The sequence below is a fragment of the Ictidomys tridecemlineatus genome, chromosome 5, assembly GCF_052094955.1.
Source record: "Ictidomys tridecemlineatus isolate mIctTri1 chromosome 5, mIctTri1.hap1, whole genome shotgun sequence".
Classification (NCBI taxonomy): domain Eukaryota; kingdom Metazoa; phylum Chordata; class Mammalia; order Rodentia; family Sciuridae; genus Ictidomys; species Ictidomys tridecemlineatus.
Genome location: NC_135481.1, coordinates 176,946,395 through 177,016,350, shown reverse-complemented (window position 1 = coordinate 177,016,350; position 69,956 = coordinate 176,946,395). Strand labels below are relative to the sequence as shown.

General features: G+C 44.0%; 3 protein-coding genes across 6 annotated transcripts in view; 2 read left to right on the top strand and 1 right to left on the bottom strand.

Moving 5' to 3' along the window:
- Snta1 (syntrophin alpha 1) overlaps positions 1 to 1,537 on the top strand; it is a 30,829-nt gene extending 29,292 nt beyond the window's left edge. For both annotated transcript variants that reach the window (XM_078051633.1, XM_078051632.1), the window contains exons 7-8: positions 634 to 821; positions 916 to 1,537. In XM_078051633.1, coding sequence (XP_077907759.1) covers positions 634 to 821; positions 916 to 1,027 — 300 coding nt within the window. In that variant the 3' untranslated portion in view covers positions 1,028 to 1,537. The remainder of the gene's footprint in view (positions 1 to 633; positions 822 to 915) is intronic.
- Positions 1,538 to 9,527: 7,990 nt separating this feature from the next.
- Cdk5rap1 (CDK5RAP1 mitochondrial tRNA methylthiotransferase) lies at positions 9,528 to 41,533 on the top strand. Of its 3 annotated transcripts, XM_078051631.1 has the most exons (15): positions 9,658 to 9,672; positions 11,249 to 11,397; positions 13,560 to 13,883; positions 14,581 to 14,684; positions 15,445 to 15,479; positions 16,837 to 16,937; positions 19,516 to 19,726; positions 22,243 to 22,363; positions 26,500 to 26,730; positions 28,494 to 28,591; positions 29,855 to 29,910; positions 30,800 to 30,930; positions 33,628 to 33,777; positions 37,025 to 37,165; positions 41,261 to 41,533. In XM_078051631.1, the coding sequence occupies exons 3-15, from the start codon at positions 13,580 to 13,582 to the stop codon at positions 41,339 to 41,341; spliced, it is 1,764 nt and encodes a 587-aa protein (XP_077907757.1). In that variant the 5' UTR covers positions 9,658 to 9,672; positions 11,249 to 11,397; positions 13,560 to 13,579; the 3' UTR covers positions 41,342 to 41,533. The 3 variants fall into 3 exon arrangements, with proteins under 3 accessions (XP_005329981.2, XP_013216036.2, XP_077907757.1); XM_005329924.5 differs by lacking the exon at positions 11,249 to 11,397 and having other exon boundaries at positions 9,528 to 9,672; XM_013360582.4 differs by lacking the exons at positions 9,658 to 9,672; positions 11,249 to 11,397 and adding an exon at positions 9,597 to 9,647.
- A 5,170-nt stretch (positions 41,534 to 46,703) lies between these two features.
- Positions 46,704 to 61,944, bottom strand: LOC101962772 (vomeromodulin). The gene is made up of 14 exons (XM_078049081.1): positions 61,454 to 61,944; positions 58,666 to 59,152; positions 58,035 to 58,136; positions 57,101 to 57,256; positions 55,879 to 55,969; positions 55,486 to 55,543; positions 54,706 to 54,776; positions 53,098 to 53,244; positions 52,188 to 52,310; positions 51,838 to 51,905; positions 50,746 to 50,776; positions 49,120 to 49,180; positions 48,326 to 48,443; positions 46,704 to 46,716 (listed from the first exon to the last, which is right to left on the bottom strand). The coding sequence occupies exons 1-14, from the start codon at positions 61,725 to 61,727 to the stop codon at positions 46,704 to 46,706; spliced, it is 1,800 nt and encodes a 599-aa protein (XP_077905207.1). The 5' UTR covers positions 61,728 to 61,944.
- Between the last annotated feature and the right edge of the window lie 8,012 nt (positions 61,945 to 69,956).

Below are 69,956 nucleotides of genomic sequence, written 5' to 3'. Positions count from 1 at the left end.
GATGCTGGGATTTCAGGCACATGCTAACCATGCCCAGCTAATAGTATATACTTAAAAAAAAATCTAAGTATGTCTAAATTTTCTGCTGTTTTTCTGAAATTATTTTCTTTTTTGTTCTGGGGATTGAGCCCAAGGGTGCTTTCCTGCTGAATTACATCTTCATTCCGTTTTACTTTTTATTTTGGGACAGGGTCTTGCTAAGTTACTGAGGCTGTCCTTGAGCTTGCAATCCTCCTGCCATAGCCTCCTGAGTAGCTGGGATTACAGGCCTGCACCACCATGCCCACCTGAAATTTAAATTTAGCGAGGCACCTCTATCGGTCTCTGGGACCATGCTTAGTGGGCTTGCTGATGTCTTTTTGGGGAGTGAGCCTCTTGCCCATGGTAGATTCTTAAGCCCCTTTCTACTTATGGGGCTGCTAGGTGGGACTGGAAGTGGGACTGGAAGCAGGCGCAGGTTCTCTGAGGGCGTGTCTTGCTGTGTTTTAGGGTGGTGGTGACTGCACAGGGAGGTGAGCCCCCAGCCCTGGGGGTACTTTAGCCCCACTTTGTGGAGCTGCTGGTGGGGTTGGAGGTGGGTCACATGGTCTCTGAGGTGCCAGCTGTGCCTGTGCCCGCGTGCCTTCCCTGCAGCCTGCACGTGGCATGGCCGTCCCTGCAGCCTCTCCGTGCACATCGACAAGGGCTTCACGCTGTGGGCTGCAGAGCCGGGAGCAGCCCGGGCCGTGTTGCTCCGACAGCCTTTTGAGAAGCTGCAGATGTCCTCGGATGATGGCGCCAGTCTCCTTTTCCTGGACTTTGGAGGCGCTGAAGGCGAGATCGTAAGTGGAGGGTCACCTCTGTACCTTGAGGGGGGTGCACTCCAGGAGGCCTGGCTGGACAGGGCCCTGACCCTTCTCTCCATCCTTCCTGCAGCAGCTGGACCTGCACTCGTGTCCCAAAACCATGGTCTTCATCATCCACTCCTTCCTCTCAGCCAAAGTCACCCGCCTGGGGCTCTTGGCCTAGAAGTCACCAGATGGGCTAGCCCTGAAGAGGGGGTGTCTGCCACGTGACCCGGCCCTCTGCTGACTGCCTGCTCACTGCTGGGCTGAGGGAGAGGAGAGGAGAACAGGGCCTGAGAGACCCAGCCTGTGAGGGAGGCTGGATTGGTCTTGGGGGCCAGGACCCAGACCCAGGACCCAGTGGACCCTGCCTGTGATGGGGTGGCCTTCCTGCTGCCCTCCTCCACCAGTGCCTTTTGCAGAGAGATATTTTGTGTACACAGAAGCCATTCCGAGCCTGGGACCTGCCCCTGCGGGGATCCCGACCCCAGCTAACAACTGAGCTGCCGGGCCTCCTGAGGCCCCTATGCCACCCCAGAGGCCCCATCTGAGGGTGGAGTTCCCTGGTCAGCAGCAGGAGAAAGAAGAGGAGCCTTTCTGTTCACTTTCCCTTCCGCCCACCACCTGAGGGCCCCTGGTTTTCCCTCCACCCGCCCCCCCACTTCCTCTCTCTCTCCTCCTTCTGCTTGGATAATAAACAGCCTGTGAGCACATAGGCAGCCTGGCTCGGAGTCTGTGGTGTGCACCTTGGTTTGGGGGCCCTGTGATGGCTCCTGAAGTTCCAACATGAATCAGACCAAGGATTGGGGCCTCTCTCCCTGGAGAAGAGCAGACCTTTAACCTAAGGGCCCCAAAGAGAGTGTGTTGTGTGTGTGCCGAAGTACCTTCATATTTAGCGGTGCAAAACAACAATATGTATTATCTCCTAGGTCCTGTGGGGGCAGCAGCTTAAGAGGGCTCAGTTGGGTTGTTTGTGACTCAGGAGGCTGCAGTCACCTGGGGTGGAGGGGCTGTTTCCCACATCGCTCTCACATGTGGCTGTTGGTCGGAGGCCTCAGTTCCTGAGCACAGAGGCCAAACCACACGACTCCCTGAGTGTCCTCACAACATGGCAGCTGGCTTCCCCTAAATTGAGTGACTCAGAAAAGAGCAGGGAGGGAGCCACAGAGCTTCCATGATACGCTCTTGTCTCATGTAGTCACTTCTGCCTTGTTCTATTCATTAGAAGTGAGTCACCATGCCCAGCACACATTCAAGAAGGGGGTAAGTAGGTGCCACTTTTTTTTTTTTTTTTTTTGTACTGGGGATTGGACCTAGGGGTGCTTTACTATTCCTTTTTTTGAGAAAGGATCTTGCTAAGCTGTGTAGGGCCTTGCAAAGTTGCTAAGGCTGGTCTCTAACTCGCAAGTCTCCTGTCTCAGCCTCCCCAGCTACTGGGATGACAGGTATGCACCACTGTGCCTGGCTACACCTTTTGTAAAAGAGATGGGGGTCTTGTGTTGCCCATGTTGGTGTTGAAGGCAATCCTGCATCAATCTCCTAAGTAGCTGGGACTGTTGCGTTTCCGGTGACTTAAACACTCAGGGGTCACTCCAGGGGAACTGGGCCGCATGAAATAACCACACAAGAGACAGAAATACCTTTTTCTTTGGGGAGTACTGTGATGGCTCCTCTTACCTTAGGATCCAGAGAGAGAGAGAGAGAGAGAGAGAGAGAGAGAGAGAGAGAGAGAGAGAGAGAGAGAGCGAGCGCTTGCACGCGCCAGCACGTACTGACCCCTTTTATTGAGTAGAAGCCATTCAAATAAGGCAAGGGGTCAGGTTTCAGGGGACTGAGTCTAGCTTCATGATGTCTGCTGCCAGCAGGTTGACTGACATCTAGGAAGTCCACACCCAAAGGCAGAGTAAGAGAAGGGGACACACAAGGGGCGTTTCCATGGAACATTCTATCCTAAATAGGGCAAGAGGGTAATATTACAAAGGAACAGGTGAGCATAGCTCCACCCAGGGGAATGTGGGAAGACACAGTCTCTTGACCCTAACATCTGAGTTACCTAGGCAACCAGATCACAGAGTGCCAGAGGACGACACACCAATCAGAAGAGGAGACAAATGCGGTCACGTGCTAGTCAGCCTCCCACATGGGACAATGCCCATGTCACGATGCCTAGCTAGATCCACTTCTTTTTTTTTGGTACCAGGCATTCAACTCAGGGGCACTTAACCACTGAGCCCCATCCCCAGCCCTATTTTGAATTTTATTTAGAGACAGGGTCTCACTGAGTTGCTTGGTGCCTCGCTTTTGCTGAGACTGGCTCTGAACTCGTGATCCTCCTTCCTCAGCCTCCAGAGCCGCTGGGATTACAGGTGTGTGCCACAGTGCCCAGCCCCCATTCCCTTTTTATTTTTTATTTTGAAACAGGGTCTTGTTAAGTTGCTGAAACTGGCCTCAAACTTGCAATCCTCCTTGCCTCATCCTCCTGAGTCACTGGGATTACAGCTGTGAACCACCATACTGGCTTAACATTTCCTTTTTCATACCTGTTTTGAAAACTCAGGATGTATTTTACACCTCAGCACATCTCTATTAAGATGCCAAATTTCGATTGAAATACTGGATTTGTTTACACTTTTAAAAATATATGTATATATACTTCTGTATGTATATTTATATATGTATTCTAATGAATAGAATACATATATATATACACACATATATATTTTTAGTTGTAGTTGGATACAATACCTTTATTTTATTTATTTATTTTTCTGTGGTGCTAAGGATTGAACCCAGGGCCTCACATGCACTAGGTGATCTCTCTACCTCTGAGCCACAACCCCAGCCCCTGTATTTAGATTTTATAATTTTTACATTTGAAAAACATAGATCCACATACTATGTTATTCTAAATATTCTAAAATCTTCCATAATTGCATTGTGTGTCAGATTTTAAGTGAAAATAAAATCCAGTCCCTCATTCACACTAGCTGCATATCAAGTGCTCTGTAGCCACACATGGTTCTTGCTTTGGGCTTAGTGGTTCTAATTGAGCCTCCACAGGAGGCAATGGGCACATGCAGCTACTAACAAGTCAGACCCAGAGCTGGTTCCAGAAGCTAGGTAATAGAAAATGGGGGGATGCAGGTAAACAGAGCCATTCCGACTTTGCTTACCCATCCATCCATTTACTCATTCATCTGTCAACCCGCTGTTCATCTGAGAAGCGTCTTGTTTTCTGCTCTGAACTTGACCCCAGGGCCAGGAGATGATGTAGCCGTGAGTGAGGCAGACAGATCCCCATCCTCAGAGAAAGAAATTCATTAGCAGTGGGGCTGGGGATGTGGCTCAAGTGGTAGCACGCTCGCCTGGCATGCGTGCGGCCCGGGTTCGATCCTCAGCACCACATACAAACAAAGATGTTGTGTCCGCTGAAAACTAAAAAATAAATATTAAAATTCTCTCTCTCTCTCTCTCTCTCTTAAAAAAAAAAAAGAAATTCATTAGCAGTTTCCATAATCAGATGGTGTGATTCCAATTGGGCAGAGACATGGGGGTGGCAGGGAGGCCAGTGGGATCTGACCTGAGCAGGGGGGTAGGGAAGGTTTCTCTCAGGAGGAGACACTGACATGGATGTCCACCAGAAGGAGCATGCTCTAATCAGCGCTGTCTCAGCGGCTACAGCAACTAGCATCTATATTCACGCTCTGGGCTGCATGGTGATGAATTTGACTAGTATAAGCTAGGCTGGCCTGGGTGGTTTTGCTCCAGATCGTAGCCTGAGTTTGTGTTCCTTCTAGAGCCCAGGATGAGGGGGCTTCAGCTCCCAGAGCATGCTCTTCCCATGGCAAGTCACTGGAATACAAAGAAAGGTAAACCACGCAAGGCATATTCATGGCCGCAGCCTGACATCAGTGGGAAAGGAAATGCACTCCACCCACAGGGGGTGCAGAACGGTGGGAATAATCGCTCAGCTTTATTAGGACATTCACGGGCCAGTAGGAGTGGGGCGGGGGGGAAGGTGGGAGGGCATCTCCGGCAAAGCATTCAGGAGAAAGGTCCCGAGGGAGGATGGAACCCGGGCTCCCCAATCTGGAGAGTTTGTTCTCGCCACTTTCACTGCCTAAGATACCACACCAGTCCAGAGGTCCAATGGCCACAGCCCCCAGATGCTCTCTGACTGGGCTCCCTGCTCCCTCTCCCGCCCTCACTGCTGTGTGTTCTCCACACAGCAGCCACCACCTGGGCGAAGACCCTGGAGTCAGCAGGGACTGGATGGCCGTGGTGACCCATGGAAGCAGCAGCGCCTCAGTGGGAAGCTGGCCTAAGGCTGGATCAGTCACGAGTGGGGAGAGCAGGGCTTCAGGATCAGACTGGCCTGTGGGTAGATCCCAGCACAGTGACCTTAAGGAGCTTCATAGTTAGAGTAGTTGGGTTCATCTGCATGCGTGGATTTCACTTTCTGTTCCTGATCCTCCCACCTTATAGGTTTGCCTGCCTTCCTGCCTTCCTCCCTCCCCCCCCTCCCTCCCTGCCTTCCATACGAACTGGGGAATGAACCCAGGAGCACTCAACTACTGAGCCACATCCTCAGCCCTTTTTATTTTAAGGCAGGGTCTTGCTAAATTGCTTAGGGCCTCACTAAATTGTGGAGGCTGGTGTTGAACTCTCAGTCCTCCTGTCTCAGCCTCCCCAGCCGCTGGGATTACAGGTGTGTGCCACTTGACCACTGAGCCCAGCCCTATTTTATATTTCATTTAGAGACAGGGTCTCACTGAGCCGCTTAGCATTTCGCTTTTGCTGAGGCTGGCTTTGAATTTGCCATCTTCCTGTCTCAGCCTCCTGAGCTGCTGGGATTACAGGCATGCACCCCCATGCCCAGCTTTTATAGGGTTTTTAATGAGGAGTGAAGAGTTTGGGTATAGCAAGGGTTTTCAGGGTCCTCAGTGCTCAACTGGTTCAGGGTTCCAGAGAATTTTTGCATCTTATCGCCAGAGGGAATCCCTCCATCATCCTCCATCATCAGTCCCTCCACATGGCAAAATAGAGGAATTAGCACACCCAGCAGTGTCCTTCACCCCATGACTGTAGTGTATAACTATCCTGATTCCCTCTGCCTTTGGGTGGAATAATTCTGTGGTTTATGAATATATTGGGGGTTCTCCAGAAAAACAGAACTAACAGATTATATCCATATGTCTGTATCTGTTTGGGCTTTATAACAAAAATACCATAAATTACCAGGTGTGGTGGTGAGTGTCTACACTCCCAGTTACTGGGCCCCTGGCAGTGTGGCTTATAAACAACAAAAACTTATTTCTCATAGTCCTGGAGGCTGCAAAGTCCAAGATCATGGACTAGAGAAGACCCACTTTCTGATTCCTACACATCATCTTCTCACTGTCCTCACATGCAGAAGGGGTGAGGGGTCTTCTGGGGTCCCTTTTATAAGGACACAATCCCTATTCCTGAGGGCTCTACCTTTACAACCCAATCACCTTCCAAAGACCTCATTTCCTAACACTATTCCCTTGGGGGTTAGAATTTCAATGTCTGAATGGAGGGTACACAGACATTGTGACCATAGCAATATCTGTAATTGCTACAGCATATACCTACAATGATATTTATTATGAGGAATTGGCTCACGTGGTTATGGCAGCTATGTCCTACAAATTGCCTCCTGAAATCTGAACAACAAGGGAAAGTGGTAGCATAAATTTCAGTTCTGAGAACCAAGAATGCTAACGGTGTGAGTACTAGTCCTAGGGCAGGAGAAGATGGATGCTCAGTTCAAGCAGCAAGGCAGAGAAAGAATTCAGCCTTTGTCCGCCTTTTTATTCTCTGTGGGCCCTCCAATGTCCACCCATCCACACTGGGCAGGGCCATCTGCTTTACTCAGTCCACCAATTCAAATACTATTCTCTTCCTCCAGAAATACCTTCAAGAACACAGTCAGAAATAATGTTTCACTAGATATCTGGGCATCCCATGGCCCAGTCAAGATGATACATAAAGTTAACTATCACAATATTCTACATTATTTCCTAGAGTTCCCAGCAGAATCAAGACCCAGATGCCCACAGGAAACTTGCTTGATACTCCTATTTATTAGCTGTCTGTCATTCCTTATCTCATTCCCTGACTACCCTACCATCATGTCTTGAGATCATCTCCAAAGCCAAGTACCTGCACTCAAATGCTTATCTCTGGGTTGGCATCTGGGGAACGCATAGTAAGACAGAAAGCAAAACAAGCATTTGTTAAACCCCTCAACAAGTCAGGCCCTGAGTAGATGGTGGGAACATAGAGGCAAACAAGACCTAGCTTGTCCCTGCTCTCAGGAAGTTGAGAGTTGGGGAATGAGTGATGGCAGGTAAACAAATAATGCCCTAATTTTTGATGGTGACAAATATTGTGAAGAAAATGATCTGATAAGTGATGGGAATTGTTTTTAAGACCTCTCTGAAGATCTGATATTTAAGCTGAGTTCTTTAGGATGAAAACCAGGCCAGCCATGGAACAATTTGAAGGAAGAGCATTCCAAAAAGATAATGGTTAAGTACAAAGGCACTGAGATAAAAATGTGCTAGGGATATTGGAGGAGCAAAATTAAATTATGTAGTTGAAGTATACTTAACTAAAGAGCATGTTGTAGGAAAATTAGTAGTAAAAAGTAGAGGGTAGCCAGGTGCACGCCTCTAATCCCAGGGGCAACTTAGTGAGACCCTGCCTCAAAATAAAAAATGAATAAATAAATAAAAAGGGCTGAGGATGCAGCTCAGTGGTTAAGCGCCCATGGGTTTAATTCCTGATAGCAAGAAAAATAAAAAGTAAGTGGGTTGGTAAAGTAAAACTATAAGTAAGCAGGAGTCAGATCATGCAGGTCTTAGGATGCAGTGGAAAATCAGGATTTTCTTTATTTTTTGTCTTTTTTTTTTTTTGTTGTTGTTGTTTGACTCTTTTGGGGATTGAACCCTTATACATGCTAGGGAAAGTCCGGGTTTTATTGCAATGGCAAAGAGAAGCTGATGGGAATTTTCAGCAAAGGGGTGATAGGAATCTGATTTAATTAAACAAAAAGGTAAACTCTTAGGCTCTGTAGGAGACAATGTCAAGGGCAAATTGAGACTAGTCAGCAGTGGATTGTGATGGTTTCCAGTGAGATGATGGTGGCCTGGGCTTAGAATTACAGAAGTGGAGGAAGGAAAATGGACAGATGGAGGTATCACAGTCAGAGCTGACCTGTTGATGGACTGACTATGGAGATTAAAGGACAGAAAACAAAAATGACTCTTTGGTTCCTAGTGCAACTGGAAGGGTGGTTGATTCCCTGAGATGGGACAGATTGGCAAAACAAGAATGCATATGTGAAAACGAAGAGTTCTGTATTAGGTTAGAGATGATCATTAGACACCCCAGGGGATGTTCCAAATAGGCAGCTGGGTTACTGGTCTGGAACTTCAGGGAGGTCCTGGCTCAGAGATGCATGAAGAAGTCATTGATCTACACAGCATCACTGTCCAATGCAAATGGAATGAGAGCTACGTATTTGATTTAAATTTTCTAGTAGTCACATTAAAAAAGTAAAAAGCAGAGTGTTTACCTAGCATGTACAAGACCCTGAGTTTGATACCCTACACTGAAAAGAACTTGAAATAATAATGTGTTTATCACAGCAATACTCACAATAGCTAAATTATGGAATCAGTCTAGATGCTCAGCAGTGAATAAATGGATAAAGAAAAATGTAGTACATATACACAGTGAATATTATTCAGCCATAAAGAAGAATGAAATTATGTCACTTGCAGGAAAATGGATGGAACTAGAGCTTATCATGTTAAGCAATATAAGCCAGGTTTAGAAAGAAAAATATCACATGTTTTCTCTCATATTTGGAATCTGGGGAGGGAGAATAACATGAAAATAAAAGGGAGATGTTAGGGAAAGGGAACAGGGTTGGAGGGAAAGAATGAGAAACAGGAAGGCTGGATACAATCAAAGCACCTTATATGTATTATGTGAAATTGTCACAATGAAATTCCATTATTCTCCAGGGCTGGGGTTGTGGCTCAATGGTAGTGCACTTGCCTAGCATGTGTGAGGCACTGGGTTCAATTCTCAGCTCCGCACATAAGTATTTGACAACTAAAAAAAAAAAAAAAAAAAAAAAAAAACTATGGTTTTTAACAAATGTTTCTTCTATCCCTCACGAAAGAAGGTGGGGGCTGTGAATATTTCAGTTACTGAAGTCTTAACTCCATAAACTAATAAATTCCATTATTCTGTACAAATAATATGCGCTAATTATAACAAAAAGAAAAAACAGATGAAATTAATTCAAATAATATATTTATTTTAACCAATGTATCCCAACTATTATTTCAACACATAATCAATATAAAAATTGTCGATAACGTATTTTAGGTTTTCTCATCTAAAAAAGGTGTATTTACTACATTTTGAGATTTTCTTTTTGGTGGTTCTAGGTCCAGGACCTCGCTTACACCAGGTAAGCATTCTACCTCTGAGCTACACTTCACCCCTAGTTAAGGGTGCATTTAATTCGCATTCACCACCCTTCAAGAGCTCAATTGCCTCCTACTGGCTAGCGAGTGCCACGCCGCTCCGCGCAGCCCTTGGATTTTTCCGAAGCCAGGAGCTTGGGTCTACTCGGACTATATAGAAGAAGCAATTCCGTCGGGACATCTCGGCGGAACGGAAGTCGTGCGCATACACGCGCAGCGGCGGACAGCTGAGTGGAGGACCGCACCGCCTGGCGGAGCTTCCGCTGAAGGACACTAGATCCGGCGGCTAGTGGAGGTGAGCGGCGGTCTCCGAGGGCTCGGTGCGTCACCTGCCCCTTGGCCGCCCCCTGGAAATGCAGGGGGCTTATGGGGAAGTTGTCACAGTGGCTGAGGCGCGGGGCCTGGAGTCTGGGGTTCGTGCCCAGCCCCGCTGCGTACTCCCGTGTGACCTTGGGCAAGTCACCCCACTTCTTCTGAGCACTAGCTTCGTCACCTGTGAAATGGGGATGATACAACGAGCCTCACAGAGTTGCTGTGAGTTCTGTGCAGTAATCCTTGAAAAGTGCTTTGCTGCATACTTAACACGTTGTAACCATCTAATCAAAATGTGGGCATGTTGTAGGCTGTTGTAGCAGACTTACAAAATTCATCCGAGACCCCCGATAGGCGCCTGCATCGCCTGCATCGCTCTGCAAAGCATTATACCTGTATCATCGCAATTGATTCTCACAACAGACTCAACAGATATAGGTTCTGTTATTCTCGGTTCTGTTATTCTCATTTCACGCGAAAATGGAGATTCCCAGAGTTTAAGATAGGTGCCTAAGGTTATCTGGTTAGGCAACATTTGGGTCCGATTCTGACTCTAATATCCATACTTTTTTTTAATATTTATTTTTTAGTTCTAGGTAGACACAATATCTTTATTTTATTTTTATGTGTGCTGAGAATCAAACCCAGTGCCTCACGCATGCTAAGTGAGTGCCCTACCACTTGAGCCACATCCCCAGCCCTATCCATACTTTTAACCACAATGCTCTTATATCCCTCACGAAAGAAGGTGGGGGCTGTGAATATTTCAGTTACTGAAGTCTTAACTCCATGCCAAGTTGGGTTTTTAATATCTTCCTTAATTCTCATAACACCCCTGGAGGGTAGGTATAACATTTATCTTTATGGATGTGTAATTGGCAGGCCAGAAGGAGGTATTTGACTTGCCAAAGGTCACACAGCAATTAAGAGACAGAAATGGATGATTTTTTTTTTGGGGGGGGTGGGAGGTGGGTTCCTAAGAATTGAACCCAGGAGCGCTCAACCTCTGAGCCACATCCCTAGCCCTTTTTTATAAATTATTTAGAGACAGGGTCTTGATGAGTTGCTGAGATTGGTTTTGAACTTGAGATGCCTCCCGAGCCTCTAGGATTACTGGCATGTGTCACGGCACCTGGCTAGAAATGGATGATTTTTAAAGTTCACACTAAAAGTCTAAAGTGCTGATAGTAGATACTGCAGGTGATGAAGTTGGAAAGGTAACAGTGCATTATACACGTGTAGCACTTGCCACAAGCCATTTCCTAAAATTGCTTAAGTGTTCTAGAACTGGGAGTGCTGAGGGCATAGGAACAATGAGATTTGGGGCTGGGGTTGTGGCTCAGTGGTAGAGTGCTTGCCTAGCACGTGTGAGGCCCTGGGTTTGATCCTCAGCACCACATAAAAATAAATAAACAAAATAAAGGTGTTGTATACAACTAAAAAATAAATATTAAAAATAAGAAAAAATGAGATTTGTTTATTGCTTTCAGCAAGCTCCCAGCTTACTAGAGATGGCAGAGTGTAAATTGTATTTGACAGAAAAGTGTGAACGTTATGTGTGTGTTTATTTGTTTGTTTTTGCAGCACTGGAAATTGAACCCAGGGCCTCATGAAAGTATTGTCCCACTGAGCTACACTCCCACCCATGTGAATGAGTCTCGTGATGGAGAGTTAGAAGAGAACTTTGGGAACTCAGAAGAGGATCCCAGCCTAAATTGGGGATGGTGGCCAGGGTAGGCTTTAGGAGGAAGCAGGGATCTGAAGTGATACAGAAGTTGGCCAGAGGGAAGATAGGCTAGCCAGAGAGGACAGCATATTTTAAAATTGAGAAGCTAATGGCAATCAATACAGAGGTGCATAATAAATGCAGAAGTGAGGCAGTCAGGCCATAAATATTGGGTCCATTGAGAATGTGTGGTGTGGCCTGAGGTATTATCCCAGGGGTATAATACATGTTCAGCATGTGCAAGGCCTTGGTTTTGACACACTTTCACTCAAAAGTAGTGGAAAGTGGGGCTGGGGATGTGGCTCAAGCGGTAGCGCGCTCGCCTAGCATATGTGCGGCCCGGGTTCGATCCTCAGCACCACATACCAACAAAGATGTTGTGTCCTCCGAGAACTAAAAAATAAATATTAAAAAAAAAAAAGTAGTGGAAAATATATTTTCATCTCCTGTACTTTAGTCACTTAAGTCTTTTTCTGAGAGGCAACTATTGTTTCTTAGGCATGCTAGCAATATTATATATACCTAAAAATACATATGCCTCAATATTTCCTGCCACTCCCCAGATTTAAGTATAGCATACTATAGGTAGTACTGAGCGCTTTTCGTCCTTGTTTTTCTTGTGTATAGATTCAGGCTCATTTTCGTTTTTAGTTGTCAATGGACATTTATTTATTTATTTATATATGGTGCTGAGAATTGAACCCAGAGCCTCACTCATGCTAGGCAAGTGCTCTACCACTGAGCCACAACCCCAGCCTTCAGCCTCATTTTCTAACAGTTGTATCTTATTCTGTTGTATGGATGTAGCAGGACTTATATATAATTAGTTCCCCTATTGATGACATTCCCATATTTTCCATTCCTTTGCCATTAGAAGCACTGCTGCACTGAATATCATTTTACAAATGTCCTCTTGAACTTGTATATCTGTAGGATAAATATCTAGGAATGGAAGTTATTAGGCAAAGAGTTCATGCATTTGTAATTTTGATGGAAAGTAGCAAATTGTCCTTTATGAAAGTTGTGCTGTTTTCCACATGAGAGGGTCTGGGTAGGATGCTTTTGAAAGTAGCAGTTTGAGACTCTTGGAACATGAAAGGAGTCACACAGTAGACGCTGTCCTTTTGAAGGAACTCAAAGGAAGATGCCCTCAGACAGTGAGTGGTTTTTTAGCAGGAAGCAGTATAGTAAGGTGGCTCTGGGCATGGGCTTTCGTTGAGTCCTGGCTCTCCTGGCTGGAGGAGCTCAGGTTAAGTTCCTTAAGCCTCTTGTCTCTTTCATCATTTCTGAATGTCAATAATAATGGTGCGTTTTGCCTTTTTTCTGGCACTCCTCTCTAGGTTCTTGGGCATGTTACCTTAGTTTTTTCACCTGTAAAACATGATGATGATGATGATGGTATTGTTGTTATTATTATTATTACACTGGGGATGGAACCTAGGGGCACTTTAACACCCCCAGCCTTTTTTTCTGTTTTTTCTGTCTTTTTCTGGGGATTGAACTCAGGGGCACTTAACGCTGAGCCACATCCCCAGCCCTTTTTTATGTTTTATTTAGAGACAGGGTCTCACTAAGTTGCTTAGGGCCTTGCTAAGTTGCTGAGGCTGACTTTGAACTTGTAATCTTCTTGTTTTGACTTCCCAAATTGCTGGGATAAAAGGCATGCACCACTGTGCTGGCTTATTATAATTATAATAATAATTATTATTATTTTGGTACTGGGATTGAACTCAGGGGCACTTGGCCACTGAGCCACATCCCCAGCCATATTTTATATTTTATTTAGAGACAGGGTCTCCCTAAGTTGCTTAATGTCTCGCCAATGCTGAGGCTGGCTTTGAACTCATGATCCTCCTGTCTCAGCTTTCCAAGCAGCTGGGATTACATGTGTACACCACTGTGCCTGGCTTATAATTAGTTTTTAAGAAATGGTATTGCCATATTGGCCAGATTGGCCTTTTGTTCCTGGGCTCAAGTGATCCTCCTTCCTCAGCCTTAAAGTAGTTGGGTCTGTAGACATGCACTACTGTGCTCAGCTTGAAATAGTATTATTAACCTCTTCATAGGCTTTTGCAAAGGATAAATGAATCAATATACACATGCTCAGAGCAGTATCTGTACATCAATAAATACATCAATAAATAAATAGTGTGTCTCATTCTTTTGCAGACTCTGGGCTGTTCAGTGCCATGCATCCTTTACAATGCATTCTTCGAGTACAGAGGTCTCTAAGGTGGGAACCGTTGACCTCTGTGTCCTGGCTCTTGTTCAAGACCTGTAAGGCACACAGCACTCTCCCCAGCACTGCATGCCCCAGTCCAGGCCAGCAGGAGGATGGAGTTCACAAGGATTTCAGCTCTAGGTTGGCCACTGGACCGACTTTTCAGCATTTTTTAAGAGCTTCAGCTCCTCAAGAGAAACCATCCTCCCCAGAAGCAGAGGACCCACCCCCCTATCTCACAGTGGATGAACTTCTAGGAAGGCAGAGAAAAGGTTGGTTTTACTTTTCTTTCTCTTTTTTATTTGTGTTTCTTCAGACTGGAGATTGAACTGAGGGGCCCTATACCACTGAGCCATATCCCTAGCCTCTTTTTTTTTTTTTTCTTCCCGCGGCAGTGCTGAGGATTGAACCCAGGGCCTTGTGTATGCTAGGCAAGCACTCTACCAACTGAGCTATGTTCCCAGCCCCCATCCCTTTCTTTATTTTATTTTGAGTCAGTGTCTTGCTAAAGTGCCCAGACAGGCCTGTAACTTGCAATCCTCCTGCCTCAGCCTCTGGAGTGGCCGGGATTACCTGTATACACTGGTGCGCTTGGCTCATTTTGTGTTTTGTTTTGTTTTGTTTTCCCTGTGGCCACCACACTGCTTCCAGGGGCTGGAGAGCCTCTTCATTTCTGGGATGAGTGTAATGTGTGGATTTAAACTTATTTTGCTCTCAGGCTGATAAACCGATCACTGGTCCTTCCTTTTCTGTTTTTATAACCATATTTCCTTATATTTTAAATGACATGGCTTGTAACTGGTGTATGTATATAACATGGCATTTCTTTTGTTTAGAAAAGTATTTTTGATGGTATTTTAGGATAGAGGCAGTAGGGGACTTAGTGGGTAATCGGTTGCCTCAGGTGTTCCTAAGGCTCTTGACGCCTTTTGAGACTTGTGACCCATTGTCATGTTTTTCTCATTGCAGTCTATCTTGAGACCTATGGCTGCCAGATGAATGTGAATGATACAGAGATAGCCTGGTCCATCTTACAGAAGAGTGGCTACCTGCGGACCAGTAACCTCCAAGAGGTACATGCATTTCCTGCTTCCTTGTGTTTTCTGGTCCTGGGGGATACTGCGTATATTGCTAATTCTTAAGTGTAGCCTGCTGGGAGAATCTTTTGTGTGGGGTGTACCATGGGACTGAGATGTACTTTTGTTCCAGCTTTTTTTTTTTTTTCGTCCGTACTGGGGATTAAACTCAGCTACATTCCCAGTCTTTTTTGTATTTTATTTTGAGACAGGGTCTTGCCAAGTTGCTTAGGACCTTGTCAAGTTGCTGAGTCTGGCTTTGAAGTCATGATCCTCTTGCCTCAGCCTCCCCAGCCACTGGGATTACAGGCTTCTTTTTTTTTTTTTTTTAATATTTTTTAGTTGTTGGCAGACCTTAATTATTTACTTATTTGTTAATATGCGGCGCTGAGAATCGAACCCAGGGCCTCACACATGTCAGGCAAGTATTCTACCACTGACCCCAACCCCTACAGGCTATTTTTGAGACTCTTATGATGACACTTAACTTTAGGCAAGGACTTAAGTTAACAACTTGCTGTGGGAAGGGGAGGCGGAGAGTTAGTACTTAGTGGGTACAGTTTTAGTTGTGGAGGATGAGGTAGTCCTACAGGTAGATGGTGGTGATGGTTGCATGACAGTGTGAACATTCTTAGTGCCGCAGAACATCATCATGTTTGAAATGATAAAAGTTTGTGTATTTTTTACTAGGTTGCTGATTCTACAAAGCCAATTTCAAAGATCACAATTTTCCTTTTTCCCCTTGTTTTCTGTTCAGGCTGATGTGATTCTTCTTGTCACTTGTTCTATCAGGTATGAATTTTCTTCCCCAAGTAGGTGAATGTATCTTATGTAATTGTGCCAGAGCTAACAGCATGCAGTGTACTTACCAGTGGAGGCGAGCCCATGGCTGCATGTTAGCTGACTTGCAGTTTTCTTGCAGTGGAACTGGTCTTGAGGCAGCCGACTGCCATAATGCTGAGCACATGCTGTATGTCAGGTTCCCCGTGAACACTGTACATGTGTTAAGGAGTTTAATTTTCATAACTGCGATATAAGGTTAGCCCTCTTATCAAACCTATTTTATAGGTGCAGAAACCCCAAAGTGTGTTGAGTCACCCAACCTTTCCTGAGGTCTTCCTTGTTACTAATGGCATATGTGTATAATATAACTGCCTGAGTGAGGGTGTTGCCAGTGGCTGGGGGAGAAAGAATTCTTCACAGAGATGCTTCCTGGAATCCATTAGGCATGTCCGGGAAGCCCTTGGATGTAGGAAGCCGTTTCCGTGTATAGGCATGTTAGTGTTTCCTTAGCTGGCTGAGCCATCGACTGTGATTCATCATTTTTATTCTGAGGGTCTTTGCTGTATGGCACACAGTGAGGAGCTTTAGGAGATTCAGAAATGAACCCTTTGGGGCTGGGGATATAGCTCAGTCAAAGAGTGGCCCTGGGTTCAATCACCAGTAAGGAAAAAAAAAGAAAAGAAGCCTTCTGTGGAGCCTAGCTTTAAGGAGCTTATTCTTATATTGGAACTAGTACAGATGTACAGATCACTCTGACATTCCATAGAAAATACTAAGTAAGGACTGAAACAACAAAAACAAATTGCTACAAACAGAGAAAACCGTAAAGTGGAAAGTGAGTTGAAGGGAGGAAAAACTCTTTTGCAGAGGTGGGGAAGGCTTTGAAAAGTAGATTGTTTTCTTTTTTTTTTTTTTTGGGAGGGGAGTACTGGAGATTGAACTCAGCGTACTCAACCACTGAGCTACATCCCCAGCCCTATTTTGTATTTTATTTAGAGACAGGTTCTCATTGAGTTGCTTAGTGCCTTGCCGTTGCTGAGGCTGGCTTTGAACTTGCGGTCCTCCTGCCTCAGCCTCCTTCTGGGATTACAGACATGCACCACTGTGCTTGGCAAAAGTAGACTGGTTTTCAATTTGGCTTATAGTCTTGTCAGGATTTGGGGATGTGTAGGATAGGTGTTATTCTAGGAAAAGTGGATTATAGCAAGCAGTGCTTCTTCAGTTGACCCAGCTAACTTTTCTGAGTATAAAGGTAGACATCATTTAAAAGGTTGAAGGTGGTTTTATTTCCTTTACATTGTTCTACTCTCCTAGATTTCTCTATAGATTATTTTTGGTTCAGTTTTGCCTCTCTTGATCTCTGTAGGGAGAAGGCTGAACAGACCATCTGGAACCGTTTACATCAGCTTAAAGCTTTGAAGACAAAACGATCCCGCTCCCGGGTGCCTCTGAGGATTGGGATTCTAGGTATCCGGTAATTTGCAGATTTTGTCCTTTTTGAGACTTGGATTCCAAAGGGGCTTATACGCTAGAGTTTCCTTTAGAGGCTCGTATCCCAGGGCATGAAGAAACCTTATATACCCTATGCAACTCTTATTCTTATCATCAAAGGCTACAAGATTAAATGAGATAAAGCCCATAAAAGGGCTTTCCATAGTTCCTGGAAGTATAGGTGCTCAGAAAGTGGTATATCTTTCCTCCAGTCTGATGTAGCTCATGGTGGCATGGGATTATGGATGGGGTAGTGTTTGGAATTTGAAGGAGCAGCATAAAGTTTCAATGTAGGCACCTTTTGTCTGGACCCCTAACACATGCCTGAGTGAAGAGCAGGCCTGCTTTGATTAGTGTGATAGCCACTAGCCTCAGTTATAAGAAAAAAGTTCACCTCAGTTGCTTTAGCCACATTTCCAACTGCTCAGTGGACACACAAGACAACAGCTACCAGGTTGGACAGCACATTCAATCGTATCCATTCAGCACATTCTATCACTTATTAGAATGTTCTGTTAGACAGTTTTGTCCTAAATGGCTAAGAAGCATATTTTAAAAAAATGCTCCCAGCCAGGCATTGTGGTACACATGCCTGTAAACCCAGCAACTTAGGAGGCTGTGGTAGGAGGATTGTGAGTTCAAAGCCAGCCTCAGCAACTTAGCAAGGCCCTAAGCACCTCAGTGAGACCCTGTCTCTAAATAAAATACAAAAATAGGGCTGGGGATGTGGCTCAGTGGTTGAATGCCCCTGAGTACCAATCCTCTGTACCAAAAAAAAAAAAAAAAAAAGCTCCTTATTCTTTCTGTCCCAGAATTTAGTTAACATACTTAACATTATGGATTCTAGTCTGTGTCATTGTGGAATAAATTAATCCCTCATAATGAGTCAACACACATTTAGAGTAAATCTGGTTATACTGATGAATGTAGTAAGAGATGCTGGAAGATGAGATAGCGGAAATTTTTTTTTTTTTATAATATCTGTTTCTTTTAATTGTACACAATACCTTTATTTTATTTATTTATATTTATGTGGTGCTGAGGATCGAACCCAGGGCCTTGCACGAGCTAGGCGAGTTCTCTACCGCTGAGCCACAACCCCAGCCCAGTGGAAATGTTTTGTTTCACTTCACTTTCTTTGTTAGAGAAGCTCCTGAGCATATATCTATTAGGAATCTCAGAAATTTCAAGAATAATTATTTCTTTTAAATAGTAATGGTGGCAGAATATACACAAAGTTGCCATTTTAAAATGTATGTTCTACAGTTGGACATGACACATGTCTGTAATCCCAGTGATTCAGGAGGCTGAAACGGGAGCATTGTAAGTTCCAGGCTAGCTTAGGCAACCAGTGAGACTCTGTCTCAAAATAAAAAGTAAAAAGGAAGCACTGGGGGTGTAGTTCAGTGGTAAAGTGCCCCTTGGTTTAATCCCCAGGACCTCCCCTGCCACACCCACACCCCCACATACACAAAAGAAAAAAAAGCACATTCTATGGTGTTAGTTGGCTTTGTGTTACTGTGACAAAATGCCTGACAAGAACAACTTTCCTTTCACCATCCATGCTATTCCCCTTCTCCCTCTCTTTCCCTCCCACCCCTATTCCCTATCTAGAGGTAATCTTCCTCCCTTGCTCTCCCTCCCAACCCCATTTTGAGTCACTCTTTTATATCAGAGAAGACATTTGGCATTTGTTTTTTGGGGATTGGCTAACTTCACTTAGCATAATCTTCTCTAATGCCATCCATTTCTCTGTAAATGCCATGATCTTATACTTTTTATTGCTGAGTAATATTCCATTGTGTACACATTTTTTAATCCATTCATCCACTGAAGGCATCTAGGTTGGCTCCACAGTTATTTTACTCCTCACACATCAGATAGAGCTCTAATCTCTAGGGTATATAAAGAGCTCAACAAGACAAGCACCAAAAAAACCAAATAATCCAATCAATATATGGGCCAAGGACCTGAACAGATACTTCTCAGAAGAGGAAATACAATCAATCAACAAATATACGAAAAAATGCTCATCATCTCTAGTAATCAGAGAAATGCAAATTAAAACTAAGATACCATTTCACTCCAGTAAGAATGACAGCTATTATGAAGACAAACAACAAGAGCTGGCGAGGATGCGGTACACTCATATCCTGATGGTGGGACTGCAAATTGGTGCAGCCAATTTGGAAAGCAGTATGGAGACTCCTTGGAAAACTGGGAATGGAACCACCATTTGACCCAGCTATTCCTCTTCTCGGACTATATCCAAAGGACTTAAAAACTGCATACTACAGGGACACAGCCACATCAATGTTTATAGCAGCACAATTCACAAGAGCTAAACTGGGGAGCCAACCTAGATTTCCTTGGTTTTCTTATGTAGGAAGATGCAGGTTCCAGTGCTGTGGTTCAAATTTGAAGGATGCTACTAAACTCTTTGAGAATTTTCTGTGCTATGGTCTGTGATTAAAGCTAGGGATGATGGATACTGAGAAGAAGGCATGAAAGCAGATGAGTTTGCAGGTAGATGCTTGTTTCTTTTCCCCGCTAGGCTGCATGGCTGAGAGACTGAAGGAGGAGATCCTCAACAGGGAGAAAATGGTGGATCTCTTGGCTGGTCCGGATGCCTATCGAGACCTTCCCCGACTGCTGGCTGTTGCGGAGTCAGGGCAACAAGCTGCCAATGTGCTGCTGTCTTTGGAGGAGACCTATGCTGATGTCATGCCAGTCCAGACAAACCCCAGTGCCACCTCTGCCTTCGTGTGAGTTATTGCCCAGGACTTGGGAGATGAGACTCTTTTCCTTTTCACTTTTAATATTTTAAAAGTGAAACATAACTTTCATTATGTTAAAAAAAGTATATATATATATGTATATACACGTATACACACACATATATATGTACTTGGAATGGTACAAAACACAAAAAATGATATTGTAAGAGTACTTCACACCCATCATCCCTAGTCTCTAAACTACTTATTCTTTTGTGGTTCAGGGACTTGTGCATGCACGTGCTTAGCCACTGAGCTACATTCCTAGCCCTCTTAATTTTATTTTGCTTAGTTTGCCAGACTGGCCTTGACCTTGCAGTCTTTCTACTTCAGCCTCTGAGATAGCTGAGATTGCAAGTGTGCACTACCTCCCCTCGCTGAATATTTCTTAAAGTGGCATTAAATTTTCTATGACAGGTTTTATAAATTTTTGCAAATTTTATTGGAATAGGCCCATTTATTTACATATTGCCTATGCTGCTTTCATCACTGCAGTAAGAGTTGTGTAGTTGTGACACAGAGGGAGGCCTGTTTACCATCTTTATTTTACAGAACAAGTTTGCTAACCTCTGTTCACTTTAATGGTATCTCATTCTGTTGTTGAAATAAATGTTCAGTAAACACAATAGCTAATATTTATTAAATAGTTCTTCAGTGAACATTTTTGATTCATATCTGTAATTCCTTAACATAAATTAAAATTTTTATACAGAGAATGCAAATCAAAGAGAATGATTTAATTTGGGTATCTAGCAGTTGGATCAGGATTCTGTGAGAAATGCAGGGTCTTCTCTCTCTTCTCTCTGTGCATGCACACACACTGACCACTCACTTTTTATGACACTTATATTTTTTCTGATCTAGATATAAAAAGTTCACATAGTGTGCCCATAAAAATAGAAGCTGGTAATGGTACACGCCTATATTCCTAGCCAGTTGGAAGGCTGAGGCAGGAGGAGTTTGAAGTCAGCCTTGGCAACTTTTTGAGACCTTGTTTTAAAATAAAAAATGAAAAGAACTGGGACTGTAGTTTAGTGGAGAGCGTACCTGGGTTCATTCCACAGAACTGTGACAAAACAAGTCAAGACAGAAATTCATGTGTGGTGAGTCTGTAAGCCATCCCTTCACCTCCGAGCTGCCTCAGGCTAACTACTGTCTTCCATTTACAGTTTGGTTTGTGTTCTGTGACTAGACACTAGTTTTTATTTTTATTTATTTATTTATTTATTTTTTAAGAGAGAGGGAGAGAGAGAAAGAGAGAGAAAATTTTAATATTTATTTTTTAGTTATCGGCAGACACAACATCTTTGTTGGTATGTGATGCTGAGAATTGAACCCGGGCCGCATGCATACCAGGCGAGCGCGCTACCGTTTGAGCCACATCCCCAGCCCCTAGACACTAGTTTTTAAAAGCTAAAAAATGTCTGCTTTAGTTCTTTTTTTTTTTTTTTTTTTTTTTTTTTGAAGATGTCTGGGCTTTTATTCTGTAATGTTTCTATTAAGACTGTGTCCATTAAATGCAAACAAAAAAGGAGGAAATCTTGGCAGAACAGGAGAAGTGATGCACACTTGATGATCGGATCGATTTAAATATTATTCATGGCATACAGCCTGGTCCATGCTCTAGCTGTTTCTATGGCTTGGGCTTCGTTGGTCTTCCACTGCTCCGCTACATCATTTGCTAATGCATCATCTGGATTAGGAGCACTTAACAAAGCCTGGATCGATAGCAGAACTGTGCGGATCTGCAGTGCTGGGGACCACTTATCTTTCAATATATCTAAACATATTCTTCCCAACTTGTCTACATTAGGATGATAAATTTTGGTCATGAAACGTACTTTAGGTGCTGCCATTGGGTATTCTTCTGGAAGGAATAGTTCAAGTTTAAAAGTCCCTCCCTCAAAGGGGGAATCCTGGGGGCCAGCAATGACTACATGAAAATAACAGGCATTGCTCTCATCTGGTTCTGCTTTAATGCCAGGAACTAGTTCTGCCAGCAAACGTTGGGTTTCTGTAGCAGATGTATTATAACAGAACACTCCTGTACAATACTGGGTCAAATTCATCCACTTCATGAGGATAGCTTGAGTCTCTAGGAAAATTGAAGATTTTTGTCCTATTTGACATCTCATTATTAAGACAATTGATATATGGGCTGGGAATGTGGCTCAAGCGGTAGCGCGCTCGCCTGTCATGCATGTGGCCCGGGTTCGATCCTCAGCACCACATACAAACAAAGATGTTGTGCCCGCCGAAAACCTGATGATCCTGCGGGGCAGCCCGGCCATCTTGTCAGATCCCGAGTTTGGCCTCTGGTTTCGTCTCCGGCTCCGCTCGCCTCACGCATGAGTCTGCTTTAGTTCTTTATAGATCTCAGATTGTCCCAGTGTGACTGTGCAAGCTAGAGGATTCAGAGCCAAAAAATAATCCCATGGGAACTCTTGGGGTCATGCCAAGACACCCTGCTCTGTTAACTAAGATCTGGTAACTTTCTTCCCCAGGTCAATAATGCGGGGCTGTGACAACATGTGCAGCTATTGCATTGTTCCGTTCACACGTGGTAGGGAAAGGAGTCGGCCTGTAGCCTCCATTCTGGAGGAGGTGAGGAAGCTTTCTGAGCAGGTGAGTGCTCCAGGCTCTCTTTCTATGATTGTGTCTTGGGAGGATGAGGACAACCTATTCTAATTTTATAGCCTCTGCTGTCTGTATGTTGGGCAAGTGTAAGACCATGCCTGGCCAGAAATACTTGGGTGTATATCTTTGGTTCATCACCCACAAATTATAGGCTTTTTGCTTAGGAGGTAGCACAGTGCAATGGCTAGAGCATGAATTTAAAATCAGGTGACCAAATGTGAATTCTCTCTGTACTATTCTCTAGCCTGGTACCTAGGTATGTCATTTGACCATCTTCTTTGAAACACAATTTCCCCATCTATGAAAAGAAGATAATACCTTCCTTGTAGAGTCATAAAAAAGATTGAGGAAAAGTTTTGATTTTTTTTTTAATATTTATTTTTTAATTTTAGGTGGACACAATATCTTTATTTTACATTTATGTGGTGCTGAGGATCGAACCCAGTGCCTCGTGCATGCTAGGCAAGCACTCTACCACTGTGTCACAACCCCAGCTCTAAGATTGAGGAAAAGTCTTAAATTCTCTGGCATATAGTAGGTTTTGGGGGAATGACACATTAGTCTTTCCTTTTTAGGGGAATCGCCCACATCTGTAGTTCATCTTATCACTGAGTCAGCTTCCTAGGTCAGGGACAGAGAACAGATGAGGGGAGTGAGTCAGATTAAGGCCAGAGGAAAGAGATATGCTTCCCTGCCTCTTTAGAGGAGTTGGTCCCTCAGCCTTTCAGCAGGTCTTTGCCTAGGCAAAGAGGACAGTAAGTGGCACTATGGTTCTTCTCTTCCGGTGGGCTCTCCCTATTTCCTTCCTTGTTTGACTTGGGAACTGTGGGAGCAGGCAGGTTAGCCTCTGCCAGTTCTAAGTCAGTTACTTGCCTTTTGATCACATTCTGGCTCTCTTCTCGTCTTTGCCCTCTTGTGCCTATTCCCAGATAATCCTGTCCTGGATTTGGTCTTTCTTGCTAAGTTGCTGAGGCTGGCTTTGAACTTGTCTTTTTCCTGCCTTAGCCTCCTGAACCCCTGGGATTATAGGTGTGCACCACCACACCTAGCTCATTTAGATTTTTATACTACAGTTGCAAAGAGAATAGAATATTGTGTATTTAACAGAATGTTTGTTATTTTTTCAAACAATGATTATTTATTGATTGATTGAAGTCCTCTGAGCTATATCCAGCCCTTTTAAAATTTTAAGACAGTCCCCTAAGTACTGAGACTATTGAGATCATCCTGCCTCAGCCTCCTAATCACTGGGATTATAGGCCTATGTCCCTTTCCTTTTAAGTATGTGCCTAGGCTGGCCTCAAAATTGAGATCCTTCTGACTCATATTCCTGAGTAGCTCCTGAGGTGCATCAGCTGGTTTAAAGCAGCTTTTTAAATGTCTTCTTTAATTTTTTTAAGTTTGATTTAAAAGATATGGGGGCTAGCAGTATAACTCAGTTGGTAGAGTGCCTGAATTAGGTAGTAATATTGTATGAATATATCTGATTTTGACAATTCTCATGTGATTATATAGGACAATATCCTTGTTTTTAATTTTATACTCAGAAGTATTTAAATTTAAATGGAAAAAATTTAAATACACAGAAAAGAGACTAGTATAAGGATCCGAGCCTCTCTCTGAGCTTACAGTCATCTATTTTTTTTTTTTTAGTTGTTGATTGACCTTTATTTATTTACTTATATGTGGTACTGAGGATCAAACCCAGTGCCTCACACATGCTAGGCAATCGCTTTACCACTGAGCCACAACCCCAGCCCCAGTCATCTAAATTTAACAATGATTACATTGTGCCACATTTGTTTCATATATATATTTTTGTTATTGATAAAATATTTCAAAATGGATCTGGGCATTTCACCTGTAAGTAATTATGCATCTCTAAAAATTAGGATATTTTCAATATCATCAGTTCTAGCAAGACTAATAAAAATTGCTAACTACTGTCTCATCTTGGTCAATCCAAATTTATATTTCCCCATTTGTCCCATAAGTATTTCTGCATATGTGTACGTGTGTGTGTGTGTGTGTGTGTGTGTGTTTAGGTGCTGGGGATAAACCCATTAGTTTTTGTCTTTTTAATATGTGTGCATTTTATCTGTCTATTTATTAAAGTTATAGATGGACACAATACCTTTTATTTATTTATTTCATGTAATACTGAGGATTGAACCCATGCCTCATACTTAAGAGGCAAACACTCTGCCACTGAGCCACAATCCCAGCCCTTTACCTACTTTTTTCCTACAATGAACTTTTTGTTTTAAAATAACTTTACATTTACACAGAAGTTGCAAAGATAGTATAGAGAATTTCCTCTAATATTAACAACTTAAAGAGATTTGGTACTTCAGTCAAAACTAAGAGACTAATGTTAGCACATTATATTAACAAACTTCAGACTTTATTTCGATTTTGCCATTTTTCCCACTAATTGTCTTTTTTCTTTTCCAGGATCCAATCCAGGATCCACGTTGCATTTAGTATATCCTTCTTTTATATTATCAGTTTGTCACACTTTTTAAAAATAGTCTTTGTGGAGACTGGAATCATGTCAGCTAAATGCACTGTTCTGGATTGAGTTTCTGATCAGAAGGGAAAGAAGTTCTAAAGGATGTTATTTGGACAATTGAAAAAGTTTGATTTAAAAGATATGGGGGCTAGCAGTATAGCTCAGTTGGTAGAGTGCCTGAATTAGGTAGTAATATCGTATGAATATATCTGATATTGACAATTCTCTTATGATTATATAGGACAATATCCTTGTTTTTTGTTTTATACTCAGAAGTATTTAGGAGTAAAAGTAGGATGACTTCAGCATATTCTCAGAAGGCTTAAAGTGTGTGTGTTTGTGAATGGGAATGATACATAAATGGACACAACATTAGTTGATGAATATGGGCAAAGGTTATTTGAGAGTTATTTTATAATTGCAGTTTATGTTTGAAATTATGTCAAAGTTAATAAAAATATTTCTGTAGCTACCTTTTTTATGACTTAAAAAATTTTTTTATTAGTTATTGATGGATCTTTATTCATTATTTGTTTATATGTGGTGTTGAGAATCAAACCCAGTGCCTCCCACATGCTAGGCAAGCACTCTACCACTGAGCAACAACCCCAGCCCCTTTTTATGACTTTTTTCATACAAATTTTTGACACACAAATTGAAGACTAGTGTAATAAACGTGATTGTTCAAATTTGTTTTATCCACCTACCTCCTTCCATATATAAATTTTTTTTTCTGAAATATAAATTTTTTTTTCTGAAACGTTTTGAAACTAAGATTTAGGCATTAGCCTGCTTAACATTACATCTTCAGTATGTATCTTCTAAGAATATTTTCCTCTTCATAACCATAATTCCATCATAATATGTTAAAAAAGATATTATCTAATATGCAGTCCATATTCAAAAAGTGTGTTTTTGAGATAAGATTTTACTATGTTGCTGAGGCTAACCTCCAGCTGTTGGGCTCAAGCAATCCTCTTGTCTTGCTTTGGCCTCCTGTATAGCAGGGACTACAGGCAGGTGTCACCAGGCCTGATGTTGTTATTAGTAGTCAGGTATAAAACCTTGAGATTTAGATTATGTATTTTTGGTGAGTATACTTAATAGACTCATGTTATATGACATTCAGTTGTCAAAATATGTCATAAATTAGCAATTGTTTTTGAACAATTTGTTTCTGGTTTCTTTTGTTACTATTCTAAATAATGTTTTGAAGTTTAATTTTTATTTAAGTTTGTTTATTTTTTGGGGGGTGGGGGATTGAACCCAGGCCTTAGCACATGCTAGGCAATGCACTACTACTGAGCTACTCCCCTCTTTTTAAACTTTGAGACAGGGTCTTTAAGTTGCCCAGGCGTGCTTCAGACTTGGTACCCTCCTGCCTCAGCCTCTTGAATAGCTGGGATTAAAGGAGTGCACCATAATACCTGGGTTCCTTAGAATTTTATTCTGCAGGTCAGTTCTTTGGATAAGACTCTGAAGCATGAAATTATTGAGTTAAAGATAGAACACATTTATAGTTGTCTCTTGATAGGTACAGCTAATTTTGATTAAGGCATAAAGCTACTCAGAAATTTTTAACTTCCTTCCAACATAGTTTTCCTTTTTTTAGGGGCTAAAAGAAGTGACTCTTCTTGGTCAGAATGTTAATAGTTTTCGGGACAATTCCGAGATCCAGTTCAACAGTGCAGTGCCTACCAACCTCAGCCGAGGCTTTACCACCAACTATAAAACCAAACAAGGCGGGCTTCGTTTTTCTCACCTTCTGGATCAGGTTTCCAGAGTAGATCCTGAAATGAGGATCCGTTTCACTTCTCCCCACCCCAAGGATTTTCCTGATGAGGTGAGTGTCATCAGTCAGTCGTGGCAAATTATGTCAATATCCTGAAGCATGCCAGAAGGCTGGACCCACTAGGGATGTTAGCAGAGACCTTGAGTCCTGCTTGGGGGACCTTGTGGTATATCAGTATGTCACCCTCTGGATCTAATGCCTCTTTGGAAAAGTTTAATATCCAATAAAGTTGAGATGGAGATAGGACTGATATTGAAGAGGAGGTAAAGACCCCATGTGGGATAGTGAGGGCTGAGCAGAGTGTTTTATCACAAGGTGGGCAGCTGCATGGCAGTGGTGGTGGCGGCGGTAACATTAGCATGGGGAAGATAGGAAGTGGGAAATGTGATGTGGTGGCAGATAGCCCAGGCTTTTGCTTTAGACAGACCTGGGTTCAAATCCCTGCTCTTCCACTGCTTTACCAGTAGAAGTGTAAAGATACATTTTAACTCCTCAACCTCCTCTATAAAGTGGGGATAATAGTTACTTCTTACTTTGAGTGGGTTGTGATAAGATAAAAACTTCAGATTTAGCAGGGTGCTAGGCATTGCAATAGGTAGCCCACATGTAGAACTTTTCTTCTGATGTTTTTGGTTTTGGTGAAACGTCTGTCTTTTGGCCTTATTCCTGCCTTTTCCCTCCTGCATTGTCTTCTTATTGAATTATTTAAGTTCTTAATATGTGTTGTTATTATTGTTGTTTGTTTGTTTGTTTTTTAGTACCAGAGATTGAAACTAGGACCTTGCATATGCTAGACAAGCATTCTACCTCTGAGCTACATCCCCACCCTTTTTATTCATTTTGAGATAGGTTCTAAGTTGTAGAGGCTGACTTTGAACTTGTGATCCCCTTTCCTCAGCTTCCTGATTATAGGTGTGTGTCACTGTGTTGCCCTTCATGTATTTTTGTTTTTTTTTTTAAGTACTAGGGATTGAACTGGGGAGCTTTGTCCCTGAGCTACATCCCAGCCCCTTTTTATTTTGAGATGAGGTCTTACTAAATTGCTGAGGTTGGCCTCAAACATGTGATTCTCCTGTCTTGGCCTCCTGCATTGCTGGAATTACATATTTGTGCTGTCACACCCAGCTTCATGAATTTTTTTTTTAATTTTAATATTTTTTAGTTTTCGGCGGACACATCTTTGTTTGTATGTGGTGCTGAGCATCGAACTGGGGCGGCACGCCCGCTACCACTTGAGCCTCATCCCTAGCCCATGTATGTTTTGATACAGATCCCTGGTCAACATGTTTTTCAGATATTTTCTTCTAGTTTTAATTCAATAGTTTATGACTATGCCCCAAAGATATAGATTTAGGTTTATTTAGGAAAATAAATACAAATTTAAGGGAAAATGGTGCAGGGGCGGAAAGGGGCAGGCCGTTGTGGGTGAAGTAAGGAATATGCGTTTTGTGCAGGCCATCTCCAGAGGGAGAAACAGTCTTGTGTTTCTTGAGGTGGTTAATTAGTTTGTGAGATAGATGGAAAAAATTGCTATTTTTTCCTTCCTGGCTCCTGACCCTTGTATCAGTCCTACCTGATAAACTCCCTGGCTTGAATCTCATTTCTCCTTGCTTTCTTCTTCCCACTCTTTGAAATATCTGGGGGAGAGAGAAGATGGCTTGAGTAAAAGTTAGGAGTTTGGGTAATTTGGGTTTGATTTAATCAACCTTTTAATTACTTGGAAAACAAACCCTGGAGGAGAAACAAAGTGGTATTATTTTCTGCAAGGTGCTGTGGTGGGATTTGGGGGCTCACAGTGTGTTCTGTTTAATCAGGTTCTGCAGCTGATTCACGAAAGAGGCAACATCTGTAAGCAGATCCACCTGCCTGCCCAGAGTGGAAGCAGTCGTGTGCTGGATGCCATGCGGAGGGGGTCAGTCTTACTTGGGCAGGGGACATCCTGTACCTTTCCATTTTTCTTTAATGACCAAACAATATTAACACCTATCACTTAGGTGGTGTTAGGAACCTAGCATGGTTTATGGCACATAGTAGGTACTCATAAAATCATTGTGTGAGTAGTGCCTGTGGACATTGGGACTTGACATTCTTTATAAGCAGAATAAGAATTTAATCATTCATTTCATTTGTTTACCATTTTTTAAAAAATTTTTATTAGTTTTTGATGGACCTTTATTTATTTATTTTTATATGTGGTGCTGAGGATCGAACCCAGTGCTTCACACTTGCTAGGCAAGTGCTCTACCACTGAGCCACAACCCCAGCCCTAGCATATTTTTTATTGAGCACCTACCAAATGATATACTGAGTGATCGTTTTGTTTTTTCAGTACTGGGGATTGAACCCAGGGCTTGTAATCCTAGGCAAGTGCTCTACATCCCAAACTGGTTAATTTTAAGATAGGGTCTTGCTAATAAGTTGCCCAGGCTGACCTCAAACTAATGATCCTTCTCCTGCAGCCTCTTGGGTAGCTGGAATTATAGGTGTGCACTGCCACATCTGATTGACTTTGAGGCTTTGGTCCTTTAACTTTTGAGAATAATGAAGTCTTTTAGGTCTTGAAATTTAAATGTAGCTCAGTTCACTTACTTTGGGAATAATAAGTATCACGGAGGTAAGATTTCGGGGTGAATGGAACCCAAGGCTAATTGCATAGAGCCAGTACCTTGCCTTGTTTTCCATAATGGCAGAGAGCTTTAGAAATCCTCTTAAATGTTTAGTGTGTCTTGATTTGTTAAGTAAAAAGCCTATTTAAAATAAAAATTCATAATCTAAATTAAATCACGTTTGATCAAAAGGGCTCTTTAACCTACTACTACTGTGCCATGCTTTGTGAATGAGAGGTGATTTATAGTATTATCTTTAAAAAATTTTTTTAGTTGTAGATGGACACAATATCTGCCTATCTTTCTTCCTTTTCTTTTTTCTTTTCTTTCGTCACTGAGGGTTGAACCTAGTGCCTCATATGTACAAGGCAAGTGCTCTACCACTGAGTTACAGCCCAGCCCTACTGTTATCTTTTTATAACATTAATTTAAAAAAGATTGGTGGGCTGGGGGTGTAGCTCAGTGGTAGAGCATTTGCCTAGAGTGTGCAAGGCCCTGGATTTAGTCCTCAGCAATGGAAAACAAAAAGATTGGTTCATGTAGGTCTTTCTTTTTGTTCTTTATTACAGATATTCAAGAGAAGCTTATGTGGAGTTAGTTCACCATATCAGAGAATCTATCCCAGGTATGTTTAAAAAACTGAGCATATTAATCTGTTGTAGTTCATAGCTATCTTAGTCAGATACAGGCCACACCAATCCCTGTGACGCCATGTTATACTTCTCTTGCTCCTCTTCATTTTACCCCCTTCCCTCTTTTTGTACATCTTTAGGCCTGAGAGAGATTTCTGTAGTCTTTGTGTTTGTTTCCGAATATGTGGAAAAGATCTCTGCCCTTCTTCTTTTTTTTTTTCAATACTGTTGAATGAACTAGGGATTCTCTACCACTGAGCTATATCTCCAGGTCTTTTTTTAAATTTTTTTAAATTTTTTATTTTGACATAGGGTCTCACAAAGTTGCTTAGGGCCTTGATAAGTTGCTGAGGCTGGCCTTTAACTTGCAATCCTCCTGCCTCAGCTTCCCAAGTCATTGGGATTCCAGGTGTGTGCCATTGCTCACACTGCACTGTTGCTACTGTTTAAAATTAACATGTGTTAAACTAAATTTAAAAGGATATGTTTTGACCCATAAATAGGTACAATTATCATATGTTTATTTAAAAAAATAGAAGAATATTTTTGTATGAGGTGCTTCAAGATTTTCACTCATAAAAGCAGGACCAATTTGAAAATGTATACTCCTAGTGCATTTCCGAATTTGTCATTTGAACTTAAACTACCTTTTCTAGTGCCGGGAGATGCAGGCTGAGAAGGTAGCTCCGGCATTGATCATGGTGGAGAAGCAGGTCCATCCTCCTTGCTCTGATGGTGTTTCTGTTTTACTTTGGTGTGGCCTGAGTATCCCAGAACGCCTTACACTTACCCTCCTCTCTCTCTAATTCATAATGCCAAAGGCTCCTCTTGAAGGTAAGCATCATCATCCTCTTGCCCTTTTTCCATTGTTGTGTATCACAGGTGTGAGCCTCAGCAGCGATTTCATTGCTGGCTTTTGCGGGGAGACAGAGGAAGACCACCTGCAGACAGTGTCTTTGCTTCGGGAAGTTCAGTACAACATGGGTTTCCTCTTTGCCTACAGCATGAGACAGGTGAGCCCTAGGATGGGGAAGAGCTGACCAGCTTGGGGCTGATTATAGACACCTGGGCCGAGAAGAGGGGCAGGAAGGCAGTCCTTGCAAAACCACAGGATCTTACTCTTCTTTTTTATTTTTCAAGTTACCTCTTGTCTATTTTTTGACACAATTCAGCAATTTGAGATGAAAAAAGATTACTGTGCCAATGTTCCTGTTTATTAAAATATTTTAAATGATATTTAGGTTGTTTAACATTTTAATTTGGAAGGAAAGAGACTTATTCTGATAAGAAATCTAAAAGATTTCTCAACATAAACTTCTTTTCTGGTCTATGAATGTTTATTTTACAGTAACCTCTTGTCATCTTACCAGCCACCCTTAACTATTTTTAATTGCTATTTTTCTTGGGGTTTCCCCTGTAACATAAATTCCCAGGAAAATAAAGCAGATTAGAAAGGAAAGGAAGAATAAATAATATTTTCTTCCGAGAAAGATAATTCTGGTCTGCCATTTTCTTGGTGGTGGGAATTGATTTGCATGGGTCACTCATCATCCCCCAGTTACCTTAAACCAGCATGCCTGGAGCTCAGGAAAGCTGACTGACGAATGAACCTCAAGCTCATTAATTTGTTTTAAATCCCACTGCCTAATGTTCTGTAGGCAGTGTAAGTGGGCCAGTGTATTTTCATGTCTTTTGCAGAATTACTTCAGAGAAAAAGCTTCAGAGGAGCTTTTAGATTCTGTTTTGCTTCTTTTCCATGGACATCACAAATTCTTCTTTTTTTTTTTGGTAGTTGTAGATGGACAGAATGCCTTTATTTTATTTGTTTTTTTATTTTTATGTGGTGCTAAGAATCGAAGCCAGTGCCTCACGCATGCTAGGTGAGCGCTCTGCCACTGAGACACAGCCACTCCTTTTTTTTCTTTTTTGGTTATCAGGGATTGAACCCAGGGGAGCATAACCACAGAGCCACATCGCCAGCTATTTAGCCTTTTTATATTTTATTTAGAGACAAGGTCACAGTAAGATGGTAGGGCCTTGCTAAATCGCTGAGGCTGGCCTTGAACTCTTGATCCTCCTGCCTGATATAGGTGTGAATCACCATACCTGGCACAAGTTGTTATAGGATGTCTGTGGGCATTGAATATGAGTGTTCATTTTGGGCCCCAATTCCTAGTTAGTGTTAGGATTATAGAAGACTTGAATCAAATAACCTAGTAGATGAGGACAGGTACTCAAATTGTGCCTTTGCCACTTAGTAACTATGTGACATTGGGCAAGGTTCTTGGTTTTCTCATTGGTGAAATGAGGATAACATTAGTTCCAACTTAATAGGGTTGTTTTTTGAGTAGTCAGTAAGAACACGTATTACCTAAGTAGTATTCTGAACACAGTAAGTGCATGATAAGGGTAAGTTATTGCTGACAAGACAGAATGGAATAAGACCCAAGTATTTTAGGCTCTGTTTTTCTCTTTGGATTTTCTTATTCTTTCAAAGGGAGATTGGTTTGAATGTTCACATGGTAGAGTATAGATTTTTCTTTTATTCCATAGTTTTATCTAACTCGTTGTTTCTTCAGCTGTTTTGAACATGATCTTAAGTACATTAAGAAATATATTTGAACATTTGCACAACTTTGGTTTTGGATGTTTAAAGACTTTTCAAGTGTAATTTATTTTGTTGACTAGGTAATACATGCTTATGGTGTAAAATTCCAAAGGTTAAAATGACATAAAGTGAGAAGTAGTTCTTCCTTCTTCTCAGGTTGCCTAGTTTTTCAGTTCCTTCCTTGGAGGCAATCGCTCTTAGTAATTTCTTCTATAACCTTCCAGTGTATTTCATGTATTTCTAAACACATTTATATGTATTTATTCTACATCAAAGATCTACATGTTAATCTGTATATATTTCATTTAATAACATTTTGAAGACCTGTTTATTTAGTACATATTGAGCTATTATTCTTATACAGCTGTATAATACTTCATTGGGTAGATAAATTATAATTTGTTTTACTAGTTGCCTATCTATAAGCAATGAGGCTGCTTTGCACCTTTTGTCTTTATAAACAGTGCTGATGAGTAACCTAATACATGAATTATTTAGTATAACCCTTTGTGATAAACATCAAGAGTAATTTTGAGGGAGGGGGATGTGGCTCAAGGGATAGCGCGCTTGCCTGGCATGCGTGCGGCCTGGGTTCGATCCTCAGCACCACATACAAACAAAGATGTTGTGTCCGCCGAGAACTAAGAAAAAATAAATAAATGTTAAAATTCTCTCTCTCTGTCCCCCCCCCCTCTCTCTCACTTAAAAAAAAAAAAAAGAGTAATTTTGAGTCTATGTTTTTTTTTTTTTTTTTAAACTTAACTCAAGAATCTTTATTTATTTATTTATTTGGTGGTGCTAGGGATTGAACCCATGGTCTTGTGCATGGGAGGCAAGCACTCTACAAACTGAGCTATATCCCAGCCCCATGTCTATGATTTTTTATATGCTAAATTTAGAATTTGACCCTTGCAAAAATGCAATTCTACTTCAGAGAGAACCTTTTTCTCTTGGAATGTTCCCAGATCCAGAGAAATCTCTCAGTTCCTTACATGTGTTTCTGTCATGTGTCTGTAACTTGCAGGTAGATTGAACATATTTTCTCCATACCTTACAAATAGATTCTATGTCTTTACTGACCTCCATCTTCTCTTTTTTGTAGAAGACACGGGCTTATCATAGGCTGAAGGATGACGTCCCAGAAGAAGTAAAATTAAGGCGTTTGGAGGAACTTATCACTGTTTTCCGAGAAGAAGCTTCAAAAGCCAATGGGACCTGTGTGGGCAGTACCCAGCTGGTACTGGTAGAAGGGGTAAGGCCATATGTATACGTATATATTTTATTTTTATTTTTATGGTACTGGGGATTGAAGCCAGGGCTTACCACATGCTAGACAAGCAGTCTGCCACTGAGCCACACTCAGTACCTTTTTATTTTGAGACAGGGTCTTGCTAAATTTCCCATGCTAACCTTGAACTTGTTGATTTTCTGCCTCAGCCTCCTGGAATTTCAGGCATTTACCACCATGCCTGACATATTATTTTTTAGAACGCAGTATATTTCTCCTTTATTTATATCTTTTTTGATGTTTTTAGTTAAAGTTTTTTTTGTAATTTTCAGAATATAAGCCCTGTACATGTTTTATAACATCTACACGTATTTCATTTAAATTTTATATATATATATATTTTATACATGAAAGAGTCTGTCAGAGCTGACAAATCAAGGCACATCCCTCCATAATGGAGAGAGGCTCATTTAAAATCTTTTTGGAGCTATTGTAAATGGTATTGTGTTTTCAGTTTTGGTATCTGTTCATTGCTATTGTATAGAAATTGAATTTTTTATGTTTATCTTATAGTCTATTAACCTTCCTGAATTCAGTGGTTCTAACAGGACTTTTTTTCCCCCTCTTGGTAGATTCTTTGGAATTTTCTTGTTTACAAACATGTCATGTTTTTTCTTCCTTCTTGATGTAACAAAGTTCCCTCTTTTGTTGTTCCTTCTCTATTTATTGGAGGAACTTATCACTGTTTTTCGAGAAAAAAACATTTAGAGAACCTCCCTATAGCCAAATTCTCTTGGTTTCCTTCACCTTGGAGGGCCTTCACTTCTGTCTCACTACTGAAGGGTGTTTTTGCTGGATGCTGGGTTCTGGGTTGGTAGTGCTTTTCTTTTAGCTCTTGAAAACTGTGCTACTTCCTTCTAGCCTCCATTGTTTCTGATGGGAAATTGTAGTATTTTCCCCTTGTAAGGGAAGACATTTTTCATTCACTGCCTTTAAGAATTTTGTTTGCTTTGGTGCTAATGATTAAATGATATTCAGTTTAAGTGTCTGGATTTTATTTAGCCAGGCAGTTAACTTGTTTGCAATTCAGTTAGATCCTTTCAAGGCTTAGTTTTTCTGTTCCTTTTTTTTTTTTTTTTTGACATTTTTTAGTTGTAGAGGGATACACAATATCTTTGTTTATTAATTTATTTTTTATTTGGTGCTGAGGATGGAACCAGTGCCTCACACATGCTAGGCAAGCACTCATCCACTGAGCTCCAGCCCAGCCCGTGTGGTTTTCTTTTCTTTCTTTTTTTGCAGTGCAGGGAATGAAACCCGTGCCTTATGCATGGTAGGCAAATGCTCTACCACTGAGCTACACCCCCAGCTCTCAAAGCTGTTTTTCATCGTGTTAGAAGCACTTTTTTGTTTTGGGGATAATTCAGCATTATGACTAGGTTATAGCCTTAGTTGGGTGTGGTGGTGCACACCTGTAGTTCCAGCTACCCAGGAGGCTGGGGCTGGAGGGTTTGAGCATAGCCTGGGCAACACAGACCCTGTCTCAAAAAACAGACTCACCCTTTCAGGAGTTGGCTACTGAATGTTCCAAGGAACCAGTGAAGACTATTTGTTGGCAGATCAAGTGATTTTCAGCCCTGTTTCAGCTCTGGGAATGGTTCGGCTGACAGTTTCCAGGTTGCTCTCTGGCTAATTTCATGGAGTTTGACTCTGTACTTGAGTTTTCAGCAGAGACTTGTGAGTATTCCATGAATATTTCTAGAGTTTTTTTTTTTTCTAGAATTTTTTTTTTTTTTTCCTACTTACCTCCCTTCTTTCTACAGTTTGCTACAAATTTTTTAGCTTTCTCAGGATGTTTGAACCTGATTCCTTTCTTTCTCTATTTTTTTTTCTTTCCATACTGGGAATTGAACCCAGGGCCTTGGACATGTTAGGCAAGTACTCTATCAACTGAGATATATCCCCAGCTCCCAGGCCTTTTTTTTTTTTTTTTTTTTAATATTTTTTTTTAGTTGTAGATGGACACAATATCTTTATCTTCATTTATTTATTTTTATGTGGTTCTGAGGATCGAACCCAGAGGGCCTCATGCATGCAAAGCAGGCGCTCTACCATTGAGCTACAGCCCCAGCCCCATCCCAGGCCTTTTTAATATTTTATTTAGAGGCAGGGTCTCGTTCAGTTACTTAGGGCCTCACTAAGTGGCTAAGGCTGGCTTGGAACTAGCAATCCTCCTGCCTCAGCCTCCTGAGCTGCTGGGATTACAGGTATTTACCACTGTGCCTGGCAATTTCTGTCACTTAAAATCGGTAGAAGAGAAAGACTTCGGCATTTTCAAGAAGTGAATCCCATCACAGTGGTTCACTTATTCTTTAGCCTCATGTTGTGTAGGAGACTGTCATTTTGAATCTGCCTGTTCAATAGGGGCAAGTAATCCAGGCCAAACAATCCCAGAACACTCTGATTACTATGAGACTATGTAACATGAATGTTGATTTGCCAAGTGCATAACCTATAAATACCTGGGCTTTAGGCTTGTTAGAAGTTCATTTCTTCAGAAAGCACTTCTGCCTAGACTCATTGATTGAACGATTCATTAAAGTGCAGTTATCAATGGAGTATGGTGGCAGGCCCGTCCCAGCTACTTCAGAAACTGAGGCAAAAGGATCACAGTTTTTTTTTTTTTTTTTTTCTTAAAATATTTATTTGGGGCCTGGGGTTGTGGCTCAGTGGCAGAGTGCTTGCCTAGCATGTGTGAGGCACTGGGTTTGATTCTCAGCACCACATACAAATAAATGAACAAAATAAAGGTTCATCAACATCTAAAAATTAAAAAAAATATATTTTTTTGGTTGTAGATGAAACAATATTTTTATTTTATTTATTTATTTTTTTATGTGGTGCTAAGCATTGAACCCAGTGCCTCACACATGTGAGGCAAGTGCTCAACCACTGAGCTCCAACCCCAGCCCTGAGGATCACAAGTTTGAGGCCAGCCTGAGCAATTTAGTGAGACTCTGTCTCAAAATAAAAATAAAAAGGTCAGGGGATGTAGCTCAGTGTAGAGTGCCTCTGGGTTCAATCCCAGTATTGCCAAAACAAACAAACAAACAAAACATTATAGTTTCTTCTTTGTGCCATGTACCATCCTGGGTTAGTACCTTGAATACTGAGCTTTCTGTGGTCTTGAAGGCTTGAGACAGAGAAGGCACAGTTTCTGCCCTCCTAGAATTGAGAATTGTCACAAATTCATAACATTTTCTTTCTGTAGCCCAGCAAACGCTCTGCCACTGACCTGTGTGGCCGGAATGATGGAAATCTTAAGGTGATCTTTCCTGATGCAGAGATGGAGGACACTGCTAACCCTGGGCTCAGGGTCAGAGCACAGCCTGGGGACTATGTGCTAGTGAAGGTAAGGTATTCTTTGGACTTTTGGCTTGAAATGAATATTAGTTTGGATAATTCGGTGGAATAAATTTTTTTCCTAGAGAGATTCTTTAATAAAATAAAAATCTCTTCTCAACCAGTACAATGAAAGGGTACCTTGGATTAAATTTTTGACCACTTATAATGAATGCCTTCTTGTTTTTCTGATCTTTTCTCCTGATGAGCTCTTGGGTATATAGTAGCATGCAATTTTCTGCTGCAAGAGAGGCCAGGAAGTGCGGGTGATTTTAAGTGAGTGGAGAGTACCCTCTGCCAGAGGCTGGCATGCCTTTGGGATTCTCGGATATCCAGGCATCCTTGACTCATAGGTGCTCCCATTTCCTGCGTCCCTTCCCTGCATTTTCCTTTTAAAATTTCTGACAATTGCTAGGAGTGGTGGCACATGCCTATAATCCCAGTGACTCCAGAGACTGATACTGGAGATTGCAAATTCAAAGCCAGCCTCAGCAATTTAGCGAGGCCCTAAGCAACTTAGTGAGACCCCGTCTCAAATTAAAAAAATTAAAAAGGGCTAGGGATATGGCTCAGTGGTTAACTATCCCTGGGTTTAATCCCTGATATAGAAAAATTTTTTTTCTGTGTCTAATTTTCTTGTCGTATTTTGAGGGTTTGCTTCTTTGACTTTTAGTTGCTTTGCCAAACCACATTTTTTTTAAAGATTTATTTTTTTAGTTGTAGTTGGTCAGAATACCTTTATTTTATTTTTATTTGGTGCTGAGGATTGAACCCAGGGCCCCACATGTGCTAGGCAAGTACTCCACCGCTGAGCTACAACCCCAGCGCCAAACCACATTTTTTTCTGTTGTAATTATGGGTCACTTGACAAAAAGGGATTAGGTTGGTGGGCTGGTTGTAGCATTAGTATTTTTTTCAAAATGGAAGAGTTTAATTTGGCAAGAACTTGAAATTGAACTCAACTTTTTCTTTTCTTTCTTTTTTTTAAATACTGGGGATTGAACCTAGGGCCTCGCACATGCTATGTAAGAAGAGCTCTATCACTGAGCTGTACCTCTACCTCTAAATATTTTGTTCCAAGTGACATAAATCCCACAAGTATGATTTAGAGGAATGATTGAAATGAAGAAGGAGCTGTAGAACAGGGTTGGTTCTTTGTTTCTCTTTTCTGCTGTTGGCATGTTCTGCCCACTCTGGGCTTACTAGAACACTCTCATAAATTTCATGCATTTGCCTGTTCTCAGCCTTGGTGGAACTGGTTATGTGTTTACTCTGCATCTGCATCTAATGCAACACTGATGGGGAAGAAACACACAGTTTGATGGTAGATTAGGGTACATGGTGGCCACAGAGAGCTCCAAATTCAGTGGCTTAACTAAGGTAGGAATTCTCTTCCTCCTGAGAATCTGGATATGGAGTGTTGAGGACTGGTGATTGTGATGGCTGTATGAGTAGGGCTCCAGGGTCCAGGGCCCAGAATTCTGTTTTTTGTTCTGTCTCTGCCTTCACTCCCAAGGTCCCCTCATTCAGAAGGCTCTAGCCACCCTATTCATATTCAGCAGTAACTGGGAAGGAGGAGAAGGGCATGCTCTCCTCCTTTTAGGATGCTTTGTAGAAGTTCCCTGTATCCTTCTGCCATAGTAACATATCACACTCGGCCGCAAAAAAACTGAGAAGTTGGATCTTCATTCTGAATGACCACGTGCCCAGCAAAGGATTGAGAATTCAGTTACTAAGGAGGAAGAGAAGAGATGTTGGGGTGTAGGTAGTAGTCTTTGGTGCATGAATTGACTGCACTTTTTCAAATTCATGACCATAAAAATCAAATGAACCTCAGCATGGCCCTGAAATCCTGATCCCACTATGTTTTCCTTGTAAATTGATTTCCCCACTCTCTTAAAACTTCACTCTCCTTTGTGCAATCCTTTGTGTTTTGCTGATGTCTTTGCCTCATATTTTAGAGAAAATATGTACAGTTAGACAAAACGTCATTGTCTGTTTTCTACAGCCTGTCACTTGTCTACCTTCCTGGGACCATAGGTGGTGTCTGCATCCTCTGCTGTCCGTGCTGCCCCTTGGGCCTTACGTCCAGCCTTCCCATTCTCAAGAGATTGGCATTTATCTCCTCCATCTCTTGCATCTTAATGTGGCTAAAATGGAATTACTCTCTCCCACTTTTCAAGCCTTCCCCATTTCAGAGAGTGGCACCACTTAGCCGCTGAAGCCCCCAGCAGGCGCTCTCCTGCATTCCCCTTTGCAGACAGTCTGCGTCAGTCTCACCTCCGGAGTACGCCTGGGACCCGGCCACTTCATCCTCTCTCCAAGCAGCTTCCTTGGTCTTTTGCTTGCATATTTTAAAAATGAATCATACTGAAATACACCACAAGTGTAGACAGTTGCCCACATTATAAGTGAAATTATATGATGAATTATAGTGGCACTACCCATGTAAGTGTCACCCAGATTGAAAAGAAGTATTTTCAGAACCCCAGAATCCTCTTTCATGTTCCTCCCAGTCACTCCCCTTCTCTACATTTTAAAATTAACTGCTTTCCTGATTTCCATATCATAGTTTAGTTTTGGCTGGGTTTGATTGTCATCAAAACGAATTACACAGTATATAGTTTTGGTGTCTCCCTTCTGTCCCTCAAATTGCGTTCTGTGAATCAACCGTGATTATATTTTTTCATCACCACAATTTATATGGGTATTGTACCATTGGTGGCCGTTTGGTTGTTTCCAGTTTGGAGCAATTTCACATAATATTGCTCTGAGTATTCCTGTACATGTGTTTTGGTGCACATGTATATTTGCTTCTGTTGGATATCTGAGTTGGAATTGCTGGGTCATAGGGTATGTATGATAGAAATAGCCAAAGTGATTGTGTCATTTTATACTCCTGCCAGCAGTGCTTGAGAATTCTAGAAGCTTCTTCCCTGTTTCCGCTCTTGCCCTTCTCTAGCCTGTTTACCCCACAGCAGTCAGTGTTATCCATCTAGGTGAGAGCACTCTCCTCAGCTTTAGCCTCCAGTGGCTCCTCATTGCAGCCAGCGTGACATGCAGGGTGGCCAAGGCCTTTTGGGAGGGAGCCCAGCTACCTTCCAATTTCTTATCTGCTTTTTATTCTGTCTTTCAGCTTTGTGGTCTCCTTTGTTGGCCCTCAGCCTGGTTTTGTTCTCAGGGACTTTGCACATGCTGTCCATGCTTGGGCTCGGATCTTTTAATTTTCCAGTTCTCTCTCAAATGTCACCTTCTCAGGCTGGGACTGGGGCTCAGTGGTAGAATGTTCGCCTAGCATGTGTGAGGTGCTGGGTTCCATCCTTAGCACTGCATAAAAATGAATAAATAAAGATATTGTGTCCAACTACAACTAAAAATAAAAATAAAAAGTCACCTTCTCAGGCCTTCCCTGGACATTGTCTTTTTGAAGCAGCTTTCCCTTGCCTTACTTTCTTTCCTTCTTAACCTGTTACGTCTTTGAAGCACTTTCCAATATTTGAAATCATCTTTGTTTACATACTTACTATCTATTTTATCCTGAAAGCTCCGTTGAGGGCAGGGAAATACTATTTTACTACTTCTGTGTCTGCAACATCTAGGGAAATTCCTAGTACAGAATAAGTACTCCATGATTACTTACTAATGTACCAACCTGTTCTGGTCAGAAATGTGACCGTTGGTAATGTTGGGGGTTACAGCCTTTCAGTTCTCAGAGGAAAAAGAGAAACTTTCTTACCAAATTTGTCAATAAATATCCTATGGAAGGATTTAACTAGCTCAGACAGGAGCGCATCTCACCCTGTGACTAGAAGGGCAGTCCTCATGGGCAGCTCCCGTGACCCTCATGGTTGGAGCTGGGGAGGAGCTGTCTCCCAAAAGTCAAGGAGGACGTGACCATGGGGGATGGGCCTGTGTTTGAGATCATGTGCTGCCATTCCATCAGCGAGCGCTTCCTCCCAGGTTTCAGGCACGCAGGAACCGTGCAGTCTCTGCTATCCTGTCGCTGCCATCAGATTCCTTTTGGTGGCCTCTGGAGGAGGAGAGCATTAAGTGCCTGTGGTGCAGTCCTGGTTATCTTGCCATCTTCCCACTGGTTTTTTTTCAGATCACCTCTGCCAGCTCTCAGACACTTAAAGGACATGTCCTCTGTAGGACCACTCTGAAGGACTCCTTGGCACATTGCTGACCTGAGGGGATGGGCTCAGCATTGAGTTGGGCCATCCTTCTCTACAGGAAGGACAACATGACTGGTCACTAATGAAAGCGGTAATGAAGCTTCAGAGACAGGAGCGAGTGGTGAAGTGACTGTGTCTAATGGAAGCCTCATCTCCTTGTGCTGCATGAACCCTTGATAGTCATTAAATTTACCTGAAACGAATGGACATACTTTTACTTCATATTTGCCTCAGTTATTATCTCTGTGCTTTTCCCTGAAGTCTCTGTATTTCTCAGCCCAGTTTCTGCTGAGAAAGTGACACTGACAAACTCTGTTTCTTTCCCTGGGAGGACCCTAGGAGGGAGAGCCAAAGTGGGGGATGGTGGGGAGAACCATTTGCTTAGGGGGAAAAAAAAACTCTCCAGAACCTTCTGAAAATTTTATTTGATGCCATTGACTCAGCTGTTCATCCCCTCATTTTATGTATTTTGCTTGAGAATTTCCCTCACGGACTCTTTAACCTGTCAGTTCATTCTTTCAGGTCTGAGAACACTTAGAGTTTTGGAAACAGGCTCCGAGCAGTGGTTCTCAGTCCATTCAACACCTGTGCTACTTTGTTCATCATGAGAAAACCCAAGGTATGGTACCATGGAATGTGTCAGAAAGATCTCCAGTTCAAGTCGCTACATCATTGTTTAAGAGTCTGAACCTAGTTTTTCTCACATGTGACCTGAGGGTAATAATACAATTCTTATCTTAGGAATTGAGATAAGGTTGGTTTGGGGGTACAGTCCAGGGGTTGAGCATTTTCTAGCACATTTGAGGTCCTGGGTTTGATCCCCATTGCCAAAAGGAGGAAAAAAATTCCTACAGAATAATGTAAGCTCTTACCAAATGGAAGTGATCTTGAAGACTTTGCTTCTGAAGCACACTGCATATTAGGGTGTGCTGAGGTACCACGTGAGTCTGGCCATGATCTCCTTTAGACCCTCTCTGTTGACTTGCGTGACAGCCCTGGGGAGCCTCTTCTTCAGGGCTGGTTCCTACTGAGGAAGGTTGGTTTCTGCTATCAGGTTCCGTGTGCTGCCAAAAATATTTGTTATGGCTCTTTACTCAGTTCTTCATTTAAAAGGCATTTAAAACAAGTTTTAACATTTTACTCATTTAAAATTTTAAAACATACATATGGGAGCTGGGTGTAATGACGTGCCTGTCGTCCCAGCTGGAAAGGCTGAAGTGGGAGATGAGTCCATTGTTTCCAGACCAGCCCCAACAAGATAGCAAGGACTTGATGGGAACAAAAGCAAAAGCATACATATGGTGGATAATCCAAACCATAAATACTATTTAAAATTAGGTTTTTAAATTTCCAAATATTTTGGGGTTTTCTTGAGACCTGTATGTTAATGATTTCTAGTTTAAATCTACCATGAGAAAAGAACAAACTTTCTATGACTTTAATCATTTGCATTTATTGGAACTTGTTTAGTGGCTCAGAATATGATATCTTGGTGTTTAGTGTACATTTGAGTTGAGAATATATGTTGCTAGTAAAGAGTTCTATAAACTGCAGGGCACCATGGCGCATACCTGAAATCCTAGCGGTTCGGGAGGCTGAGGTAGGAGGATGGTAAGTTCAAAGCCAGCCTCAACAATGACGAGGTGCTTAAATCTCAGTGAGCCCCTGTCTCTAAATAAAATACAAAATAGGGCTGGGGATGTGACTCAGCCCCTGAATTCAATCCTCGGTATGAAAAGAAAAAAAAAACTTCTATGAACTGAAATCAAATTCCATGCATGTTTGATTTTGTTGGGATAACCCAACTATAATGTGTGGTTATAATGCTTTAATAAAAGAAAAGTTCTGTAACTGCCAGTCAGTTCAGGTTGTTCAAGTTTAATATCCTTTCTTATATGCCAAATTGTTCTGTTGAGAGAGGGCTATTGAAATTTTCTGAAAATAATTGTACATTTGTCTAATTTTTCCTTGTGGTTGCTGTCACATTTTGCTTCGTATACTTTGAAATTCTGTTACTAGGTAAATAGACATTTAGGATTTCTATCTTCCTTTGATTAATTAACACCTTTATCATTATGATATCACCTTCTTTTTCCCTGGTAATATTTTTTACTTTGAAATCTACATTGTCTATATGATTAGCTGTCTCCTCTCGCTCTCTCCCTCACCCCCTTCCTTTCTCTCATTTTTGTTTTTTTGGTGCTGGAGATTGGATCCAGGGCCTCATGCATGGTAGGCAAGTGCTGTCCCCAATCTACATCCCCAACCTCTTTTCTCTCTTTTTATTTTAATTAATTAATTAATTAGATACTGGGGATTGAACCCAGGGGTGCATAGCCACTGAGCCACACCCCCAGCCCTATTTTATATTTTATCTAGAGACAGAGTCTCATTGAGTTGCTTAGTGTCTGGCTTTTGTTTAGGCTGGCTTTGAACTCACAGTCCTCCTGCCTCATCCTTGAGAGCTGCTGTGATTATAGGAGTGTGTTACCATGCCCAGCTTCCAGCCCCCAGCCCCCAGCCCCCAGCCCCTTTTTAGACTTTTTTATTTTGAGGCAGGTCTCTCTAGTTGCCTATGGCCTTGCTAAATTGCTGAGGCTGACTTTGAATTTGCAATCCTCCTGCCTCAGCCTCCTAAGTCACTGGGATTACAGGTATGCACCTCCACATCTGGCTTCTCTCTTTTTATTGAGAAATAATTCACATACCATTAATTTCACTATTTTGAAGTGTTTAAATCAGTATTTCTTTTTTAGTATGTTCACAAGGGGTTGTGACCATCATTACTGTTTCATTCCAGAACATTTTCCTCACTCCAAAAAGAAATCCTGTATCTGTTAGCAGCCATTCCTTCTTTCTTTCTTTTTTTTTTGGTGCTGGGGATTGAACCCAGGGCCTTGTGCATGCAAGCCAAGCACTCTACCAACTGAGCTATATCCCCAGCTTCTAATTCCTCATTCTCCTTCCCCACATCCCCTGGCAAACATATATATACATACATGTGTGTGTCTGGATTGCCTGTTCTGAACATTCCATATAATTGAATCATACAAAATGTGACCTCTGACTTTTTTTTTCCTTTTTTTTTTTTGAGAGAGAGAGAGAATTTTTTTTTAATATTTATTTTTTAGTTTTCGGTGGACACAACATCTTTGTTTGTATGTGGTGCTGAGGATCGAACCCGGGCCGCACGCATGCCAAGCGAGCACGCTACTGCTTGAGCCACATCCCCAGCCATGACCTCTGGCTTTGTCTTTTTTCACTTAGCCTGTTTTCAAGGTTCATTCCTGTTGTATTTATCAGTACTTTTTTTTTGGACATAATACCTTTACTTTTTATTTATTTTATGTGGTGCTGAGGATCGAACCCAGTGCCTCACATGTGCAAGGCAAGCGCTCTGCCACTGAGCCCCAGCCCCAGCCTAGTACTTTTTATGTCTTAACTGATATTCCATTGCATGCATATACCACATTTGCTTATCCATTCATCCACAAATGAACATTGAGTTGTTTGTTCCTTTTGGCTATTATGAATGGTGCTGCTGTGAACAGTGTGGACAGGGTGTGAGCACCTGTTTTCAGTTCTTTGAGATCTATACCTAGGAATGGAATTACTAAGCTGTATGTTAATTCTGTGTTTAACTTTTTGAGGAATAGTTTACCTATTTTCTGTAGTTGCTGAATCATTTTTACACTGCAACTAGCAGTGTATAAATATTTTGATTTTTCCATATCCTTACTAATGAATAAGAGATTTTTAAGTAGGCAAACATTTTTATAATGGATCAGAGATGGCAAGAGTAGGAGGAGGGCGTGACTTGGACTAGGTTAGTGAGGGAGAGAAACATAGATGAGACATACTCTTGAGACAGAATCAACAGGACTTAGTGTATTGGTGAGGGAGGAATCAAGAATGATTTCTGGGTGTCTGACTAGAACACCTGGGTGGATTATTACTATTTCCCATGGTGGGATTCACTGTAGAGGTCTGACCCAGTGGGATATCAGGACCTTAGATCTTTTGACAAATGCAGATATGAGTGTAATTTGGCCTTTTATGGGGTGCTGTCCCTTGCTGTGAGGCAAGGGCAGTCTCTGGCCCCACTTCCCTTATATGGTCTTTGTGGTCACAATTTGAGCTCTTTCTGCTCCAAAGCAGACATGTTATGCAGACACTGGGCACAGAGCAGTGGGTCTCTGTCTGGTACAGAGATGGTGGTTATGTTCCTAGCATCCCTTTTTCTGGGTTCTCTGCATTTATTAGCTGCATTTGTTGGCTTGTTTCTACTCAAGGCCACTTGGCCAGCTGTAATCACTGATCTGGGACTTAGAGACCTTGCTGCCTGGTTCATGATGTTCCAGACTCTTACCTGCTCTGTTCATCCCACTTTGCATTTGGACTGTGCCTGTTGGTGTTTGCATGGAGCACTTGAACTCTCAGCCCTGTATATTGTGCCAGCATGTAAAACAAAGCTCTTAGTGTTGTGGAGTGTTTCAGTCAGCTTTCTGTCACTATAACAAACACCTGAGATAATCAATTTGTAAAGAGAAAAGGTTTATTTTGCCCTACAGTTTTAGAGATTCCAATCTATGATTGGCTCTGTTGCTTCTGGGCCAGTAGCAAGGCAGCACATCTTGGCGGGAAGCGTGTGGGAGAGCAGAACTGCTCATCTGGTGGCCAGTTATCAAAAACAGAGACCAGGGTCCCACTATCCTCTTCAAGGGAATAATGGCCTAGGACATCCCCCAGACCCTCCCTCTCAAAGTTTCCTCCACCTCCCAGTAGTGCCAAGCTAGGGCCAGCCATCAACACACCGGCCTTTGGGGGACATTCCAGATCCAACTACAGGGAGAAAGGGGGCAAAAACTCAGGAAGAAAGTCTTACCCATTGTCATGATTGCCCCCATCCACTAGATAACTGGGTTTTCTTGCTCTATCTTTCATATTAATTTTTCTTTGACTAGTCATAAACAGTGAGATTCCTGACTATAGGAAGTGACAACAAATGAGTCATTTTTCTGCATGAAAACAGATATTTATTAAAGAGCTGATTATAACAGTGCTAAAAATCCTTGAATTTTTGCCTGTCTTGCATATGTTAAGGTGGTTGGTATAATTCCTTAGGGTACTGGGCATTTTAAGACTAACTCTACTGGACTCCTCAATCACAGGGACACCCTTGGCTTGATACTTCTAGGAAACTTTTACAGAATGTTTTTGCTTTATTCAGGAGCATGGCCTGTTTCGGGCTTGCCAGGTTCAGCTTGTTGCCTGAAGAACATTCTGTGAAGAGATTAAAAGAAAACCAGTTATGCATGGGGCTGGGATGTAGCTCAGTGGTAGAACACTTGCCTAGCCTGCAGAGGTCCTGGGTCAGTCCCCAGTACTGCAAACAGAACAAGACAGCCAGTTACGCAGAAACTTAGATGCATAGGCTGACTGCAGGCACAGTCTCAGCTAGCTGGTGTGCTCCTGTCTCTGGCCCAGTGCTTGCTCCAGGAAAGGGGAGGTGAAACAAGTCTGACCCATGTGAGCCCCAGAAGGTGGAAAAGAAACAGAGGTTGAAGCTGCTGGTAAGTGAGAGCTTCCATGTAGACCCAAAACGGAGCCCATCCGGAAAGAGGGGAGTCAAGAGACTGGTTCCATGTCATTGTTAAGACTCTGAATCAAGCTACTTGTGAAGCAAGCACCCCTGGCTGTTTAAAACATAATTTTTTAAATTGTTGCATTTTGGGGCTGGGCTTTCTATTACCTATAGCTGTGACCCTTGACTTAAGGCTGACTTGAGGAGATAAGTAGTATTTCCAAGGCCGCTCAGCCATGGAGTGTAAGAGCTGGAGATTGAAAACTAACACCCAGGCAAGTGCTGATTTTACCATACTATACACTCTGAAGTTGATTTGGACACAGGTACAGGGAAATTCAAAGGTTAAGTAAAACCAGGAAGGTGCAACTTGTCAGATTCGTGCCAAAATGAAAGATACAGATGTTCTACTGGTCAGATTTCATACTCATTAAGCAGATCTATCAACAATGGAATTTATAGCTGGGTGAGTTGGTGCATGTCTGTAATCCCAGATACTTGGGAGACTGAGGCAGGAGGATTGTCAGTTTGAGGCCAGCCTGAGAAACAGCAAGATCTCATCTCAAACAAAACAACAAAAACCTTTACCAAGCTGAGTATGTCACCAAAAGGGGTAAGGGGAGGAACTTCTAAAGTTGATTTCTTTTCTTTCTTTTTTTTTTTTTGTACCAGGGATTGACCAAGTGCTTAACTATTGAATTTATATCTTATTTAGAGGTAGGACCTTGCTGAATTGCTTAGGGCCTCGCTAAGTTGCTGAGGCTAATTTTGAACTTGCAATCCTCCTGCCTCAGCTTCCTGAGTTGCTGGGATTGCAAGGGTGTACCACTGCCCAGCAAGGTTAGGAGATTGTAAACCTCTTAACTCATGTACCATCTGCAGTTCCATCTTCATGGTGTGATTTTACTTTGAAAGTATTGAATAAAAATCTCATTCTTTTCAGGAAGAAGATCTCCTTCATTTTTTTTTTTTTTCTGGGTTCAGGGTTAGATAGGCAAGAAGAAGGAGAATTTGTATCAGGACCGAGGGGATGACAGGCTCAGCAGGTGGTAGGCTGAGTCATACATAGTGGGTCATACATAGTGGGGACTTTTCCAAAGGAATCATTGTGATCTATTCAGTAAATGTGGGAGCCCTTTTGGAACAGTAGGATGGATTATCTCATCATTTATGTTCATAGCTTAGGAAGTGTAAGGTGACTGAAAGGACAACAAACAGCATTTCTACCAGGAGGGAGTGGGGACATTGGATGGAACTGATAGGGAAGCTAGGAACAGACTGATGCCAGGTCCCACTGGTTCCTTTTATTCCTGAGAAAACTCCCAGCCCAGAGCGGCCTCTGGTGCAAAAGGGAAGTGTTTGTGGAATGCTCGCCCAGCATGTGGAAGGCCTTGGGTTTGGTCCCCAGCACTGCAAAATGCAAGAAAGGAAAAAATTTGAATTTCTTACCGATTTAATCACGATAACCTTGGCATCAATTAAGGGCTGTGAGGTTACTCCTACTGGGACATTCCATTGTTTAGACCATTCTGAAATAAACAAGCATCATCTTATGAGTTGAAAGAAACAAATATCTGCCTGGCTTTTTTTAGCCACAGTATGTGGCTCGAGGAGAAATCACTGCCCTGCTAGATTAGCAGAACAACCCAAGTAAAGACCTAGGTCTTTCCCTGTCTGTTGGGTTTGGGATTGAGAGTGGGGTAGCAAGGAAGAGAGACTCCAGAACCATGTAGAGTCCAAATATTGATGCCCAGGGGTACACTGGTATGGCTGACCTCACTGTTAAGACACCATGAGAATTGGCCCATGCAGTTTTGGTGGTAAGTGCACTATTTTGAATTCCTTTAGAATTGACCAAAAATATGTGCAGATGCATGTCGCAGCATCAGTGTTGTTCATAAGGGCTATAATCGCAGCCTCCTGAATGTCTGCATGACCCAGTGACCTAGTCCATGTTTCTACTAAGTAGCAAGAGGGTATTGGTCCCAAGTATACTTTGCGGGCTACATTTCATTAAGTACTGTGGAGAAGGCATTTTGGTTTGGTTTTCATTTTTACTGTATAAAATGCTGTTTCCCCTGTTTTAAAAAATGTGCTACCAAAGTGGCGATGGAATGGCCTTGTTCTCTGTGGGCACCACCCTGCAGGGGTGACCCACACCCAGGGACCTCTTCTACAACACTGACTCTTCCAGGTTCCACATACCAATAGCAGCAGACAGGAGCTTCTTCAGAACCCCAGACAGCAGATCTTGCACCTCGTCACTCTGCAAGAGATGGAAAGAGCGTTGTCATCAGTGCCTTCTAGTGGTTCCCCAGTTGGGTGTCACAGCCAGGGAAAGCGGGCTTACGGCTCTGTGTCTGTTACTGGATAAGGCTGGGTGGGGAGCTGGGTTTCAGTCCATCCCTCAGGCCTCTACATCTCTGAGAGTTTTTGAGGCACTTTGGTAGGTTCACTGCCCTTGGTGTCTCCTATGTGCCAGACACTGCGGTAGGCACGGCGGTCAGCCCTGTCCCTTCAGGTCAAACACTGAGTTCCTCAGTAGGAGGACCCTATTGACAAATGCATGCTCCCTCCTTTGCAAGGAGGTCAGGCCCTCCCGGATTTGGTCCTCCCTTCTGGTGCTCTCCTCCCTCCCCACCCCCACCTGGTCCCCCCTGTAGCCCCGAAGTTCAGGCCACTTATATTTTGCACATGTGGTTTCCTCTCCCTGGTCCACCTCTCCCTAGTGTGTGCCACCACGTCCTGCTCCTTTATAACTGATTCAGGGACTGCCTGTGTGGTCATCTCATTCTCTGCCTCCCAGTTGAGCCCTTTCCACTCTGTCTTCTTCATGCTCAGTTGACAACTATTTGCATAAATGTCTGTGTTGCCTGTCAGGTGAACAGTCTTTCTGAATTGCTCCCCCTGGACACAGAGCCTGCCATATCCTGTAAAGGCCTGGCAAAATTGAGATTAAGGGAACCATAAGCTTGTGATGATTCCAGAGTCGCCACTCTGCTGACCCCCCATTATCTCAGGGCTAACATGGGGGACCCAGTTCCTCAACCCACAATCGTACTCTTTATCTCTAGTTGACCATTATGGGCCTCCATCCAACATGTGGCTAACTGTGGCCTACTTATTGTGTGCTTGTATGAACTCATTTGGCCCCCACACTGGAATGTCAGTTCCTGAGTTAGTTCCTTGTCATGGCTTCATGCTGTCTTTGGGGCCAAGAAAATAGCAGATGCTCTCTAAGCATTTCTTGAATTGAGAAATAAACATGCTCAGAATAAATGTCTGAAACAGGAGTGGTTGATGAGCCTTTGGTCAGTTCCATCTCTGTTGCCGGAGCCTGGCCCCAGCCCCTGCCTTACTCTGCTCTCCTCTCCTCCCCAGGCTCTTCTTGGTGATCTGTGTGCTTGCTCGGGAACATGCTCACTCCATGGAACCTGGGTGGGAGCCACTGACAGGGAACCGAGGCCGTGGGAAACTGCTTATGAGATGCTCTAGTGAGCTGAGTCAGCTTAGCTTCTAGATCATCTTTCCATGCTTCTAGAGGGTCCCAGGCTTGTTGGCACATTGGAACACTCAGGACACTTCAGGAGCACAGACTCCAGGCCCTTCTCGGGTACTGACTGAATGTGGCACGACACAGTGGGCTGGGGCAGCCATGTTCTAGGAACTCCCCAGAAAGCCCTGATTAGGAGCCTGTGTTCATGACACAGTATCTGTTATCTAGTGTTCATGACTTCCTCCTTTCCCAGAGTCCCCGTGTCACTCAGTGTCTGGAATTAAACTAATTCTCATACACCATAAATAAATATATTTAAAACCACATCAACTCACAGCCTCAGAGGGGTTCACACTGTGGTCAGATCTGTGAGGAAACAAAATACAGAGAAATATTAGGTTCATATAAAAATTACAACTCGGTGGCAGAGCACTTGCCTCACATGCATGAGGCACTGTGTTTGATCCTCAGCACCACTTAAAAATAAATAAAGGCATTCTGACTCTTTACAACTACAATTTTTTTTTAAATTACAACTCAATTTCAGAATTTAAATATTGTCTTAGTTGTTTCTTCTTTTTCTTTTTCTTTTTTTCTATACTGGGGATTGAACCCAGGGAGCTCTATTATTGAGATACACCACAAATCTTTTATTATTTTTAAAAATTTGAAGCCAGGCACAGTGATACACACCTATAATTCCAACATCTCAGGAGACTGAGGAAGGAGGATTGTGAGTTCAAAGCCAGCCTCAGCAAAAGTGAGGTGCTAAGCAACTCAATGAGACCCTGTCTCTAAATAAAATATGATATAGGGCTGGGGATATGGCTCAGTGGAGAACACTTGCCTAGCATGTGTGAGGCACTGAGTTAGATTCTCAGCACCACATATAAATAAATAAAATGTCTATCAAGAACTAAAATTATATATATAAAATGAATGAAAAATAGGGCTAGGCATGTGGCTCAGTGGTTAAGTGTTCCTCCCAAATGAATGAATGAATAAATAAATAAAACAAAAAATAAAAATTTTGAGACAGGGTCTTGTTGCTGAGACTGGCCTCAAACTTGTAATCCTCCTGCTTCAGCCTCCCAGGTTGCTGAAATTACAGAGGTGTGCCACCATACCTGTCTCTCAGTTGCTTTTTGTTTGCAGTGCTGGGGATGGAACGAACCCTGGGCCTTGTGCGTGCTAGGAAAGTGGTCTACCACGGAGCCACATCCCCAGCCCTCAGTTGCTTCTTCATGAAAGTTAAATTAGAAACTACTAATTAGAAAGGGACAATTTAAGATGAGTAAGAGCATGAGTTTAAAACTCCATCTGACTTCCTTGCAATTGTCCAAGTATTTCCAAAGAGCCTGTGAATCATACTGGGTTTCATATTTTCTCTTAAATTTGCAGGAGGAGGATGTAGTCATTGGTAGTACCTTACAAGTTTGATGTTGACTGTCATTTTGTCTTTTGAAATCTTGCACTCATGTGAGATGATGAGGGTCTGAAATAACACAAGACGAGTGTCAGAGTAGCACCCTGACCTGGCTACTCAAAAACATGTCACATTATGAGATGACCAGCAGTCCCAGGCCGGATGCAGAGTGGCACCTGCCCAACCTCCTCTCCCCAGGTTAGACTGGTGTCCCTGCTGTCCACTGGAGAGTCTGGCTGTCTGGCTGGCTGTCTCTTCATCCTAGAGTTACCAGGCACTCTGCACCTTGGGCTTAGGTAGCAGCTTAGCCCTGGAACATGACCTGGTTCTGATCCGTTTCTTGGCACTCACCGTTTTCCCGGTGGCATAGCTCTCCTCGTTTTTCCTGATGTCAGTCCAGTAGGAGGCCTGGATGGTGCTGTCTGGCTGGAAGGTGTAGGTGATTTTGGTGATGCTCGCCTCCAGGTTGTCTGCCTGTGGTCAGGAGCACGTGGGTTAGCGTGGGGAGGAGGAGGGACAGCAGACGCCATCTCATGGCCATGCGTGCAGCGCTCACATCATTCATTCCAGCATTTATTAGTCCTCTAGTGTGTGTCACCGGCCACCACCTATCTGAGGCTGGAGCAGCTGAAGCAACCATGACTGACAAAGTCCCCTTCTAGATGGTTCCCTGCATCTCATTTGCTTCTTCGGAAGATGAAGGGTATATTACAAACTTTTGCCTTCCTCATTATGCCTTGTCAAACTTGAAGACTGTTTCTCTCTATGCCCTTGTGGCATGACAGTTCTCAGATAATCATTTGGGAACATATGTATTGCTTCAAATCCAGCCTCGCACATGGAGAACCGTCACTAACTCTTGATGTTGTTGCTTCCTTTTGCCATTTTAAGGGCTAAGAGCAAAGGAATGCCTCACTGGTACATAAACTACCATCGCGCCTTCTGTGGCTTGGTAATATCATTCTCTCCCTTAGGTCTTGTGAAATGGGGATAAGAATACCTCCACCTGGCTGTGTACCTGGTACACACATGGCACATGGAGCTTGATTGTTCTCCTGCTGTCCGCTTTCTATTGATGTAAATAGGGACCTGCTTATTTGATCACTAAGGGACGGTGGAATCCCAGGGCATCAGTTGTGCTTATCCCTGGAGGAATATTCTGAACCCATTTGCATCTCCACCTTCTCACTCTCAGAGTTGACAGACTCCACCGACGCACAGAATGGAACTGTGATGGGGGCCACATGTGGATGACGCTTACCTTGACAGAGCTTATCTTGGCTGCGTAAGTAACGATTGTCTTGAGCATCGTGTGAGACAGAGTTATGGAAATATTGGCATTTTTAGGATCAGGAGGGAGGATACTTCCAGCGACAGGGACGGTATTTTTGCCAAAGATGGCTTCGGCCTAGAGAGAGAAACAGAAAAATCTCCATCAGGCAGAGACTGACGCAGATGTTAAGGCCTTTGCAGGCTGGCTGTGAAGTGGAGGAGGAGGTGGCCTGGCCAGTGTTGTGGGAGTATGGGTTTGTGGTGACTGCAGAGGGGGAGCCCAGGGGAAGGAAGCCCTGAGGTAGTGTAGCGCAGCCCCATCTCTGATTTTTCCAAGAGAAGCCACAGATCCTTATTTTCCAGGGCCATTCCCCCATTTACACGTGACGTCCAGTAAGGCGTGTCTATTCAGTGGTCAGCATGTCCTCCCAGCCCAGAAGGTCCTGATCTTTCCTTCCTGCCTGCCTTTCAAAGCTCATCTTGTCAAGAAATCACTTCACGGATGTTCTGTCCTACATGTTAACTAACTCCTTTTTTGATATCCATTTTCCTCTGTGCTTATAAAATGTAAACTCCATATGACAGAAAAGGTGGAAAACTTAGAGAAGTGGGAAGGAAGATTTCTTCAAATTTCACTGGTATTTCCATGCATACCCCATTGGATTTTTAATATACTTTGAAAAAAATTAATATGTATAGCATTTCTGGACACAAACTTTAAATATTTGGATTGCTCTCATCCTTGGCTTAGCTATTTCAGGTTGTTTTTTCTAATCTCATCATGAACATCTTTTTCTCTGTGCTTTGCTATAGCTATACCTGGGGTGATGAATTTCTGGAAGAGAAGTTGAAGTACAAATGTTCAGCATATGTCACACCCAGGCTTTGCCCTCCCTGGGGCTATAGAGGGTGTCTGGGAAGAGACAGCACTTTTTGTTTTGTTGCTATTGTCCATTCAGTGTCTGGATCTGTGCTGAGCAGATCCTAAAGGTCAAGGTATGGTTGTCTTTGTTGGAATATCTCTGAGGGCATCGTCCAATGGACTTGAATGGAAGAAAACACAAAGCTGAGCCCTGGGGTGGGTGCCCTGGAGTTGTGGTGGAATTCTAAAACTGAGCCCAGGATAAAGGTGTGAGGATCAGACAAGAGATGACAGTGCCTTTGCCCTGTCCTTCTTATGTGTTTTTTTGGTTGGGGGGTACCGGGGATTAAACTCAGGGGCACGTGACCACTGAGCCACATCCCCAGCCCTATTTGGTATTTCATTTAGAGACAGGGTCTCACTGAGTTGCTTAGTTCCTTGCCATTGCTGAGGCTGGCTTTGAACTCATGATCCTCCTGCCTCAGCCTCCCGAGCCTCTGGGATTACAGGCCTGCACCACCGCCTGGCTGTCCTCCTAGTGTGTTTTTGAGCTCCCACCCAGAATATCCTGATTCAGTGGAAGCAGGTTGCTGACGGCACCGGTGGCTTGGGAGAGTGAATCCAGGGGTTTGCCGCTGCTGCCTCCTTTGCCTAGGATCCCTCCAAGGCCACCACCTCCTATATCTAGCCCCTCCAGCCTCCACCCACGGCTTTATAAGCACAAGGAACACTTACGCAGTAGAAGATGGAAAGGCCTTGTGGGGAAATCCTGGAGCTTTTAAGTTGGAACTTGAACAAGCCAGTGGCTGCAGGGGAGAGAGGAGACAGCGGTGGAACTACAGCCTTCCCCAGCAGCTGTTGGGTCCTAAGCTCTCTGTTCAGTGCTGTCCTCCCCGTGAGGGACCAGTGTGGACACCTGCTCTCTGGGTCCCAAGCAGGAAGCTGGTACCCTCCACTGGCTTCTCCGCAGGTGTCTGGGATGCCATGGGAGGCTGCTTCCCCTAACTCCCCTTCCCTGATGGGCCCAAACCTCCCCAAGAGGAGGCACTTCCTGGCCATGAGTTCTGTGTTTTGTCTATTCTGGGACTTAGCAAATGTCACTGATTTCCTACTTCCATTGTCATTTCAGGTGTCCTATGATTCCTTTCTTTCAACATGTGTTGGGGACTTTGGGGATTTTCCTGGCATGGGGGCAAGGACCACGCCGTGACCAGATGGTGCATGTGTGGACTTTGTAAACCATCTGGGGCCAGGAGCTTCAGAGAGTCTCTGAGGGGCCCTTTGTCCTCTTCCCTTCCTGGGAACAAGTCTCAGGGGCCTGGAGGAAGGTTAGCTGGCACAGGCCCTCTCCCGGGCCCTGGGGAGAGGAGGAGGGGCGTTGGCAGGTGCTGGCTGTGGTTGCGATTCAGAGCCTCCAGCCCTCTGGTTGGTCACCCCGGGGAATCCCTTAAGAAACCTCGACCATCTCTCTCCACTGATGGTGGCTTCCCCAAGGAGGTGAGCATTTGTACTCACAGTTCTTGCAGTCGTTGAAGTCATTGAGAACAATGTCACAGGAGTCCGTTTCTTGCACCTGTGAAGTCATCCCCAGGACTTTCCCAACCGAGCGCCACCTTAGCCGTCTCCCTCAGCCCACCTCCTTTTCTTCCCTGTCCTCCTTCCCTTTCCCGCTCCTATTTTCTTGGCCTCCTTGGCAGAAGTAATCCCTCCCTCCCTCAGGGGTCATCTTCTTGCTGGTGAGCCATTTTGGCCAGAGGTCCTGCTTGTCCCATAGTGAGGGTCTCTGGAGGGCCTGGGCCTCCTTCCTAAGTCTTTCTCAGCGTCAGGCCCTCTGAGGCAAGGCTTCTCCTCATGTAACCCTAATGGTGCGGGCCTTTGAGGGGGTGCCCCCTCCTCCCCAGCACTTACCTTTTTATTCAGCTCCACTGTCAACAGTTGAAGGATGAGGTCTCCCAAGGGCAAAGGTATAGGGATAGGCACAGGCACAATGCCTGTGATCCTGGAAAAGACGTCCATGGAGAACCGAGTGATTCTCGTGTTTCTGGATTTGCACAAACGTTGGACAAGCCCATCCACTGATGAAAGAGCCACAACGATGTCCTGCTGCTTACTCTGCACACCTGAGCCCTTCCCCTTCAAAATGACCCCAGCCCAGGGCACTTGGCCCACCAATCATCGGGAGGAGCTGACTCTGCAGACCCATGCATGCTGGTGGGCAGCCTCATTTGTGATCTTGTTCATTTGAGTTGGGTGTAAACATTAACAGCTGATAAGGGACTGGTTAAAGAAATCATAGTGTGGTGGTACACACTTGTAATCCCAGTAGCTCGGGAGGCTGAGGCAGGAGGATCAGCCTCAGCAATGGTGAAGTGCTAATCAACTCAACCTGTCTCTGAATGAAATATAAAATAGGGCTGGGGATGGGGCTCAGTGGTCAAGTGCCCCTGAGTTCAATCCCAGCATCCCCCACTACCAAAAAAAAAAAGAAAGAAAGAAAGAAAGAAAGAAAGAAAGAAATCAGTACGTTTTCCTGAGGTAATTCTAGGGAGTCAAAGAATGAAGAAGCTGTTTTTTTTTTTTGCTGATGAAATACATTCCCAGCTATTTTTAAAAATGTGAATCAAAGTCCAGAAAGGTTTGTAAGATAGCTGCCCTTTTCTTTTTTGTTTTTGTGGTACTGGTGCCTGAAGCCAGGGCCTTGTGCATGTTGGGTAAGAGCTCCACCACTGAGCTATGTGCTTATTCCGGCATCTACTCCTTTCTGCATGTGAACACACAGATGGAAAATTACATGCATGTTCAAAACACATCTGTGAAAGCAAACAGAGGAGCCTGGATCCATTGGTTGCTTCCAGGAAGATGCCTAGCAGGGAGGGAGGCTTCACTCTATGGCCTTTTGTATTTTTTCGATTTTGATTGAGATGAACGTAATGACTATGGAAAAACTAGAATGAATTATGAAAGTAGTGAGCAGCCAGAGTGTAGGGTGGTGGAGAGACCTCTCTCTGGGCCTTTGTTTACTGGTCATTCACACCATTTATTTGGACCAGCTCATCTCTGGGGGTGGTACCAGTGGGGACATGTTTGGCACATAAGCCTCTCAGAAAATGAGAAAAATTGTCTTACGTACATCTCTTCTATCTGAAGGGTCACTTTCTTGACATTGATATGAGTTTCCTGGACCTCGAGGTTGACACATTGGGTGTTGTTGGCAGAAATAGCAATTGTCAGAGTCGTGTCCGATTTCACTTGAAATCCCAGTAGGCTGACTACAGGTCCAGCTATGCTGTGGGGAGCAAGACACAGGGGACTTTGAGCCAGGTTTGAAATTGCTTTTGCCAGTCTGAACTGATTTCTGGTTGGGAGACACAACTGCTTCTCTGGTTAGGTTGCAGGGAGGCTGCTGTGAAGTCCTGTAGGTGTTGGGACAGTGAGAGATGCCTAGCTCTATGCCCTAGTCCATGGTTCATTCTTTCCCCAGTGGGGTTGCCCTGTCCCTGCTGTCTTCTGGGTGCCCAGAGACTACCCTGTAACATGCTCCTCTGTCACATTTGTTGCTCATTGAAGATGGGGACTATCTTTAGTCCTTTCTTTGTGTCCATTATGGCATCTTAACTGTGTATCAGGTGGATGAATGAATGAATGCATGCAGGGATGTGAAATCTGTGAGTCATCTCTGTTTCCCCAACTGATTAGAACAGTGTTGGAGCAGAGTAGGCTGATCCTAACGGAGCCTCGAGTATTTGGAAGGTATGTTTCACATGAGACCAATGGAGATGTCACAATAAGGTCTGTTCTCTGTGGCTTCTAGCTTCACTGCCTGGGTATGAACTGGGGCAGATTTCCCATGAATGTCTTTGCTTACACCAGTGAAGGCTGAAACTCCCCGGGGGGGCCTATCTCCAGCCTCGCGCCTCTGGGCTGGGGGTGAAGGGGAGCTGTATGCTTGCACCTTCCTCCCCCACTTTGTGGTACTCTGTATCCTCCAAGTCTGGGCTTTGGACCCTGGAACTTAAAGCTCTGGTCTTGAGTGACCCAGTTGGCTTTTGTGAAAACAGTCTCACCCTTTTCCACCTATGGTGGCAGTAGTGGCAGCACGGACGTGGATCTCATTGCCTGCCACAGACGACTCCATGCTATCCACAGTCACTTCTTGGACCTCTAATCTGCAAAGTGACAGCATCAAGTATCAGTTCTTCAGGAGAACTACCAACCAGCTCACACCCCACAAGTCTCTGTTCCTTCTCTTGGCCCCTCAGCCCCCACACTTGCTCATGTGTTTGAACTCAAGAAATCTGGCCTGTGCAGGGGTGCACACCTGTCATCCCAGCGGCTCAGGAGCCTGAGAAGGAGGATCACAAGTTCAAAGGCAGCCTCAGAACTTAGTGAGGCCCTAAGCAACACAGCGAGACCCTGTCTCTAAATAAAATATAAAAAATGTCTGGGGATGTGGCTCAGTGGTTAGGTATCCTGGTCCAGTCCCTAGTACCAAGACAAACAAACAACAAACAAACAAAATCAAGAAATCTGTATTACAGTTTCCCCTGGAAGGGCATAATTTCAGCTGGAGCTAATATAGTGCTTTGTGAAAAGGTAACTGTGGCTTTCATTTGGGAGCGTTGGAAGTTGAACTTGAACATCCCAAATAAGCAGCTTTTGAGATGCCAGAAGCCTAGAGGTCAAGGAAGCACTTACCCCAACAAGAGCTCTTCCAGGTTAATGTTTCCCAGCAGGCCTGAGACTGCATCTTTGACGTCTGGCGGCAGGGCACCCTTCACCACGTCCTTCGTGGATTCCTTGAGGCCGTTAGCTTTTTCCACCACGTCGCTCAGGGGCTCCTGGAGGCCAGACACACCAGTGCTGTCGAGGAGTCCTTTTACGGGGTTCTTGTCTGGACCGCCAGGGACTATGCCACCCAGAATATCCTGATTCAGTGGAAGCAGGTTGCTGACGGCACCGGTGGCTTGGGAGAGTGAATCCAGGGGTTTGCCGCTGCTGCCTCCTTTGCCTAGGATCCCTCCAAGGCCACCACCTCCTATATCTAGCACTGAAGTGACATCTAACAGTGAGAGCAGGTTAGAATCACCCAGCACGGACAGCGCTGACCCGAGAATGCCAGCTATGTTCACGTCCTCACACTTCAGCAGCTTCTCGATCTGCGGGGGCAGGGTGGCATTCAAATCTGAAAGACATCAAGAGACACGGTCCTGCTGCGGGTGCCTGATCAGTGCCCTGCTGCCCAGGGCTCAGCGTTGGCTCTGTCCCTTACAGGCTGAGTAGCCTGGGGCAGGGTCTTTTCTATTCTGGGTCCTGGTCTCTGCACCTGGCCAGGGACCCATGACAGGAACTGTCACCTGGTGGGGGCAACGAGTGACTGAGGTGATGGTGAAGTGGGGGCGGCTGGGGCGGTGGGCGTGGAGTTGGCAGATCTGAACTCTTCAAGTCCCTCTCCCTTCTCCTTTTCTCCTTGTTGATTGGGAGGTGCTGTCCCCTGGAAGGGCTGCCTCTGGTAGAGAGCCCCCTGTGAGCTGGCCTTCTGCGACAATGTTTTCTGCATACTGGGGCAGGTGCTAGCCACAGTTTTCCTCCCTCAGGATTGTCTGGGCAGGGGGAGCTAGAAGCCTGATGCCTATGGGAAAGGACTGAGGCCAGCCCTGGGGCTTGGAGAGCTCTCTGTCACCAGGGTCCTATCCCATTGTGGGGCTCTTGATGGTCTTAGTAGGAACTGAAGGAAAAAGCTATAAATCTGGATGGCAGTCCCCCCTGCTGGCCTCAGGGCTGAAGTTAATTGGTTAACTTCAAGTGAATGTCCAAGGATGACATTTCTGACCCAGCAGAGCAGCTGTGGGAGGAAGTCCCCTAGGAGCAACCCCCGTGGGACTAGTGGCTGTGACCTCTGGAGCCTTGCTGCTTCCTTTGCCCAGAGCTCTCATTCTGAGATCGTGCCTGTGTGGGGTGACAAGAACACATCTCGACCCCTGAGTTATGCCCTAGGGGGTCTCTGGCGCATGCACACCAGGACACCTTCATTAGAATGCATGTTGGGTTTGGAGTCACAGAAAGGTAGGAAAAAAACCAAAATAGAATATATGCATAAATTATGGCTGGTTCATCAGTAGGACAGAGCATGAAGACAAGCAGGCGAGACTTTTTCATCGCATACATCACCCCCATGTGTGGTCAGGGACACAGCAAGCAGGTTGCCTATTCTGGAAACCATAACACGTAGTGCAAGCTCTTCTGTCAGTAAGGAATATCCACATGTATAAGATTTTTAAAAAATGCTAGGGAAAAATAATCAGGTTAGAGGCCTTCTCTGGGTCGGGTAGAGGGACAGGGAGGAAGGATGAGGTGGCATGTGCATGGCCGAGGGCCTCCAGTCCCAAGGCTGGCTTTATTCCTTAATCTAGGTGGTAGCACATGGATATTTGCCCTATTTATTCTTTTTTTATATTTATTTTTTAGTTGTAGTTAGATACAATATGTTTATTTTACCTATTGTTATGTGGTGCTGAGGATCGAGCCCAGGGCCTCGCATGTGCTAGGCGAGCGCTCTCCCGCTGAGCCACGACCCTGCCCCCCCCACCGCCCTGTTTATTCTTTAGCATTTTTTTTTAAATCTGAAAAGGAAATGGATGACACTACCACCAAATTATTGCTTAAAAGGAACCCACCTGTTTTTCTGTCTGACCTTGTCTTACTTTGAAATATTTGTAACAGGGAAGGGTGCTGGGCAGAGGCGAGCGCCTCAAGGTTATTTTGCTCCTCAAGGCAAAGCAGTGGAGCGTTGGCCTGCCTAGTGTGGCCCCGGTCAGGTTCTGTGTCCCCTCTGTCACCCTGTCGTGCTATCTTAGAAGGCCATGGCTGCCCTGCTGAGCTATGAGGGGTTTTCTGCTTTGTCTTCACTTGCCAATGAGTCCTGCCCCCTTACAGCTTCCCACGTGGAAGCCACTTCTTGGTCAAGCCTCAAACTCCGGGTTCCTGTGCTCTCAGCCTGTGTGGGAAGCTGGAGTGGCAGAGGTCCTTACCTCATGGAAGACGTGCTGCCAGACTCAGGGAGGGAGTGAAGTGGGAGTTTGGAGAGGGTAAGTCGGGGCTCAAGGGGTTTGGAGGTGGAACCTGGTTTCCCATTTTCTAGCTCCCGGTCAAGCAGGCTGAGGGGGTCTGGTGGGCACTGGGGCCAGCAGTGAGATCTGGCCCCTTCTCTAGGCAATGGATTCCCTTGTCCTGGGTAGCCTGACCCCGTCCACCCCCGTGTGTCCAGTTAGCCTTCTCCTCATCATGGAGCCCATTGCATAGCCAGGCTCTGCCGCCGAGTGTCTGGGGGCAGGGCTCGGCCATGCCGGCTCTCTATGAGCTCCCGAGGCCCCAGGGCTCCTCGCTTGTTCAGAGGGTGGAACCAGGCCTCCTGGCTTGGAGAGCTGTGACTGCCTGTGCCTGGGTGGACAGGACCAGAGGTGCAGGGGCAACAGTTCCTACTCACAGTCATCGAGTTTGCTGCTGGACACGAAGTACTTGACCGCGGATTTGCACTTGCCCTTGGTGTTTCCCACTCGGGACTTTCTGGGAGGAGAGTTCCTCTGGACCGTGGGACTTCTGACGACCTGCGGCTGTAACACACTGACAGGGACAGGTTTCAAACTGGAATTGGAGTCTTGTCCCACAGGAAGGCTTTCCAGTACTGTGTTTACTTGCGGCACATCAACGGCTCCTGCTTTGATGGCCAACACGACGGCCAAGGCCCAGAGAGTCCACATTTTGGTGGGTGACACCTGTAAAGGAAGACTTCGTCAGACACGACATTCCCAGTGGGCCACAGGCCTGTCACAGATGTTTGTGTAAAATGGCTTTCTGACTCTTAAGAGGTTGCCACTCAAGAGGCAGATGTTCTGCTGGGCACAGTGGCGCACGCCTATAATCCCAGTGGCTTGGGAGGCTGAGGCAGGAGGATCTTGAGTTGAAAGCCAGCCTCAGCATGTGAGGCCCTCAGCAACTCAGTGAGACCCTGTCTCTAAATAAAATACAAAAAAAAAAAAAAAAGGGCTGGGGATGTGGCTCAGTGGCTCAGTGCTCCTGAGTTCAATCCCGGGACCAAAAAAAAAGGAGGGCACGGGGCACACATTCTAGTCTGCACACTGTATTCCTGGGAAAAAGTTTCGACATAGTGGGCACTGTCTTGAGGAAGCAGCCCTTTTCTACCTCTAATTGGGCTTTTCATAAATGTTCTCTAAGGACTGGTTGCAGCATTGGAGAAAGTCCACCTCTGCCCAGTGGCCTGACCTCTCGGGTCACATATTCTCTTGCCATCTTCCTCAGTCAAACATCCTTGGCTCTATCTTAATCGGCAACTGGGGAACTGGGGAGTTTTGAATTATGCAGTTACGATCTCAGGCCTGTCCCTTTCCACTGGAATGTGTCCATTGATATCTGTTCAGTGAGCCAATGAGCAGTTCCTGTCCAGTGTGCTCAGCACCTTCTCCACAGCTATGTCAGTCATTCTATCCGCTCATCCAGGCTGCAGGTCCCCCATGTCTGCCTGAGGATCTTAGTAGGGAAGCAGAGAGCTGGGTGCAGCCCACTAAGACTCTGCTGTTTGGGTCTGAGCTGTTCTAGGTGACTTCTGGGGATCACCTCCCACCCTTCACGCTCAGATTCCTCTCTCACTTGATTTTCCCAATGTTTTACCCTCTAACGTTTAGGGTCATGTGGAAGCTTATGTCTCTAACAGCATTTTCCTGAGAACGTAGACTCTGGAGTTCCTATTTGCCTTTCATAGCCCATCGAGTTTTGTAAAATCAGGGTTGTGGGTCTTTGTTCTTGAAATATGAAAGTTGTCAGAATCAACCTGGAGTTGCTTTGGTCAAGCCCTAACCCCCAAGATAAGTAAATGAAGCTCAGGGGATTATGAAGGAGGGGATTCTGCGTGTGTGCCCGATAACAACCACTATTACCAGAAGACTTGACCAGAACCTTGCACAAAAGTAACTTGCAGGAATATCTGCCCAGCAAATGTCAGTTCAACCTTGGACTGGCATCACCCCTGTTATTAGTCGATGATTATTATTATTATTATTATTTTGGTACTGGGGATTGAGCTCGGGGGCACTTCACCACTGAGCCACATCCCCAGCCCTATTCTGTATTTTGTTCAGAGACAGGGTCTCACTGAGTTGCTTAGGGCCTCACTAAGTTGCTGAAGCTGGTTTTGAACTTGCAATCCTCCTCTCTCAGCCTCCTGAGCTGCTGGGATGACAGGCATGAGCCACCACTCCTGGATATTCCATTATTTTTTTCAAAATATTTCATGTAATCCTCATCTTACCTTAAAAAACTTCTCCTTGCCCCCGTCTGCTTGAATACACTCCCAGTTCTCTGTGGTGTAGTTATTTCCATTGTTGTTATTCTTCCCCCCCCCCAAAAATTAATTCATCTCTAGAGACTTATGATTCTTATTAGGTTGAGCTTGCAACCAAAAGGCTGAGCCTCCTTGAAGACAGGAAGCCCAGCCCAGCACCCAGGGAGATGAAGCAGGTAGTCAAAATCAGTCTCTCACTCAGACTCTTGCTTTGACAGCTGTGATTGCCCCAAACAGCACGACAGCATGTTACAGGAGAAAATTACAGATCTTCAAGCGGAAGGAATCTAGTAGTTGACGAGCAAAAAAAGCAAGCCTTCTGCCATTTGCCAACACGGTGAAAAGAGCAGTTATGGCATAATCTGAAACCAGCTACAATTCTTCATTTTGAATCAATGACCTTTTCGAAAATAAAACCAATCACAAAACTTGGTATATTTTCCCAGCTTTCACACTTGACTCATCTGGGAGACTGGAACTGTATCTCACACAATAGCTAAGCATTCTTTAAGGGGAAAAAAAATCCTGTGCCAGAGTCACTGTGTTCACAGCAATGTTGTTAGACTGTGACCCAGTGGAATACTTCAAGAATCCCAGGAATAGCTGGGTGCGGTGGTACACACCTGTAATTCCAGCGACTTGGGAGTTTAAAGCCAGCCTCAGCAAAAGCAAGGCCCTAAGCAACTCAGTGAGACCCTGTCTCTAAATAAAATACAGAATAGGGCTGGGGATGTGGCTCAGTGGTCAAGTGCCCCTGAGTTCAATCCTTGGTACCAAAAAAAAAAAAAAAAAAATCGCAGGAATACCCCCCCCATTCTCTTAAAAGTACCTCCATAGCAGGTGCTCAGCCCCCTCCCCTTGCTGGGCGGACTGCGCTTCATTTCAGCGTGGAGGCCGCTGCTAGATCTGAACCTTAAACCCTAGATATGGGTCCTTAGATGGCTGTCCTCTGCTTGCTGCCACTGCAGAGTTGCGACCTTCTCCTCTCTGCGTTTGATGCGCAACTCCTTACCTGGCCCGGTGTTGGTGGGTCTCAGTTTTCAGCAGCTGCCTCTCCTGCTCTTGCCCCTGAAGTACCGATGGCGAAGCTGCATCCTATTTTTATAGACCGATGTCTCTTGAAAAAGTCATCAGAGAAGATGGGACATGATTCAAGCGTGCTGATAAGGGTGGCGTGACCCCGGCTGTCTTCCAAGATCAGCACCTGCTCATTGCTGGGCCATTGTTCTGAGACTTCCTGGAAGGTGTTTAGAGTGGCTGGAGCTTCTCGGGAAGGGGCAGTCAGCCACGGGTCTGTCCCCTTCTTCTTTACACCTTCATAGGTCTGCTTGGAGCTGTGAGGACATTGGGCGAGGCAGAGCAGAAGGGCCTGCAGAGGGGGCAGGTACCCATCCTGTGGGGCCCATTATGGTGCCCTCGTGGTGCCCTGGGTAGAGGCAGCCCTCAGCATTGAGTGAACAAGCCCAGGGCAGGAATCTGTGATGGAAGTCTGAGGTCCTTTGCACAGGGTGCCCAGGGACGGTCTCCTGTCAAGGACATTGACCTCAGGCTGGAGTGTGTGAATGACCTAGCTAAGGACAAGCAGCAGGTGCAAGGAGACCAGAAGGTACACACAACCTGAATAGCAGGGGCAGTGAGTAGCCTGCTGTGGTCTCATTTATATTCAAGAAATTCTAGTCTCTAGGCCACATTGTCTCTCACTGTGATTTAACAAAGACAAATTCCTGGAGCCTATTTTCTGGGCCTCGGCCTTTCCCTTCATCTCCAGAGAAAGGCCACGAGGCTCCCACCATTCGAACTTCTGTGGTTTTTTTTCCTGAACCTGCTGTCATGCTCTGAAGGACAATCACAGTTTCCAAAACAGGACTCTGGGCAAGGGCTCATTTTGACTAGGGAGGGTCAGTGCCTGCTCCCGCTCGCTGCACGCCGGGCATGGACTGGGTCACGGCCTTCAAGAGGCTCCGCATGTCGGTCGCAGGGCCTCTCCTGTCCTCTCCAGTTCTCGTACCATCAACCTCCACTACAGTCACATTTGCCAAAGGTCCCATTTGGGCCGTAGCTGAAATGTCAGATGCAAAGAACAAATAACAGTTGACCTTTCCTCACAGGGTAGAATTGAGAGTTTTTGCACATGATGATAAGCAGAAGACAAAATCCGACTGTCCTGTGTCTTATTTTTCTTGGACACTTGAGGGAAATTGAGTCATCTTTGAGGTGAAGTTTGTGCCACCCATTGGTGGGTGTGCCCTTGATTTTGGTACCTATAATGGTTCTCTGGAGCCAAAGAATAACCCCAACTCCATCAGAGGGGAGGGGCACATCCGGGAGGCGGCTTTGATGGCTCCTGGGGCCTCTTGGTTCTTTGTGTTTCTCCCCTTCTTTGAACTCAGGGCAGCCAGTGAATCTGCTAATCCAGGCTCCGCCAAGAGAGGGAGAACATTCTTATCAGGTGGGAGGAGGCTGACTTGTTCCAAGCACTAAGTGATTTAACCTGCTGACCATGAAGGGAGGGTTCCTTTCAAGACGGGCCAAGGCCTGGCTGGAATCACAATTGCCAGTGATAAGGCAGGTGCCAACTCTTAATGGCTTCTGTGTGAAGAGATCACAAAGGCTAGGCTGTGTGAGGGTGTCCCTTGATAGAGGATTTTGACCTTTCTTAGATGTTGTCTTTAGACACATATAATACCCATACCTTTGGACACAATTATCCCTTTATCCTTTTGTATCCTTGTCTCCAGCCCCCTGGAACTCCGAGTCTTGTAGGCATCCCTGTCTCAGTCCTGGGGTCTACTTCATCTTGGATCATGGGCAGTCACGACTCACAGGGGCCTCTCAAAGGGACTTTGTGTCCCTGGATCCTTTGACATTGCATGTAAAACTTAGCACTAACATTCACTTCTAGAGACATACCTTTAATGCAATTCTTGATGGATCTTATGATTTTTAAAAGGTTAAGAGCCACTGGTTTAGAAATAGGCAGTTTATGTTCACATTCAGAGCTTGGTGTAAATTTTCTTTTTTCCTTGTACTGGGGATTGAACTCAAGGGGAGCTTTACCACTGAGTTATATCCTCAGCCCTTTTTATTTTATTTTTTAATTTTGAGACAGGATTTCTCTAAGTTAATAAGAGTGGCCTTGAACTCGTGATCCTCCTGCCTCAGCCTTCTGAGTTGCTGGGATTAGGCTTTTTCTCAGATTTTATACCATTAGTCAAGTATGGTGGCTTATGCCTGTAATCCCAGTGGCTTGGGAGGCTAAGGCAGGAGAATTGCAAGTTCAAAGCCAGCCTCAACAACTTAGTGAGGCCCTAAGCAACTTAATGAAACCCTGTCTCAAAATAAAAAAAAAAAAAAATGGGCTGGGGATGTGACTCAGTGTTAAAGCACCCCTAGTGCTTTAAAATACAAAAAAAAAAAAAAAAATCTATATTGTTTACCTGTGAATTCACTATGGGCACCATTTACCTGAATCCAATATGGACAACTTGCTTGCAACAATTCAATATGGATTTTTGATTTTCTTTCTTTGCAGAAAACAAAATGGATCCTTTACAATACTTTTAACAGAATGAAGGCAGATATAGAACTGTCTTTAACCTCACACTGAAGGTTACATTTTCAGTGACAGGATAGAGTTTTCTTGACATATTCTACCAAAATATTTACATGAACCAACCTTGTCACAAGTACACTAAAAATTTCCAAAAGCTAAGTATTTGCCTTAAGACATATTTGCTGCATTTTTGGAGACAAGGATCACTGTGTTGCCCAAGCAGGTATTGAACTTTTTTTTTTCTTTTTCTTTTTTTTTTTTTTGTTGGTGCTTGGGATTGAACCTGAGGCCTTGTGCATGCAAGGCAAGCACTCTTATCAACTGAGCTATATCCCCAGTCCTAGGTCTTGAACTCAAGTGATCCCCCCACCTTAGCCTGTCAGGTATCTAGGACAACAGGTGCATGCCACCGTGCCTGGCCAGTGTCTGTTTGCCTGCTTCTTCTATCCAGATACCCCATAGATGTCAACGTCTAGCGTTGGCCCTGTGGTTTCTTTTTCTTTCTTTTTTGGGGAGGTGTGGGGGTTACTGGGGATTGAACTCAGGGGCACTCAACTACTGAGCTGCATTCCCAGCTCTTTTTATATTTTATTTAGGGACAGGGTCTCACTGATTTGCTTAGGGCCTCACCACTGCTGAGGCTGGCTTTGAACTCATGATCCTCCTGTCTCAGCCTCCTGAGCTGCTGGGATTACAGGCGGACACTCCTTTCACTCCTTTCCTGCTGAACACCTTCTGCCTCTTTTCCTTTGACTGGGTGCCTGTGGCCTCTTTGATGTGCAGTGGTTGACTCCTGATAGCCACAAGTATCTCTGGGCTGCCATTTGCCTGTGGACTCAGCCAGCCTGGGTTCCACATGGAGAACTAACACTGCCCAGGATGGAGCGGGGGTGTGTGTGTCAAGGAAATCACACTGAAACTTAGGCTAGAAAACTTCTTCCAAGCCACCAAACCCTCCCCACTGAGCTCTTGGAAAATGCTGCCCACCCTTACAGTAAGCAGCCAATTGTCCTGAGCATTACTCCCGTCGTCTGCATCATCCCACCAAGAAACTGCAACTCAAAAAGTGAAGTTCCTCCTCAAGACTGGCTCTCAAACCCCAGTGTGCCTGCTAACAAAGCCTGGACCTGGGGTACGCTCTTTATCTTCTCGTCTCAGATTCTTGAGGCTGAGGCACACGCCCGCACGGCATTCCTCTCTTCATGGTGTGCAGTGAAGAGTGAGCCGGCCTCTTTGGGCCTCAGCTTCTGTCTATCAAATAGGCTAACCTCCCCACCTGCTTCTCCTTCATGGGGCTCGTGGGAATCAGAGAAGCCGAAGCTCTTGAGTGTGGAAGGTGGCAGCCTGCACGAGGCCGGGGACTTCCGCCCTCTTCATCCCTATCACCATCTGTCCCACTTCAGAATGGCACTAGGCAGAAATAAGGGCTCCCAGGGCCGCCAGTTTGGATGGATCAGAGCTGAGTCTCCTAACACTTCACAATAAAACAGGTGCTAAACCAAGTGTGACGGTGCACACCTGTAATCCCAGCTACTCGGGAGGCTGAGGCAGGAGGATGGCAAGCTCTAAGCCAGCCTCAGCAAGTTAGCAAGACCTGGTATCAAAAAAGTGAAAGGGGTTGGGGATATAGCTTGGAAGTGGAGTGCCCTGGGTTCAATCTCCAATACCCCAAAATAAAACAAAACCAGATACTCCCCACTCCCTTGCACTGTTCCCAAAGTTCTGGGAATCTATCCATGGCTCCATCTCTTTTTTTCTCTTAAAAATGTCTGTCAAAATTCATATTCAGCCCACTACAGGGCTGGGCCTATAGCTCTTTAAACAGTGGCTGACCACTGCACACAGAACACTATCCACATTTTTGGCATTGGCCTGTGAGCTCTGTGTGGTTGGAACCCTGCCAGCCTCTCCAATCTTGTTCCCACCTCTTCTTGCTAACCATTTTAGCTTTGTATCAGTTTAGTTTTAGTTTCTCAGACATATCTAGCTCGTTCCCACCTCAGGACCTTTGTACATTCTGTTCCCACTGCCTGAAACTCTTTTATCCACCCACATTTTGCCTGACTCACTCATCCTGTAGACCTTGCCTCAATATCTTCTCCTCTGAGAGGCCTTTCCTGGCCACCTCACCTTGAAAGCGCTGCTCCCTCCACTAATCTCCTCCTGGTACCTTGGAGATTTCATCTCAGCCCTCATTGGAATTCATGGTCATGTGTCTTTTGCTCGCTGAGTTGTCTAGTGTCATCTCCCTCATCAGCTCCATGAGGGCACAAGAGGGCCACTCTTGCTCTGCTTGCTTGTGTGGCACAGAAGAGGTGCTTGATACATTTGTTGAGTAAATGAGAAATTCTTTTTTTTCCTCTAATGATAAAAGCAACCACATTCATGACAAAAAGTTTGGAAAAGATTTTAAGAAACAAAAATCATCTGCAATCCTATTGCTCAAGCTGACTGATAATTACGGCCAACATTTTTAGTGGATGTATTTTAATTTTTATTTTTGTAGTTGAAGATGGACAGCATGCTTTTATTTTATTTGTTTATTTTTGTATGGTGCTGAGGATCAAACCCAGTGCCTTACATGTGCTAGGCAAGTGCTTGGCCACTGAGCTACAGCCCCAGCCTGAGTGGAGGTGTTTTATATATATTCAAACTTGGGATCACAGTCTGAATAGATGTGTATCCTGATCTTGTGACCATATTTTTATGACATCAAATACTTTTTTAAAGCATTATTTTATTTTATTTGTTCTAACTAGTTATACATGACAGTAGAGTGAATTTTGACACATCATACATAAATGGAGTATAACTTCTCATTCTTCTAGTTGTATATGATGTAGAGCTACAGGGTCATGTAATCTTATATGCACACAGGGTAATAATGTCTGATTCATTCTACTATCAGTCCTACCTGATTCCCCCTCCCTTCCCTTCGCTTCCCTCTGTCTAGTCCAAAGTACCTTTGTTCTTCCCTACCCACCCCACTTTTTGTGAATTAGCATCCGCATATCAGAGAAAACATTTGGCCTTTGTTTTTTTTTAGATTGGCTTATTTTGCTTGGCATGATATTCTCC

What these genes read in the sequence shown, in the direction of transcription:
- Cdk5rap1 (XM_005329924.5), top strand. Translation starts at nt 13,580, where the DNA reads ATGCATCCTTTACAATGCATTCTTCGAGTACAGAGGTCTCTAAGGTGG. An exon ending in TCTAGGAAGGCAGAGAAAAG is followed by an intron (nt 13,884 to 14,580) that starts GTTGGTTTTACT and finishes TTCTCATTGCAG; the next exon opens with TCTATCTTGAGACCTATGGC. An exon ending in GGGACTATGTGCTAGTGAAG is followed by an intron (nt 37,166 to 41,260) that starts GTAAGGTATTCT and finishes GTTTTTTTTCAG; the next exon opens with ATCACCTCTGCCAGCTCTCA.
- LOC101962772 (XM_078049081.1), bottom strand. Translation starts at nt 61,727, where the DNA reads ATGTGGACTCTCTGGGCCTTGGCCGTCGTGTTGGCCATCAAAGCAGGA. An exon ending in CAGTGGAGCTGAATAAAAAG is followed by an intron (nt 55,544 to 55,878) that starts GTAAGTGCTGGG and finishes ATGACTTCACAG; the next exon opens with GTGCAAGAAACGGACTCCTG. An exon ending in GCTATGCCACCGGGAAAACG is followed by an intron (nt 51,906 to 52,187) that starts GTGAGTGCCAAG and finishes GTGTTATTTCAG; the next exon opens with ACCCTCATCATCTCACATGA.